Source organism: Alnus glutinosa, chromosome 5 (genome assembly GCF_958979055.1).
Source record: "Alnus glutinosa chromosome 5, dhAlnGlut1.1, whole genome shotgun sequence".
NCBI lineage: Eukaryota > Viridiplantae > Streptophyta > Magnoliopsida > Fagales > Betulaceae > Alnus > Alnus glutinosa.
This window is the reverse complement of record NC_084890.1, coordinates 19689137-19759967: the sequence shown is the minus strand read 5'-3', so window position 1 is coordinate 19759967 and position 70831 is coordinate 19689137. Positions and strand designations below refer to the sequence as shown.

The 70831-nt window shown below is 38.9% G+C and overlaps 5 protein-coding genes across 8 annotated transcripts; 4 read left to right on the top strand and 1 right to left on the bottom strand.

Moving 5' to 3' along the window:
• Nucleotides 1–17674: 17674 nt before the first annotated feature.
• Nucleotides 17675–26630, top strand: LOC133868443 (UDP-arabinose 4-epimerase 1). Of its 3 annotated transcripts, none has more exons than XM_062305343.1 (11): nt 17675–17779; nt 18773–18932; nt 19214–19338; nt 21012–21125; nt 21224–21331; nt 21436–21527; nt 23296–23437; nt 23692–23786; nt 25171–25300; nt 25814–25958; nt 26059–26630. In XM_062305343.1, exons 2-11 carry the CDS (start codon nt 18872–18874, stop codon nt 26283–26285), a joined length of 1239 nt encoding a protein of 412 aa, XP_062161327.1. In that variant the 5' UTR covers nt 17675–17779; nt 18773–18871; the 3' UTR covers nt 26286–26630. The 3 variants fall into 3 exon arrangements, with proteins under 3 accessions (XP_062161327.1, XP_062161326.1, XP_062161325.1); XM_062305342.1 differs by having other exon boundaries at nt 17740–17862; XM_062305341.1 differs by lacking the exon at nt 17675–17779 and adding an exon at nt 17942–18074.
• Nucleotides 26631–35367: 8737 nt separating this feature from the next.
• On the top strand, nt 35368–37030 carry LOC133869056 (uncharacterized). The gene is made up of 4 exons (XM_062306032.1): nt 35368–35739; nt 35826–35978; nt 36111–36312; nt 36649–37030. Exons 1-4 carry the CDS (start codon nt 35368–35370, stop codon nt 36981–36983), a joined length of 1062 nt encoding a protein of 353 aa, XP_062162016.1. The 3' UTR covers nt 36984–37030.
• Nucleotides 37031–38013: 983 nt separating this feature from the next.
• On the top strand, nt 38014–42579 carry LOC133869847 (uncharacterized). Of its 2 annotated transcripts, XM_062306939.1 has the most exons (5): nt 38014–38428; nt 38515–38667; nt 38824–39025; nt 39360–39696; nt 42553–42579. In XM_062306939.1, the coding sequence occupies exons 1-4, from the start codon at nt 38060–38062 to the stop codon at nt 39692–39694; spliced, it is 1059 nt and encodes a 352-aa protein (XP_062162923.1). In that variant the 5' UTR covers nt 38014–38059; the 3' UTR covers nt 39695–39696; nt 42553–42579. The 2 variants fall into 2 exon arrangements, with proteins under 2 accessions (XP_062162923.1, XP_062162922.1); XM_062306938.1 differs by lacking the exon at nt 42553–42579 and having other exon boundaries at nt 39360–39746.
• Nucleotides 42580–52575: 9996 nt separating this feature from the next.
• On the top strand, nt 52576–54270 carry LOC133869592 (uncharacterized). Its single transcript, XM_062306625.1, has 4 exons — nt 52576–53106; nt 53193–53345; nt 53488–53692; nt 53764–54270. Exons 1-4 carry the CDS (start codon nt 52729–52731, stop codon nt 54096–54098), a joined length of 1071 nt encoding a protein of 356 aa, XP_062162609.1. The 5' UTR covers nt 52576–52728; the 3' UTR covers nt 54099–54270.
• Nucleotides 54271–54759: 489 nt separating this feature from the next.
• LOC133869550 (coatomer subunit epsilon-1) lies at nt 54760–67542 on the bottom strand. The gene is made up of 6 exons (XM_062306576.1): nt 67186–67542; nt 66777–66928; nt 56140–56275; nt 55908–56063; nt 55454–55533; nt 54760–55020 (listed from the first exon to the last, which is right to left on the bottom strand). Exons 1-6 carry the CDS (start codon nt 67438–67440, stop codon nt 54927–54929), a joined length of 873 nt encoding a protein of 290 aa, XP_062162560.1. The 5' UTR covers nt 67441–67542; the 3' UTR covers nt 54760–54926.
• Between the last annotated feature and the right edge of the window lie 3289 nt (nt 67543–70831).

Here is a 70831-nt window from a genome sequence, read left to right as displayed (position 1 = left end):
TTGCAGAGAAAACAAGGAAAGTCTCTCGGTTAGTCCAACACCGAGAGTCGGGGAGACAACCCTGCAGAAAAAAAAAAAAAAAAAAAAAAAAAAAAAAAAAAAAGGAAAGTCTCTCAGTTAGTCCAACACCGAGAGCAAGGAAGAACAGACAGTCCCCAGGTATCGATTGATCTCTGCTAAGAATAAAGCAGCAGTCCGAGACAGAATGGAAGCACTTCTTCATCAAACTTCTCCAAAGATGATCAAGCTACATTAGCGTCCATCTGACTCCCCACCTCGAACGACTCGAAAGAGTTATGGTGGGGATGTTCGGGAAAGAAATCCGCCCGAATCCTTTCCTCGAACAACCCGAAAGGGTCAGGGAAAGGATACAAAGGGTTGAAACCTCCCGGTTGGAGGTTTCCGAAGGATGAGGACTAGAATCCGCCCGAATCCTTTCCTCGAACAGCCCGAAAGGGCCAGGAAAAGGATACAAAGGGTTGAAACCCCTCGATTGGGGGTTTCCGAAGGATAAGGCTAAGGATATCCAAAGAAGAATCCACCCGAATCCTTTCCTCGAACAGCCCGAAAAGGCCAGGGAAAGGATACAAAGGGTTGAAACCTCCCGGTTGGAGGTTTCCGAAGGATAAGATGATGGATATCCCGATTAGAATCCGCCCGAGTCCTTTCCTCGAACAACCCGAAAGGGTCATGGAAAGGATACAAAGGGTCGAAACCTCCCGGTTGGAGTTTTCTGAAGGATAAGGTTAAAGATATCCCGAATCCTTTCCTCGAACGACCCGAAAGGGTTATGGAAAGGATACGACAGCGGGATTGCAGGTTTTCGGAAGGACAAGAACATCCAAGAAAGAATCGGCCCGAGTCCTTTCCTCGGACGACCCGAAATGGTTATGGAAAGGACACCAAGACAAGAAAACCTCTCGGTTGGAGGTCTCCAGACGTTAAAAGATTGGAGCATTCAGAGATAAAGAAATTAAAAGGTAAAGATTTCAAGTTATGATTTCATTTCAGTAATATATAAAGTCTTTTACAGGTCACAAAGATTTCAGAAAGGAAGGTAAAGCTCAGCGACCTGACTACCCACCTCGAACGACTTAACCTGCGGTCGCAGACTAAAGTTATGGGGGCTAGCTCATTAAGGTAAACAGGAAGGTAAAACTTCAGAATGATAAAGATTCAGGGAGAAAAAGCTCCAGTATGACAGAGCTTCAGGAAAGATTCAGTATGACAGAGCTTTAGGAAGGATTCAGGGAGATAAAGATTCAGGAAGATAAAGCTTCAGAAAGGTAAACATGATGAAAAAGCTTCAGGATGATAGAACTTCAGGAAAGATTCAGAAAGATAAAGCATAAAAAAGATAAAGCTTCAGAAAGAGTTTCAGTAAAGATTCAGGAAGATAAAGCTTAAAGGATGACAAAGCTTCAGGATGGTAAAGGTTTAAGGAGATAAGGCTTCAGGATGATAAAGTTTCAGGAAAACAAACAGGAAGGTAAAGGTTTAGAAAGACAGATCTTCAGGATGGAAAAGGTTCAGGGAGATAAAGTTTCAGAACGACAAAGCTTTAGGACGACAAAGCTTTAGGATGACAAAGCTGCAGAATGATAAAGTTTCAGGAAGGAAAAGCTTCAGGAAGGTATGAGGATAAAACCTCTTTAAAAAATCATCAAGTTGAAGCCCTGAGACTCACTCCGAACTCCGAGATCTCTTTTACACCATCGTCCAGGATACCAAGAGGACTTGACTATCCGCCTCGAACGACTTAGCCCGCGGTCGCGGACTAAAGCTATGGGGGGTAGCTCAACAAAGTTAAAGCTTCTACAAAGGGAAAATCACCGAAGCTACACCAAACTCTCAAATTAAGATCTCTCAGGAGCAACTCGAACAAAGATACGGGGAGACAACCCCTATAACAAACCATACGAGGATATTACCTCTACAAAAAATAACCAAGTAAGTTCATCGCTTCTAAAAGATTTTTTTCATATCCTCCTCGGTCATAACTTACACAAACCGATTGTTTGTTTAAGTTAAGGAGGATAACTCAAAACAAAAGATTTTTCCCTCTTCAGCTCGGAGGTTAAAACAAAAGATTTTTTCTCTCCTAGTCATGGAGTTCAAAACAAAAAGATTTTTGAAACAAAAGATTTTTCTTACCCTCCTCGAAGTTAACTTACGCAAACCGATTGTTTGTTCAAGTTATTAGAAGATAAGTGAGAATTGATTTGTCATGGAAATTTTTTCCATAACAAAGAATTCAAACATTACAAAGTTCAAAAATAAAGATATTCACAGGTGAGACCAAGCTAGATGGTGTTCAGATTAGAAGATTCGGTACTCCAAACACAAAACATCGGGCCAGCAGAAGCCCCTAGTCGTTATAAGTCTCGGACAACCAAAGCCTTAGCGCTAGTCTAGGCTTCCGAAGCCCCCAAGAGAGATTTTTGTGGAAACGGTCTACGAAGCGCTACCGATGAAGAAGCTGCGGGTATGTTAAGCCTTTTTCTCCAACGGTTTACCATTTTTTGCCAGACAGAACCTTGATCTCAGGAAAGTTGTACTCAAAGTGTTCTCTCAGAGAGGCATTTCACCACAATCTTGGTGAAATCAACTACATCAGTCCGATCCATCTCCTACCGAGAGTAGAAAATCATCTTCACAACTTTGGCCCGACCGACAATATTATGTAGAGGCATTTATGAAGAAGATATCTATGAGAAGTTGCTATTAGTACTATGACAGATCACAAGTTGGATCCACTCAACCCGATCCAAGGAGAAGATAAACATTTAGCAACTACTTCAGGGAAATCAGGTATCAGTTATCCTTGGTAGAATTGGGATAGGACTTATGGTCCAATCAGATAAGAAGAATGATCAGATCAGAAGTCTAAGAAGATATCAGATTAGAAGTCTAATAAAGGATCAGAGTCCAATTAGAACTCTGACAGCAGTTCTAGATTGACAAGGAGCAGGAATTCCAATACTTCCAGAGATTCGAGGCATTATTCGTCATAATTACTTTGAAAGAGGCGGCAATTGTCAGATACAGATTATGAAAGATCCAGATTCAGAAATTGAGGTATTTAATTCTCTTACATTCTAAATTCAAATAAGAGAATTAGGGGGGTAACTGTTGGAGAAATAATTAACACCAAAGACATGTGGGCCTAAGGTAGTATCGGGGGCCGAGCCCATCGGGTTGGCCCGGCCAGATCAGACCCAAGTACAAGACTATTCGTTATCTCCAAAAAGACAGATATTCAGAATATATCAAAATAGGCTTTTATCCCATCAAATATGAGATAAGGTACCTAATAGAATGACATTAGCTAAAGAGAGTGTCATATCCAGTTTGGACTCTACTACCCAATTTGAATTCTATGTGATCTAGGACTCAGACTCCTAATTAGAAAGATAAGATTCAAGACTATGTGATCTAGGACTCAGACTCCTAATTAGATTATGCTCCAAGCACTCTAGCAGTTTTATAACTGTGAACTGTGAACTGTGAGCCTATAAATAAGACTACTACGCCAGGTATAAAGGACGAGTACATTCTCTGAGCTTTTGAGATTACAGATATTTTCCAGAAAATTAGTTTGAATTGACTTAGGCATCGGAGTGGGGGTCCGGTCGGCACCCCCATAGTCCGACGAGCCGTTTATTATTTTGCAGATTACGAGGAGAGCGAAGATTAAGGAAGGAAGGCAACGAATCACAAGGCAACACATCACCGTACCGGAAACTGTACCAACAACTACTAAGTCATTAAGAGCCTAATTATTTTTTTGGGTGTTACGTTGATAGAGTTGGTAACTCTGTCTCTCACTTCCTCTCTCTTAAATCAAAGTAGGTAGATTTTCACAAAGGGAAAAGAGGGATATAGCGCAGCTCTCTCTGTCTCTCTCGTGCAAGGCGTCTGTATTCTCTCTGTTTCGACAAGCCTAAAATTGTAGAATGAATTTATGTAAATGATGCAAAAACCACTCACCAGACTGACTGAATTATAATTGAGTAAAGACAAAACGGTCATTTCGGGGTGCAAACGAAAATACTATACGGGAAATCAAGGACAAAAGGGTCTTTTTAGGCAAAATAAAAAAAGGGTACTGTTTTTTTTTTTTTTTTTTTTTTTGAGAATAACTTCAGATATTATAAAACAGAAGAACCAACTTGCTGTTCAGCTATAACACTAGCAACAATACAAGAAGGAAAAACATCAATCCAAACTTGAGTAAAACGTTGCACAATAGCCTGTCTTGCTAGATTGTGGGCCACCACATTGGCTTCCCTTGGAACAAAATGAACACTCCAATCAGCCACATGAGACAAAAGCGAAAGGGTATGGTCAACAATACTGCCATATTTTCCCACAGAAGCCCCACAAGACGCAGAAGCCCCATCAGACGCAATCTCCGAGACAATTTCTTTGGCATCTCCCTCCAACAAAAAGGACTGTAAACCCAATTTTCGACATAGTTCAACAGCTTCTCATGCTCACAACGCTTCAGCCACGACCGAATCCGAGACATATGGTTTAGACAAACACATTGCAGCCCGAACGACACCCATATGATCTCGAATAACTATTCCCACACCCATAATCTTCTTCTTCTTACAAACTGCTGCATCCCAATTAATTTTAAGCTTACCCTCAGGCGGCTTTACCCATGGTTGAGACCGATTAACGGTGGCCTGTGAAACAGGCTGGCCATTGGCAGTAGCCAAATGAAAACCCTCCAACTCCTCTGTCGCACATTTTATCAAGCATATAGGATTCAAAAACGCCCCTCCATATACAACAGTATTACGCCTGAGCCACAACTTCTGAGCTATAATAGCAACCAATTCCAGATCCTCAGCCCCCAACCGCTTACTTAAATGTTCAAAAATTGTGAGAAACCCACCCTCTGGAATTATTGTCTTCTGTATTCTTCGAGAGCACTCCGCCCAAACAGCTACAGAAGCTGGGCACCTCCAGATAACATGGGCACTTGATTCACCAGGCACTCCACAGATAGGACAAATAGGGTCACTGACAATGGATCGAGAATGGAGCTTTTCCATGGTAGGCAAGATTTCATTACACGCTCGCCAGACAAACATCTGCGTCGTACGTGAGATGCGCATCCTCCAGATGGTGTTCCACATTGCATTCCTGTCCGGGTTCACTGAGCAGCTACTCTGTTTCCATGAGATACGGTCCAATTCCAAATGGTAAGCACTCCTCACCGAAATACTCCCGTTTTTTGTTCCTGCCCAAATTAATCGGTCCTGCTGCAATCTAGGGCAAATAGCAATACTACAAATAGATTCAGCCACATTGATTGGGAAAATATTCTCCACCTTAGCCACATCCCACCAGTTTAGGTCGTGGTCTATTAGTTCACTAACACGTGCTTCACTTCCCAGCATAGAAATTGGCTCCTGGATCATATTAGAATGCTGGGATGGGAGCCATTATCCTTCCAAATTTTGATCATTTCCCCATTACCAACCTTCCAAATCAAACCTGCCTGGAGAAGTGGTTTAGCATTCCAAATACTCTGCCATGCAAAGGATGGGCGTCGCCCCAAATCAGAATCTAAAAAGAAACCACCCGGATAATATTTTTCTCGTAGAACTTGGGCCACCAAAGATTCAGGTTGTTGAAACAGCCTCCAACCTTGTTTAGCCAAAAGAGCAAGATTAAAACTTTCCAATTCTCTAAAACCAAGCCCACCCTTACATTTGATTTTTCCCATCTTCTTCCAGCTCATCCATGCTATCTTATTGACATTCTCTTTATGACCCCACCAGAATTTAGCCATAAGAGAATTAATATCATGACAAAGACCTTTGGGCCACTGGAAGACACTCATAGTATAAGTAGGAATAGCTTGGAGAACTAACTTAAGGAGAATTTCCTTACCGGCATGGGATAAAAATTTTTCCTTCCACTCATTCATTCTTGTCCATATTTTTCCTTTGATCCCATTAAAAGTACTAATCTTAGATCGCCCAATGAGTGATGACAACCCAAGATATTTCTCATATCGTTGGGTAGAAGGAACCCCTGCTTCAGTAAGGATATGAGTTCGATCAATCATAGAAGTGTTCCTGTTGAAGAAAATAGAAGTTTTCTCCCTATTTAATTTCTGCCCCGAAGCTTTCTCATAGAGTGTTAGTAGATCTTGGATCCTACCCCATTCCTTAAGATTTGATCGACAAAAAAGAAGACTGTCATCCGCAAAAAAGAGATGGCTAATTTTTGTACCTCCTCTAGAAATAGGAACTCCTGAAATTTGTCCCGTACGTCCCCCATGATGCAAAAGTGAACTGAAAGCTTCAGCACATAGAATGAAAAAATAAGGAGAGAGAGGATCACCTTGTCTGATACCCCGAGTAGGCACAATGTGTCCATGGGGTTGTCCATTAATCAAGATAGAATAAGTCACTGTTCGGACACATGTCATAAGAAGTTGTATCCATCTTGGTGCAAATCCCAACTTGTACAATATGGCCTCCAGAAAACCCCACTCAATGCGGTCATAGGCCTTACTCATATCGAGTTTCAAAGCCATAAACCCTTCCTTCCCCTAAAGCCGAGTATCCATCGTATGCAAGGTTTCAAAAGCAACTAAAATGTTATCAGTAATAAGACGCCCTGGAATAAAGGCACTTTGCTCAGTAGATATAACATGTGGGAGAACCACTTTGAGTCGGTTAGCTAACACCTTGGCAATCAACTTATAGATCACGTTACAAAGGCTGATAGGCCTATATTCCGTCACACAAGTAGGGGCCGAAACTTTGGGAATGAGTACAATATTAGTAGCATTTATACCCTCATAAAAAACCCCTTCATTCAAATATTGTAAAACCGCACGACTAACTGTCTTTCCCACGGTCCCCCATGACTTCTGATAAAAACAGGCAGCAAACCCATCAGGCCCTGGAGACTTGAGAGGGTGCATTTGGGATAGGTCAAAACTGACTTCTGCTTCCGTAAACGGTCTCAACAAACTATCATTCATATCCACTGTGATACGTGACTCCACATGGGATAAACACTCATCCACCCCAACCAAACCCTGGGAAGTAAAAAACAATCTATAATAATCAATGAAAGCTTTGCTAACCTCTTTCTTTTTTTCCCAAACTCTCCCAGATTCATCACAGATTTTTTGGATTCCGTTGATCTTTTTTCGATGATTTGCCTAAGCATGAAAGTATTGAGTATTCCGATCCCCACTACGATACCAGTTTTGTTTAGCTCGCTGCTTCCACCTGATATCTTCTCTCTCCAATATACCATCTATTTCCCCTTGGAGCTTAGAAATAGCACCTGCTCCTGCATTTTCCGGGCAAGCCCGACTTTGAAGATCGGCAAGCTGTTTTGTCTTTAGCTTCAACTGCTTCTCAGCATTACCAAATTTTTCCAAACTCCACCGTGACAAAGTATGTTGGCAAGCCGAAAGCCGACATTGCACATCATGCATGGAATCTCCCCCCAAAATATCGTTTTCCCATTCAGCCGCTATGAGAGTCCGGCACTCTACATCGGTATACCAACTATCTTCAAATTTAAACCGGCGTTTATAAGAGTACCTCTCCATCCGTTGCTCTCTAAATAACACATGAACTGGACTATGGTCAGAAGTACGGGCCGCCAAAATCATAACCGAAACAATGGGGAAATGACCACACCATTCACTATTAGGCACCGCCCTGTCCAACATACCCCAGATCACCTAACTGACAGTCTTCCAATGCAGTGCGAAAACCATCCATTTGTCTTTCACGGCGAACAACTTCCCCAACCTTCTCATCTTGCGACAAAATTTCATTAAAATCACCCACACACAACCAAGGTAGTGGTGCATGGGTTTTCAAATGTCTAAGAAGTAACCATGACTCCTCTCGTTTTGCAGTCTCTGGATTCCCATAGAACCCTGGGAATTTCCAAACAAAATTATCATCTCCAGTTTTGATGATTGCGTTTATATGCCTTCGAGAATAATTATAAATTTCTAAATTACAATCATCCTTCCACATTAACGCAAGCTCCATGCGATGTTTCGTGCTAATAGTTTCCATAAGAAACACGAAATTTGGTCTCTTTTCCTTCACCATATGGCAAAGGTCTCGAACTGACCGAAGGTTACCAAGCCCTCGGCAATTCCAACTGATAAGACTCATTGTGGCTCGCGGGGCTGTACCACAGCCTCCGCCAATGCCAGTTTTGGTGTCCCTGTGTCTACTGATTTACCTTTCTTAATCTTCCCCATTTGGACGTTAGGGTCAAACTCAGGTGATGGTTGGACTTTCCTTTTCTCCGAAGGGACAAAAAAATTAGAAGAAACCATACCTTCCATACTAGGTGCACGAGCTCTACGTTTCCAGTTACGAGCAACTGGTTTCCTTTTCTGTTTATCAATCTGCATCTGCTCATTTTCATTTTTCGTGTCCAGAAACTCATTCACACCACCAAGCACATCGCCAATTAAATTTACAGCAGCCTTACCCAACCTAGGTCCCTGCTGTTTGGGCTGAAGCACCTTTTTCCCTTCTTGCTCCAGGCCCGCTTGATGGAAAGTAGGAAGCTCCGGCCCAGTTAGCTCCCCTTCTTTGTTCCACTGCTCTCCCATGCAAACCGACTCCATCTGCCGTGCTAATTCCGTTTTTGACGTAGCGGAAGACTAAGGTAATTAATCAAAGAACAGCGTCTTCGATTCTGCAAGGAGAAGCGTCTTCGTCTTCTACCCCAAAAGATAAAACAAGCCCGCAGGCTAAAAGAAAGATAAAACTCCGCAGAGTATATGAGAGAGAATTCTCTGATTTTATAACAATTCAATTGATTGAGTTTTTACATAATAAGCAAGCCTATTTATAGGAGAGAAATACTTGTAGAGAAAGTAATCCTAATCCTAATAGTAATAGTAAACCTTATTCTAATAACAATAGTAAACCTTATCCTAGTAGTAAAAGTAAACTTTATTTTAAAAGGAAATCAAATAAATAAAAACTATTTATTAGGGATCTTCTAGAAACTTCTAGGGACCTTCAGGTGCTACATCAGTCTCCCCTTCTTGAAAATAACTCGTCCTCGAGTTAAGTTCCGACTCCTCTTGTGGAAAGTATTCAAAAATGTCTGCCACGTTGAATGTTAAAGATACTGCCAAGTCCTCAGGAAGATCAACGACATATGCATTATCGTTAATCTTTTTAAGTATTTTGCATGGACCATACTTCTTATTCCTCAGCTTTCCAGAAACACCAGTCGGTAATCGTCCCTTGCGAAGATATACCATCACAAGATCACCTTCTTGAAAAATCTTTGATCGCCGACCCTTGTCTACTGCTGCCTTGTACTTAGCATAGGATTTTTCTAGATGCTGACGAACTTCCTCTTGGGTAGCTTTCACCCGTTCTGCTAAATGCTCTGCTGCGACACTTGCTCCCGGTAACTTAGGTAAAACTGCCAAATCTACTGCAAGTCTCGGAGTTCTCCCATAGACGACTTCGAATGGTGCCTTCCCAGTAGATCGATTCACCATGTTGTTGTAGGCAAACTCAGCCTGAGCTAAGGCCAAGTCCCATTGCCTCGGTTTATCGCCTGCAATACAACGAAGTAAATTACCTAGAGTTCGATTAACAACTTCTGTCTGCCCGTCCGTCTGTGGATGGCTCGTGCTACTGAACTTCAATGCTGTGTCGAACCGCCTCCATAATGTTCGCCAAAAGTGAGACAAGAACTTGGTGTCTCGATTAGAAGTGATAGACTTTGGGATCCCATGCAATCGAACCACCTCTCGAAAAAATAGATTGGCCACTTGAACAGCATCAGATGTTTTCTTACAAGCAACAAAGTGAGCCATTTTGGAAAATCTATCCACAATTACCATTATAGAATCTGCTCCTTGTTGGGTTCTCGGGAGACCCAATACAAAATCCATAGATACATCTTCCCATGGTGCTTCCGGTATTGGTAGAGGCATGTATAATCCCGTATTTTGAGTTTGCCCCTTGGCGACCTGACAAGTCTGGCATCGTCGGACAAAATTACCTACTTATTTTTTTAGTTGCGGCCAGTAATATCGCTCCTCTACCAGAGCAATAGTCTTGTCTCTTCCCAGATGACCACCCAATCCTCCAGCATGTAATTCTCGGATTATTTGTTCTCGTAAGGAACTCCTCGGAATGCATAGCCGATTCCCACGAAATAAATACCCCTCCTGAATGTGTATCTCGGAAACTGGTTGTCCCGCCTTGCAACGCTTCCAAGTCTCACCAAAATCTTCATCTTCCTCATATAACTCCTTTAGGCACTCGAATCCAGTCACTTCAGCTTTCATGGTTATCAACAAGGTAGCTCGACGGCTCAAAGCATCAGCTACACGATTTAGTTTGCCCGACTTATGCTTGAGAGAAAAAGTGAACCGTTGGATATAAGAAACCCACCGAGCATGCATCCGATTTAGATTCTTTTGACTATGGATGAACTTTAATGCTTGATGATCGGTATAGAGGACAAACTCTCGTTGGATTAGGTAGTGCTCCCACACCTTGAGAGCTCTTAAGACAGCATAAAGCTCCAACTCATATGTTGACCACTTTTGTCTTGCTTCTCCGAGCTTTTCACTAAAAAATTCCACAGGCTTCCCTTCTTGAGATAACGCAGCTCCTATCCCGACGATTGATGCATCACACTCAACTTCAAACAGCTTGTCAAAGTCGGGTAAGGCAAGTACAGGTGCCGTGCATAGTTTTTCTTTGATGATTGAGAAACTTCGCTCAGCTTCGTCACCCCAGTTGAATTTTCCTTTCTTCATACACTCGGTGATTGGTGCTACAATACTGCTGAAATTCCGAACGAACCTTCTATAGAAAGTTGCTAACCCATGGAAACTTCTTACTTCTCCCACTGTCTTGGGCGTAGGCCATTCTCTAATGGCTCTCACCTTTTCTTCATCCACTCTGATTCCATCGGCACTAACCACAAATCCGAGGAAGACTAATTGATCCATCATGAAGCTACACTTCTTTAAGTTGATAAACAACTTATTTTCACGGAGGACCTCCAATACTTTCCTCACGTGATCCATGTGATTCACCGAGTTGCGACTATAGATAAGAATATCATCGAAATAGACAACAATAAAATTTCCGATAAAAGGTTTCAATACCTGATTCATAAGTCGCATGAAAGTGCTTGGTGCATTTGAAAGACCGAAAGGCATCACCATCCACTCGTAAAGCCCCTCTTTAGTCTTGAATGCAGTTTTCCATTCATCTCCCGGTCGTATACGGATTTGGTGATATCCACTCCTCAAGTCAATCTTCGAAAAAATCTTAGCCCCAGATAGCATATCAAACATGTCACTTATTCGGGGAATTGGAAATCGATACTTGATCGTGATCTTGTTTATTGCCCGGCTATCCACGCACATTCGCCAACTTCCATCTTTCTTCGGTACAAGTAGGGCCGGTACTGCGCATGGACTCATACTCTCGCGCAGATGTCCCTTCTGAATTAACCCATCTACCTGCTCTTGCAAAATAGCATTCTCCTTTGGGCTCATTCGATAGTGTGGCAAGTTTGGGAGACTTGCTCCTGGCACTAAGTCAATACAGTGCTGGATATCTCTCATGGGTGGCAGGCCTTCGGGCATCTCTTCAGGCATGATGTCTCGAAATTCTTCTAATATCGGTTGCATTATCTTGGGAACTTCTTGTGAGACGGAATTCGGAGTTCCTTTAGTCACCAATGCTACGATGTCTCGAGCCTCCTTAACTTCTTCTATAAATTCTGAACCAGTGGATAGGAGGATCGGCTTACCCTTGGAATGAGTTGAATTTTTGACTTCTTGTAAGGGTCGAAATATTATCTTCCGACCATCTCGAAAGATAATGTAAACATTAGCCCTTCCTTGGTGCTGGGCATCCACATCAAATTGCCAAGGTCTTCCCAGGATTAAGTGGCATGCGTCCATCTCCACTACATCACATAAAAGAGAATCTGAGTAATGTTTACCGATTGAGAATGTGAAACGACTTCTCTCGGTTACTAGTGTCTCGGTTCCTCGCTTGATCCATCCAATCTTGTATGGAGCAGGGTGCTTCTCAGTTTTCAAACCCAACTTCGATACCATCTCCTTTGACACTACATTCTCCCCACTACCACCATCAATAATCACATCACATACCCTTTGGTTGACTGTGCAGCGAGTACGAAAAATATTGTGCCTTTGGGATTGATCTTCTTGCCTCGGGGTCAAGAGTAAACGTTGAATTACTAAGGATCGGGAAAGTGGGATTCCCTCATCAGCGTCAGCCAACTCCTCTTCCTCATATTCGAGTGTATCATCATCTCCATGCTCGGATCCTTCTTTTGGCTCAGGTTCGATCAAGTTTACCATCTGTCTCCGGGGACATTGATGAGATCTATGTCCTGGTTGGTTGCATTTGAAACACTTGTCTGGACCGGGCCGTGCGTACGGATTGTTGGATGGTTGTCTCGGGATGTTTGAACTGCTACTGGCTCCTTTTCCCGTGGAAGTCACTGGTTGACTTGGTGTGACCGTCGGAACTAGAGATTGCTTTCCCCGACCTTGTGTTGCTCTCGTTGAATCGCTCGGGTTTCGCTCCCAAGTTGGTGCTCTAGGCCGCTCCAATTGCTTCTCGGCTCGAGTTGCCAAGCTAACTGCCTCGTTCAAAGTAAAGACAGGATGCATAGAGACTTTATCTTGTATTGCTACACGCAGTCCACCAATAAACCTTGCAACTTGTTGATCTTCTGTCTCCATGAGATCATTCCGGGCGGATAGGCGATAGAAATCATCAACATACGCCTGGATGGTTCGACCTCCTTGTCGACATTCTTGGTATTGCTGGAATAGTCGTTGCTCAAAATCCGGTGGTAAAAACCGTGCTTTGAGTAGCCGCTTCATCTTCAACCATGAAGTTACCGGTCCCTTCCCTTGTCGAGCACGGGAAATCTGTAATTTCTCCCACCAAGCAGAAGCTCCTCCCTTGAATTTGTATGCCACTAATTTCACCTTGCGATCCTCGCGAATATTCATGTAATCAAAGAACCTCTCTACCTCTGTCACCCAATCTAGGAAATCTTCAATTTGAAGATGCCCGTTGAATGATGGGAGATCAATCTTCATTCGGTATTCATGGGATTCCTCCCTACCGTGATCTTGACGTCTGGGTTGCTCTCCATAAGTATCCCGGTGGCCAGCGCCTTCATAGACATTCCCCATATGACCAGCTCCACCGCGCTCATAACCTCTGAAGCCTGCGCCGCCGCCATGACCGGTGCGCCTACGTCCTTCACCTCGTCGATCTACTCCATCGTTCTGTCCAAACACCCCTTCAGCGAAGTCTTCATCGTCACTAAAATCCTCATAGACCGGTGGTCGGTTTATGGGTGCAAGTTGTCGGTGAAGAATAGGCCTCACTCGAATCCCATCGTCATCATGGGCATCATTGTCCCTATGATTATGATTAGGACCCACGTGCATGCGCTCCATCATCTCTCGCATCTGTCGCATCTCTTGTCACATCTCTTCTCGCATTGTTTGCTGGAACTCTTGGAATTCGGCTTTCCAAGGAGCCTCCCTGTCACGATCAGCGTCGTTAGGGGGATTGTCACCGTTGCGTTGATTGGCCATGATCAGGATAAAGCCTGCTCTGATACCAACTGACGTAGCGGAAGACTAAGGTAATTAATCAAAGAACAGCGTCTTCGATTCTGCAAGGAGAAGCGTCTTCGTCTTCTACCCCAAAAGATAAAACAAGCCCGCAGGCTAAAAGAAAGATAAAACTCCGCAGAGTATTTGAGAGAGAATTCTCTGATTTTATAACAATTCAATTGATTGAGTTTTTACATAATAAGCAAGCCTATTTATAGGAGAGAAATACTTGTAGAGAAAGTAATCCTAATCCTAATAGTAATAGTAAACCTTATTCTAATAACAATAGTAAACCTTATCCTAGTAGTAAAAGTAAACTTTATTTTAAAAGGAAATCAAATAAATAAAAACTATTTATTAGGGATCTTCTAGAAACTTCTAGGGACCTTCAGGTGCTACATCAGTTTTCATCACATCCACCTTTGCAGGAGACAGCTGGCGTGAAGGAGGATCCAAACACGTTGATCTTTAAGATAATGATGAAATAAACTAAAGGTTGATTTATTATTTTAATTTATCCTTTTTTTTTTCTCAGTCTTTTTCAATAGTATTGCCTGGCTTGAGACTATTACTCATTATGCAAATGATTACAATAAATAATCTTTTTCTGAATTGAATAATTTGTTATAATTTATTTATTTAAATTTAAGCTAAATAATAAATAAATGAACAAAGTATAAAGATATTTATTATCCCGAGAAAAGCTCCTCCCTCCCCTTGTGTCGGCAAAGAAGAAGATGTAGCACTGTTTTCCAGTTTTCTTCCCAAATATGAAAAATATCCGTTAAAGTTCTCTCCCCCAATCGTGGGTCGACATGTAGAACATAGTTCGCACACGTGGCATATTCAGGATCGTACGTAGGTCACTGAATTGACCCACCGGGTCCACTCAACTCACTCAACGACTTGTTCTAATTTGGAGAAGCAAAAGCAATCCTCCTGATTCCCAAACAATGACATCTGAGCTTCAACTAAAAGAGACATGCAATGCAACCTTTGCTTCCTCTTGCAATGTTAACGGAAACATTTTGTATTTATGAGTGGGGACACGTCATTTTCCGGTTTATTCTTTTTGCAAACCGGTCATTGAATTTATGAGATTTCCGATCAAATTAACAAATGAATTTATAAAATTTATGTAAGTTTCATAAATTTAATGGTTGATTTGAAAATATATTGTATTGACGAGTTCGTTGTTGTGTGCCTGATTGACTTCATTCACTCCACTCGCAACCATCCTTGGTAATCCTTTTCCGTTATCGATTAGAAATAAAAAAAAAAAAAAAAAAAAAAAAAAAAATTATGAGAAGTTTCGAGTTATATTTTATATTATTTAAGTACCGAATCACAAACTGTTGGAGACTAATGTGATTTAATTTATTTCAATTAAAAGTAGCTTAAATAATATGTGAAAGTGAATTATTAGATTTGACGTGTCACCAGATGAGAGTTGCCCCTTTGCTTTTGAACATTTGCTTAATTAAGAAACAAAAATAAATAAATAAGGAAAATAAATAAATAAATAAGGGTTGGCGGTTTGCCACTTGCGAATGAGACTTATAAGCATATAAAGCTTCTATTCTTTGGGTTCTTCCTAAGCAAAGCTATCATGGGCTGCTCATGGGAAGTCAATAGCAAGTTTGGTAGGGCAAATAGATTTTGAATAATCAGCCTAGACAGCTCTATTTTAGACTCACACAACTACCCTATACTATTTTTAAATGGTTAATTATATTTAGTATACTTGTGTATAACTATTATATAATTATTAGAGTGTATATACGCGTGAATATTACCCATCTGCATCTGTTATTCGTAATTATCCGCACATGCAATTTGTAAAAATCACTATCTGCATATGCGGATGCGGTTATTAACCGTGAATAACCGCATCCTCATATCATTTATATATAATAAATATTATATTTAATAAATTTATCAAAACAACGCCGTTTTGAATTAGGTATATGTTATATTTATATTAATTTAATTGGTTATGTTGCTTTCTCGTGTAACACTTGGGCAAAAAGACAAAAGTAATATGAAATTAATATGTTTTCAAACGATTAGGGCCTAAAAAAAGATTTAACACAAGCCCAAAATGCTACAAAATTGTCCTAAATTATTTTTAGAATCGTTTAAAATAAGTTATAATAGAGACCACAAAATGCCCAAAAAACTAAAAATAAGCACAAACAAGCCATTACTTAATATGCAGATAGCGGATAATAAACGCAATATCCGTGCGAATGCGATTAGTAAAAACGTGATAAAGACACGGATATCTAAAAGTGATATCCGCATTTTGCAGTTGCGAATATTACAAATAACAATATTCACATGTATGTAGATCTCTAATCATTGGATGACATGATAATAAAAATTAACACTTAATTTTTTTGCTCTTACGAGTGTTGATTCAATAGTTAATTTTTATTATCACACCATCCAATTGTAAGAATGTTGTACTGGAGCCTACTACGAGTAATATTAGGATCCCTTTTTTCATTTGGATGAAATGATTTTTCCTTTACACCTTTGTGGAGACTTCTTCCACTCATTGCGAAGGAAAAACCATTTCATTTCGATGAAAAAATAATGGTCCTTAATATTGCTTGTATACCGGAAAGCATTATTATATATATATATATATTATAAAAGTATTCCAATACTCATGTAGACCATGCATATGCATGAATGTAGACGAAAATTAGACATGAATGAGCACTTGAGCAGCTCGGCCCACGACTAAGTAGGTAGTAGGCAATTTAATCAGGATTAAAGATATGATTAATTGCTTGCTATGCATAGCCAGGTTGGTAATTAATGAAGACAGCTCAGTTTCGAGGGGTCGATTCAACCAAAGACTTCTCTTCTCTTCTATTAATTCTCTCTTTTGACTTTTAGCATTTATAATTATTCTACACAACGTATCAAATACGCATTTATTTATATATCTCTTCGATCACTTCTCATAATCGACCACACATATTTTAGTAAATAAATAAATTAGTGGGCCCTCACTTGAGTAACAAAATTATTGGTTTAGAACTGCCAATATTTCTCTTTATACATCATAAATGTTATTTTCATTTTTTTATTCAATATATTAATATAAGTTTTGACCCAAAAAAAAAGAAAAAAAAAAGAAGCTAAATGGCTCAGAGGTACACATGATTAGTGGTATCTGTGTTTAATGAATATTCTCAATTGGTATTTTCATTAGCCTTTCGCCTATTTTTTTAACGGACTTTCAGGTTATCCACATTAGAATGCTGATACATGTCTCGATTGCCACGTGACCACGTATCACATATGATAATTATGCTTTCAATGCCGCATAGGATGAGAAAAATGCGGCATTAAATCATATTATTTTTCAGGAAATGAATATTTTTTTGAAAATGTAGAATTTTAAAGGTTAACATGCGATTTTAAAGATCAAAAGTGTGATTTTGCCAAATACTTAATCGCGTTTTTAAAAATCATTTTTCTCAAATCACACATTTTAAAATTGTTATTTTTAAATCATATTTTTTAAAATTGCAAATCCAAACGAATCTTAAGTGTTTGACAAAATTGCAGTTTAACTTTTAAAATTGCAATTTAACTTTTTAAAATTATATGTTTTCTAAAAGGTATCCTATTATTTATGATTTGCAAAAACAAATTTTTTAAAACGCAAATTCAAATAATTCATTTTAATTTGATGTCAAACGGACCGTAAACGAGTTAGCCGCCAGGAATTAATCAAAGGCTGTTTGGCGAGCAAGTCGTGAGCGGCGCAGGAGAAAAAGGCAGGCAGGCCCGCAATGTTCGGTTCCAAAAGCATATTGAAAAATACAAATGGAAGGCGATGATTGGACATAGACGGGAAAAAGATTTAAAAGAAGAAATTTATAAGAAAAGTGAAAAAAAGGCAAAAAAAAAAAAAAAAAAAAAAGATTTGTGAAACGTCCTGTCTCGTTCCAACACGTAGACGACATGGACGAAGAGAATTGTCCGCCCAGTTAAGCCCCCCCCTCCACCTGTCTCTCTTTCTTATATTCATATTCAAACGCCACTCGCAGGCCTGGACTTGGTCGTCCCTCTCTGTTCGTACGTTTCCTCTCTTCCTCTTTTTGCTTTCTTTCTCTTACGTTTTCGATCGTCGTGGTTTCTACACAAGCGTTATATTTATGGTACAATTTCGGTTTCTTTTTTATTATTATTATTATTTTTTTATTTGGGGAATGCATGGAAGCCTTTAAATTTGATTCAGAGTCTTTTTTCTCTTTCTGGGGAGAGATCTTCTCTCTTAAGCCTTTTTCTTGCCGCTTTCTCTGTCTCTGTCTCTGCTACTTCTTCTATTCACAGAACGATTTCCTTCCTTCCTTGGTCTTTTTTGTTAATTGTCGGTTGCCCTCCTCTGCTCTCTCTCTCTCTCTCTCTCTCGTACTTTGTTACATGTTTTTCTTTTTCCTTTGTTGGCTTTTGTTATTGTAATCTTGGATGGATATTATATTATTGCTCATGGGAATTTTTGGATCTTGTAATTTGAATTTTTTCTTCTTCATTTGTTTCCTTTCTATGTTATATGGGTCTGTTTTGTTTTCAGATTTTTTGTTACTGGGTTTCATTTCTTCAATTTTGAAAACTGGTTTTCCGAAGGTCTTTTTCTTCCTCTATTTTATTTATTTTGGCAGACATGCTCTGACAGAAAAATAATCTGCATGTTCTATTTCTATATTTTGGAATATTAAGCCCACACCGAAACAGAAGCTAAACAAAAAATTTCAAACTTTTGGGTGTTTTATTTGTTTCCAATTCTTATTGTCATCTCCTTTTGTATGGGTTTTCTGCTTCTGGGTCTCTCTGGATCTAGAAATTCTGTATCTCTTTCTCTGGAATTTGGGAATTGAGTGCTGAACTTTCCAGGCTATCAGTTGTATAAAAGTTTTGATATTTATAATGTTAGAACTTTTTGTTGACCTTTCCATCTTTAATAGGGCCCAGTTATGACGACTTTTAGTGTTTTAATTTTTCATAATTTTTAGTTTTTACATTTCTATTGTCCAAAAATTACTGTTCATTCGTCGGTTTTGATTGCAGTACGTTACACCAAAAGAGGGGTTCTGCTTTGATAGTTGGTACTGAGGCAAAGGATTAGATTCCTGTTCGTACAAGTCGGGATTGGAGGGATTTTTCCCGATGCTAAATTTTGGCAGGCCTAGAACTCAGCCAAGGTCCACTAGATCTATGTCACTTGGAGGTAGGATTTCCTTTATATCTGTGATTCACTTGGATGTGTTTCGACATAAAACTACTTGTTGATAGTTCTTTTCTCCAGTCAAATGTAGGCCACTCAAAAAATATCTATTTATGATTTCATGAAAAATATGTGCAAATTGAGAAGTCGTGGTTTCTTTCTGGTTATGTACTGCTTACTGTGCAGTTCATTGCTTGAATTATATGTATACACTAAATATCCTTGCAGAGCTTTCGAGGATTTCTATATTTATGTTTGGGTTTTGTTTGACCTTGTACTTGTAGGCATGGATTACCCAGATCCGAAAAAGAAGAGCAACTTTGTGGGAAAAATTCTTTTGGCTGCTGTCTTAACAGCATTATGCATTCTGGTGCTCAAGCAATCTTCCAGTTTCAATACTCCCAGCCCGGTAACTTCTTTGTCTTATATTTAAATATCCTTCTCATTGTTAAGTACTTGTTTATGCTGATGGACTCATTTTCTTCCAAAATGTATGTGTTACATATATTATCCAAGGTCAAGCTCAATGCTTCGAGAATTGCCAGTTGCTGTTCTTGCTATGATGTGATACCAAACCTAGGCTATGTTTGCTAACTTTTTTGAATAGTGTTTTTTGTGTTTTGATTGGAAAAGAGATTTAATGTGATGGGAGTTGAGAAGAGTTTTTAGTGGGAATCACATTTGAAAAGTATTGTCTGTGGGGTCCACTTAAAGAAATTGTTTGGTAAACATTTTAGTGTTTTCATAGAAACAAACACTAAATATGCTTATTTTGAGAAAACACTTTCATATTTTTCAAGTGTGAAGGATGACTTTTTACAACGCTGACGAGGATAAAGGTGGCCATACAGTTACCTTTACCAAGGATAGAAGTGGCTATGTACCACCCCCTCCGTAGGGGTGGTTGCATGGCCACTTCTGAGCTGTTGGGGTGGTCGTGCGGTCACCTTTGACCAGGATTCTTATAAGGTGTGAGAAGTTTTCTAAAAAGTGTGTTGTGTTTTGTCTTTTGAAAAGTGTTTCGTTTGGTAACTATTTTCTGAAACGTGCGCTTCTGTGTTTGAAAAGTGAAACAACTTTGCAAAACACTTACCAAACGTATCCCTAATTCTGTTTGTAATTGGGTGACATATTAAACTGGAGCCCAGGAACCTATGCAATTTGAATCCATATATAGTGCAACTATTTATGGGAGAGGGCAGGTTTCATATTGATGTGGGAAGTTGTTGAACTTTGTATGACTGAAGACACCAATGGAACACCTATGGCTGATTGCTGCCATCATTCAGGCTGTAATCCACAAAGTTAAGTGAGTCCTGTTTGATAAAATCATCCTCAATGAGGAGTGCAAAGTGGGGCTTATCATAATTGTATATCTATACTATACTTCTGTAGTATTGGTCAAATACAAATATTTGATTATCTTGATGTGGATTATAACAACAAATTCATATCGTGGTTTGCTCTTTAGTTTGGAGTTTATGAATTAGCATTATTTTAGTTCCTAAGATATATAAGACATCCCTACCAATAAGTAATGTGTTGTTGACTTGTACACGACACTGGTTCTTTGTGTTTTTGACCAGTTTGGATGACCACATAAGGTCTTCAATTGATTGTCACCTGCATTGTACTTTATGTAAATTGTCTATGGTGCAAACTTTTTGTGTGAAAGAATTGTGTCCGATCAAATTGTTTTTTCTTATCTAGATTCGACTTTCACTTAATCATTACGAACTTATACATAGATCTAAAACTTTTAAGGATTATCTACAATGTTTATCTATATATTTGTTTTTTTGTTTTGATTGTTTTTCTTAAAGTACAGTTCCTTACATTGTTGTCCAACTGTTTTGGGACTCCAATTCGACCTTTCCCTAAATTTGATTAATTGTTTGGGTGCAACCCCCCCCCCCCCCCCCCCCCCCCCCCCCCCTCCTCAAATAATGATCAATTTGATTACATTGGATAAAAATATAAACTTGGATATAAATGACTTATTAGGGTATGACTTATCAATTGAAATGAGTTTTGACATTTCCAAATCTGAAATGTTCTACAATTTTTATTCATTTCCTTCAGTTCTCCCATCATGAACCTGGGGTAATGCATGTCCTAGTAACAGGAGGTGCTGGCTATATTGGTTCACATGCTGCCTTTCGTCTTTTGAAGGACTCATACCGTGTAACTATAGTGGTAGGCCTTTTTGCAGAATAAGTATGAATTTATTTTTTATAACTATTTTGCATTTGCAGTGTTAGTGACATATCTTTAAGATTTTCCCTTTTTGACAGGACAACCTCTCACGGGGAAACCTAGGTGCTGTAAAGGTTCTCCAAAAATTATTTCCAGAAGCTGGAAGGCTTCAGTTTATTTATGCTGACTTAGGGGATCCAAAGGCTGTATCCTTATCAATTATTATGCCCTCTATAAGATATACTTCACTTGAGAATTATTACTTAATATAAACAGCCACACCTGGAGGTTTCCTTAACAGATTTTTCAGGTTAATAAAATATTTTCAGAGAATTCATTTGATGCTGTTATACATTTTGCAGCCGTTGCATATGTCGGGGAAAGCACCCTTGATCCACTCAAGTAAGTATTGTCGTTTGATCGATGTCTAGCCTTTTTAAAAGGTCAACCTTGCAATGCAAAGTGTTCTCTTTTTGCTTTCAGGACTTCTACTTCTTGCATTTAGCACCTAAGAGTTCAATCTTTCTAGGGAATGTAGATTTTGTAAAACTCAGAATTATTCTTAACATGTTGACGTAAGAAAAATTGTAAACTATGCATGTAAATTTTGCTTGTTGATCTAATTGGGAGTTCACGTGGTATGAATAGATTTTTCAATGTAGTAACTTTTTGGCGGCAGTATGAAATAGCTCCCAATTGTGAGATTTGCTTGGATCGAGTTTAAGAAAGTTCAAAACTATGTGATTTAGGTCCAGTTCAAATGTAAATAAAGACGGTGCAAATGTTAGCATTTGAAACATAAAAAATAATAATAATAAAATAAACTTTTGAATTATGCTATGCTTGATATAAATGTGAAGTTAAAAGTTGGAGTTCACCTTTTCTTTTCTTTTTGTTTAGTTATAATATAATTCAAAAGGAAATGGGGCCTAATCCTAGGGCATGCCCCGGTGGAAGGGGGGGGGGGGGGGGGGGGGGGGTGTATCTTTGTTTGCTTGCCTCCTGCTCTTTCCCTTTCCACTTGGAAAAAATGAAAAAGGGGTTACCCGAGATGTCCTTAGGTGTTGGCTGGCTTCATTATATTGGAGAGGAGCTACATCTTCAATGGTTTTTGTCATTTTCCAAACAAACATGTCTTTTTTTTTATTACTATGACATGAATTTTTTTTTAATCATGCTTTGGCTGAAATAACCAAAATGACCATCCAGACATGATATTTTAATCATATCTCAATAAATTAACCAAAATGACCGTGTTTGGATAGAATGGAATTCTATTTTCAGTCCAGGTGTTTGGTAAAAAACTGAATTGTAGGATTGATTTGTGAATTTTATAAGTTCATTAAATAAAAATTTTATGACCTTTCTTTTATGTTTAGAATGCACAACCATTTTGCAAATCATCAAAAGTTGGGAAATTGGAATTATCAATCAAAAAAAAGAATGAGAAACACTTACAAAACTAGCAGAAGAATCTAGAAAAATGAAAAATCATTATTTTTATTAATATGGCTTAAAATAAAGAAAAGGAGTTCGTTTTTCTTTTCAACTGGAAAATCTGGTCACACTAAATACTTCTGTGTTGGCCAGATTTTGTTGATTTCTCTATTTGAGTTTATGATGGAAAAGTCCTATTGATAATGTAACTGATGAACTCTGAAAACTTGAAAAGCTTGAGAATTTGATAGATGAGATTGGGTCTCAATATATCTTAATGCTACATTTTAATATCCTTAACTTCTTAAGCAGGACCATGACACTTTTGAAGATCTAAATTGACTATTGAATACATATTATGTTTGATTTTGGTGGGAGATAGATAAATATATGAGATTTGGTCAAATGTCTGGTTGTGGATTGGAATTTCAGTCTGTAATTAGAAAAGCAACTCAATATTCTAGCTTGTTGTGGATGTGCTTTATCAATCAACTTCAGATCACAGGCATTTTTTGTATGCACATAATATTAGCTTGGTATGTAAGAAACTGGTTAATTTTGTAACTTTCTCTACCTAAGGTTTTACTTCATTTTAATCTTTGCTTGATCCCCCTTTCAAATAAGCAAGTAAAATGGTGCTTTACATAGTGATAACTTGTACACTATTAAAAAAAAAAAAATAGTGGTAACTCGTATATTATGCTGCTAATTATATCGTTACCTTGTTGTGCAGGTATTATCATAACATTACATCAAACACCTTGGTTGTGTTAGAGGCCATGGCTGCACATGGTGTGAAAAAATTGATATATTCTAGTACCTGTGCAACATACGGGGAACCTGAAAAGATGCCCATTACCGAAGAAACTTTGCAGGTGAGGGTTCTGAAACATGGTTTTCATTTTGTTTCAGTTCTTATCATAGTTTTTATTGGGAAAACTTGGTTCTGTTATTGTTAGCGATATTCTTTGTTTCGTTTACTTTCAAAATGACTACAAAAATTATTTTTGGTTTTATTTTTCTTCTTCCATCTGAGGCAATAAAATTGGTGTGGCTTGCTACAGCTATTTTTAATGCGTATAGGGTTCTATTGCTAAAAAAACTGATCAACGTTGTTGCATGAATTCAGGTCCCCATTAATCCATATGGAAAAGCTAAAAAGATGGCAGAAGATATAATCCTTGATTTTTCTAAAAATTCAGACATGGCAGTCATGATCCTAAGGTTGGTGTTAGCTGTATGCTTATTTTATATAAATCTTTCTACATTCTTTTTCCTTTCTTTTTTTTTTTTTTTTGGGGGGGGGGGGGGGGGGGTGTGTGAGGGGAAGGGTATACACTTACCCCCCATGAATTGACGCCTCTTTCACAGGTATCCCCAAACTACCATTTGTCACATTTGACTTCCCTCCAACTACCATTTTGGATGCAAAGAGACACCTCTGTTGGTTGAGGGCATTGAATCAGACGAAAAAAATGAGCACATGACATGCATGTAAATATTTTTTATGTGAAATGACGAAAATGCCTTTAATTAAGATAGTGAATTTACTTTAATACCTTCCAATTGGAAAAAAATCCAAAAAAATTAAAATTGAAAAAAAAGATGGGTGGCAATAGAAGGGTGGTTGCCACCCCTAGGTGGCGGTGGTGGCGAAGCATTTGCTTGGGTGGCGGACCACCCCTAGGGGGTGGCCGAGCTACTCCGAAGCACCTTTGGGGTGGTTTGACCACCTCTAGGACACCTGGGGGTGTTAGCTGGACCACCCAAGAGGTGCTTCGTCGATTCTAGTGGCTGGTACTTGTCAGCCTCTTGGGGCAGCATCCAGTGGGAGAAGCAAGTCCGCTACTCTGCCCAGATCCACCGATCTGGTGGCATGCCGGTTCCGGTTACCGGCACCTCTGGTTTCTTCTGGTTGCTCGAGTTGAAGAGGTGCAGAGACAGCGTTTTTGGGCTAGCTGGCGTTGAAGAAGGCCCACATGTCCCTGCTCAACACCCACGACACCTTTCAATGATGTTGGGCGAGCTCTTGGATGTGGTGGCCTTCACGCACATGATGCTCTTGGCAGCCCGGGTGGGCGTCAGGTACGCCATGGAGAACCCCCAATTAACCACTCCGTTTTTTTTCTAAAAAGTTTGTGAAGTTTTTTTTTTGGCTTATTTTTTTTTTTTTTTTTTATATGGAGGGCATTTTTGTCATTTGAAGTAAAAAATGAGCACATGCATGTTACATGCTCATTTTCCGTCGAATGCAATACCCTCAACTAATGGAGGGGCTATTTGCGTATAAATGGCAGTTGAAGGAGTTCAAGTGTCACAAATGATAATTTAGCAGGGTATGTGTGAATTTCTCCCATTATGGACAAAAAATTACTTCATAAAAAAAAAAGAAGCAGGGTATGTGCGAATGAGGTGTTAGTTCATAGGAAGTAGCGTATTCCCCCCTCCCCTTTTTTCCTTGTTTTTTCGATCATTTACCTGGATCCCTCCCCGCAGCCCAGCTTCCCAACACTCCAAAAGAAGTTTTCCATAAGAATTAAGAAATTTGATAAACCAGGGTCAACTATCCTGATTGTCACGGATCTCTTTTCTTTTTTGAAAATTTCAGATACTTCAATGTGATTGGGTCAGATCCAGAGGGCAGACTAGGTGAAGCTCCAAGACCTGAACTACGTGAGCATGGAAGAATCTCTGGTGCTTGTTTTGATGCAGCTCGTAGAATAATTCCTGGGCTGCAGGTATGCTGAATTCTTATTGCATGACACGCCTCTCTTTAGAGGTTGAAAATATGTTGGTAAAGTCATGACCAGCCTACTAAATTCAAATAATGGAGGCAATGCTTTTATTCACTCCATCCTGAAGTTAGTTGAAAAAATGAAAAATGAAAAACTGCTGGGGGATGTTTTGGTGATAAACTTTTTAATTTCATCTCCTTAACCAATGGGCTTTAGCTCAAATGGTACCTCCTCCCTTTGTAGCAAGGTGTCCCACAGGCTGCGTAACTTACCAATAAAAAAAACCCATCTCCTTAGAAGGAATTCCTCAAATTCAAAGAATTAGTTAGGCCACTCTCGAGAAATCTGAGACCTGGACATGGTTAATAGAATCTGTCGAGAGGTTTTGTCCATAAAAGTCAGCTGCTTAGGGTTTTGTCTTAACATAGTTATATCTGTTACAAACTATCCGCATTAGTCTTATCATAATTATGCATGCAGTTTGATTTGTTCTAACTAGCATTTTGGAATTTGCAGGTCAAAGGAATAGACTATGATACACCTGATGGAACTTGCATACGGGATTATATTGATGTCACTGATCTGGTGGATGCTCATGTGAAAGCTCTTGAAAAGGCAATGCCCAAAAAAGTTGGAATTTACAATGTTGGCACTGGAACAGGTAGGATAAACAGAAAGAACAATCATTATGCATATTGTATTGTCTTGTCAATGGAGGATTTAGTTGAAATCTGAGGCTTCTCCTGGGATCACGTTTTCAGGTAGATCTGTGAAGGAGTTTGTGGAGGCATGTAAGAAGGCTACAGGAGTAGAGATCAAGATTGATTACCTACCCCGTCGGCCTGGTGACTATGCCAAAGTGTACAGCGACCCGTCTAAGATCGCTCGTGAACTGAAGTGGGTAGCACGACACACCAATCTTACAGAGAGTTTGAGAATCGCATGGAGATGGCAAAAATCTCATCGTGATGGATATGAAACCCTTTAGGCAGTGTCTCACTGAAAGGATCACAGATTCACAGCATTCCATAGCAGAAGATTAATGGTAATGACCCCATGAATTGCTGATTTCGGCTGCTGCGTTCTATTGCTCTCTTAGAACGGGGGTTCATCAAAATTAAGATAATTTTTTTTTCCTGGTCAGAGTATGTCATGATGGGGGGTAGTAGTAGGATGCCGCCGCTCATTCATTACATGTATTAGAACAGAGAAAAATAGTTCAATAATGATTATTACTGCGCCCCTGATGGTGTAGTCATGTAACGACTACAGCGCCCTCTTCACTATCTTGACAAGCTCCTGTCAATAATAGTAGCGTCTCTTTCCCAGCTCACACTAGCATATTATAGCTACTTTGACTCATCAACCTCCCTGATAGCTTCAAGCCTTCAATAGTTCATTCTCTTTGCCTCTCTGCTCGCTCGTATTAAGCTCTGAATCGCGTGCATCGTCTAATGTCTAATGATGCACGTGCGTTTAAAGGCCGTAGAATAATTAGAAGAAAAAAGAAAGCAAAATCAGTCTACGTAGTTATACCCAAAAATGCAAAATGCAAAATTAGTTTATGCGGTTAAACCTTTCAACCAAAACTCTGATTTGAGGGTGCGTTTGGGATTGAGATTTCGTAAACAATAAGTGCGATTTTTAACCAAATCGCAGAACATAAATCGTTTGGGAACTGCGTTTTTAAAAATTGTGATTTGAAATGGTGTTTTTTTGAAAATACAGAATTTTACTTTTTCAAATTGCAGTTAAAATGGTGTTTTTTTGAAAATACAGAATTTTAAAAGTTAATTTAAGATTTTAAACGTTAAACTGCGATTTTGCCGAATGCTTAACTGCGTTATTAAAAATTTTTTTTTTCAAGTCATACATTTTAAAATCGTAATTTAAAATCGCATTATTTGAAATCGCAAATTCAAACAAACCTGGTCTTCGAAAACCCAAAAAGATCCACCTTGTTCAGTTTTTTTTTTTTTTTAATTGACTTTTATATAGTTTTTTTTTTTTTTTTTTTTTTTTTTTTTTTTTTAATTGATTTGAAAACGCAGAAAATTTACTTTTTCAAATCGCAGTTAAAATGGTGTTTTTTTGAAAATACAGAATTTTAAAAGTTAATTTAAGATTTTAAACGTTAAACTGCGATTTTGCCGAACGCTTAACTGCGTTATTAAAAATTATTTTTTTCAAGTTATACATTTTAAAATCGTAATTTAAAATCGCATTATTTGAAATCGCAAATTCAAACAAACCTGGTCTTCGAAAACCCAAAAAGATCCACCTTGTTCAGTTTTTTTTTTTTTTTAATTGACTTTTATATAGTTTTTTTTTTTTTTTTTTTTTTTTTTTTTTTGAACAAACTGGAACTTTCATTAATAAACTAAGCCCGAAGGCAAAATACAACAGCCCGAAGGCAAACATCCAGTCCGAAGCTACAAATTACAGCCGTAGGACTGAGGTAGTGAATAGAGATACAGAATCCCTAATCACTAAGCTAGGAACAGATCCTAGCTTAAAGCAGCTACCTAAGCAACAAACTAAAATTACATGAACATACAATTTGGTCCTCTCTATACATTGAAGCACAAACCAACTAAAAATGAGAGAACCTGGTCTAGCTTACAAGCCACCTAAAATGCCCAAGTAATTTACAGCCCATTACAAAGGTAAACTGTGAAAAGACAAGAATATACATAACGAAAAAAACACAAATCAGAATAAGCCCAGAAACTGCCGGGGGAAGAGACCGTCTGGTCACCGGCGCGTGTAGCACACGCGCCACCCTGAACCACCCCTGCTGCCGTCGGACACCCCACCAACACGAAGCCCCCCCAAATCCCAGCCGGAAAGAAGGAGCGTGGCTCACACACACACAGGTCGCCTATGGCACGTGTGGACCACGCTCCGCGCTTGGAAGCTCAAAACCCGCCGGTGGTTGAGGAGGCGGCTTCATAAGCAGCCGGCGAACACAACAGAGCAGGACGTGACGCAAGATTTCCGACGAAACGTAGTAGATCTAACTTGGCAGAAACCGAAAACCATGCGAAGCAGCTCAAGCCTTCCGATCTGCAGAAAAGAGAAAGAGAAAAACGAAAGCAAAGCAAGAAAAGAAAAAAAACAAACTCCATAGCTCAAAAGCTAGGAGAAACACAGCCACCACCGGAACAATCCGGGTGGAACAAAAGCTCCACAACCCTAGTGGTTGGGAGAAAGCTAACCCCACTGGAACAACCAGGGGTAACAAAACCGCCCTGGCTCAAGAGGAGCCAGAGGAAAAGATCAGCACCAGGAGGAAGGAGGCGCAAGGCCACCCCCTCCCGGTGAAACCAGACTCACAGACTTGTTCTCTCTCTCTCTAACACTACTTTCACTGCGACAGGTTGACTTTTATATAGTTATATGTTTATAGTTTTATACACTTACATATTTATAAATTTATTATTATGGGTGACGTGTCATAAGCTTATTGGTTTTTTACATAGCATTAATCAGTTTCCGTAAAAGAAGTAGACGGCATGTTGGGTGGGCCAAGCCTTATGTTTGGTCTCAAGTTTCTTCGTCTAATCCAAAGTAAAGTAAAGCTCCTAATATTATTAAGCATCAACTTTCTAAAATCTCATGGCTGATTTGAACTCTCGAGAAATCTGAACACTAGTCTAGATAATTTCACAAGCATCCTAGATATGAAAAAATGGTGCTGAAAATATGAACCTAGTCTAGATAGTTTTACAAGCATCCTAGATATGAAAAAATGGGTAGCACCTCAATCGAACAAAATTGAAAGGAAAATGATTTGTGGGGGACGGTTTTCCGTCCCCCGACTGTCCATTTTTATTAAACAATGAATTTTTAATAAAAAATTGACTTCTGATGTGACATCAGAGGTCACTTTTTTTTTTTTTTTTAATTAAAAATTTCATTTTTAATAAAAATGGTCTGACAGGTCCTATTCCTTGTGAATCACTCCTCAAATTGAGAAATGGGTAGCACCTGAATCAAACAAAAATGATGCCTCAAATCTAAGAGTAGGATTGTACCTATCACCACATCCGATCCTTGATAAGTGTTGAATGTTACACATTCAACCCCCTTAATTTACATATGTTAAGCTCTTAGTTTTGTTATAGTTTGATGTTTTGTGTTATTTTTGTGTTTTCTTGTATTTTATAGGTTTTGGAAGAAAATTCATCAAATTCCAAGATTATAACGAAGTCAGCAAACTCACTTTTGGATAGATTCAATTCCAATCAATTTTGAATTTAAGGAAAGAGAAGTCAGCAAAAATTCGTTATTTTTGGAAAAAAATCCAGAATGAGCACGTCTCAGTAATTTAATTATAACTTTCGACTCAAGTATCGGATTGCAATGAAATTAGTGGCATTGAAAAGCTAAGACAAAATGAAACAAATATGTCAGAAATAGGTTTTTCCTAGTTTGGACGTTTACCATGCCAAAATTGTCCCGCAATAAAAGATCGCAAATCTGTACGAATTTTGGAATCCTTTTCCTACTTGGATGGAAATTTCAGAAAAGGAAAAGACTTGTAATTATTCTATTTGGACTAGAATAATTTATAATTGTTCTAGGATTTCTAGAGCTTCTCTAATCCCTATAAATAGGCCTCTAGCCTTTGAAGAAAAACACACACAAGCTTTGAGGAAGAATCAAAGGCTACATCAAGAAGGAGGTTTCTTTATAGTTTTTATTTTCTTTCGTTTCCTTTATTATTTTTTTATGAGGATGATTTCCATCCAATTTATGTGTAACTAATACTTTAATTAGGGCTCGATTGAAACCCTAATCATGTCTCTTTAAGTTTTTTAATTTGCTTTGCTACAATTTATATATTGTTGCTTAATTTGATTAATTCTAGTTTCTTGAATTCCTCGCATGTTTATGTTTAGCTAGCATATTCTTGTGGTATGGATTTGTTATTTATGTCAATATGTATGACCGAGTCCTGGGCATAATAGAGTAACGAAAGAACTCCGACACAGGTTCTTGGATTAATCAACATAAAGACAATTGGAATAGATACCATATTCCAATCTGAGTGTGTTTACTGATTTTCATAAATTTATGCTTTCTTTAAGAACAACTTAGTAGATACTATGCTAAATCATTCAAAGAAAAAAAGAGTTAGAGTAGATACCATGCCTAACTCGTTGCTTAGGAAAATCAATAGCTTTAGGAGAAGATACCATTTCCTTGTAGCTGGTAAACATTAAGTATCATGTTATGATTGTAGTATTGTGCATATTGCGAATCTTATTTGAGTAGATTAGCGGTGGATATTGAAGCCCTACATTTTCTTATTATTATTTTTAATTCAATCATTTATCCCGTCTTATTAAACATATCTCTTTTAGGAATATCTTTTTAAGCATAATTTACCAATCCTCGTGGGAATGATATCGTATTTGCCTACTATACTATCTTTTCTGACATTGTGCACTTGCGAGTTAAACGTACAAGTATTTGCCTATTTATTTAGGTAGATATTTGCACAATAATCCTCCTTCAGACTCTCTTGGGACAAGCGAATTGACTCACGCTGGGGCCAATTGTTTTATGTGCATTCCCTTGCTATAGAGATGGTCCCTTTGCCGTCCAGTCCTCACTGACGTTCACAAACTATCCACATCAATAGCATGTTTCTGTGCCAACTCTAAAAAGCCACCCAGTGAACTTTGTTGCACTGCCGGCAAAGGACTAGCACTTGATTCCTTTGGTAATGCTGTAGTTGATACTGAGGGGCGGCTGAAGCGCATCCTTGAGGTGGCCATTGAGATGGGTGACTACCCACAACAATCCTCTTTATAGGTCCAGTCCCTCCAGATGATGTTCCGGGGACAAATGTTCTCTTCCTTTGCTCATAAAAGGATGCAGCGTTCTCCCTCAAGCTCTCTACATAAATTGAGTCGCGATCGATCCACTGGTTGGGAGAAGACTTGAATATTGAAGCACGCCATCATAGACCAAATGCGTGGGTTTAGGCCCCTCTTAAACTTCTTAGCCTAGCTTTTTCAATACCGCCTGGGATGAGATAGACAGAAAATCTTGACAGCTGAAAGAATTTAGCTGCATATTCAGTCACTGCATTCTCCCTTGGACCATATTCATGAACTCTCTTGCCTTAGCCTCCTGCACTACTCTTGGGAAGAAGTGCTTATTGAACTCATCCATGAACATGTCCCACGTAATGGCTTGCTCCGAATCCAATTCCCTAATGAGGAACACTTTCCTTCCTTGCCATCACCTTTTTGCTTCCCCTTATAGCTTAAATGCGGTATACGTCACCCTCTGCTCGTTAATGCAACTGGTAGTTTCCAAGAGTTCTTCCATGTCATTTAACCAATTCTCAACGCTGACATGGTCACCACTCCCATCAAAGTTATCGGAGTTGTGACTACAAAAATTCTTCACGGCACAGCCCTGTCCCACAACATGCTGCCTAGTTTCCCTCTCGTGTGCCATAGCTGTGACAGTTGAGAGATTGAGGTCAACAATTGTGTCGAGTCTGGGTTGACAGCTTCATGAACAGGAATCTCCATAGACAGTCTCAGAGTGGTTGTTCGATCTCCCTAGTGTCTCCCAATTCTAGAGCGTTGGGTCCAGTAGCCTAATTCCTATGGGGCGGCATCTTCTGCAATAAATGGTAGAGTCAGAACAGGCTCGGACAGAATCAAACAACTAACCTTAAGATAAGATCATATCAACTAACTACTCTAAGCTCTAGTGCAATCATCTTCCGAAGGCTATCTTTACTAAATCCAAAAGTCTTCAGAGAATAAGGCTCTGATACTAACTGTAATGCTCCGGTGAAAGGTTCGCTTCTCATTCTCATTCCACAAGGAATAAGACTCAAAGATTTCACATTCTTTGAAGAGAGCTTGTAACGGAAGACTTTTTACTTTCATACAAAAATAGTTGCTAATCAAACCCACAATCTTTAAATAACCAGAGTAAATCTAAAGCATCATAACATAGATAATAAAATCTCCAAATGTTATGGTCAAAGATTAGTCATCAAAACATAACAACAATATTACAAAACCGAATCTAAGAGTCATAAAAGCTTCAAGTTTCAAGGCCTAGTCCTAAGAAGACAAAGGCCCAATTTCGCTTTTTAACCATGAGCGGCGCACGTTTGGCTCGTCCCGAAAGACTATATGCTCATCCTGTTGTCACAGGGGAGAGCAGTGAAACTTACATGCCATGTGAATGATAATTGCATTCTTCCTTATTTGATCTATAAATCTCTTTATCTGAAGGGTTTGAGTTCTAACCAGTTTTTTATATTGCCATGTAGTTCGTGTTGTGTTACTTATTGAGTTGTCGAACTCTCCCTTTTCCTTGCAAACTTTTCAGATGGCGTTGTAAGTTGAATTCTTTTCTTCGTGAATGGCGTAGACCTTTTTAAGAGCAATAGATCGTTATGGATCAACTTAACTTTTGTATTTTACAGTATGATTTTGTAATTCATGGCATTATGTTGTAACAATTAAAGACCTACTAATATATATATATAATATGAAGTGCTATTTCCTAGAAATTATGTGGATATATATATATATATATATATATATATATATATATATATATATATATTTTATTATCATATTTTATTATGTGTAGTTTGTGTTCCCCTTATATCCCAAAACAGGGGCATGACATAAATTAGCATTCTTTTAATTATTGGATGAGGTGCGGGCTAAAGTAACAGTCTATGATTGTTTGATAACAATAAACCGATTGAATCTTTAGCCTTGGCTTATGATCCCTATGTTACAGACAGATGTTCGACTGTACGAGCAGATGCGCGATCGGCGGAGGAATAAGTTAATTTGTCGCGACTAGCCAAAGGAGTATGGGCCATACACCCCGGGTTACTTACCTTTTTCCATAGCACGCAAGAAAAGAGAATATGACACACCATCCATCGACCCATGAATCAAGAAAGACAATGGTAATGAATGTGCTAAGAAAGAATGCTGATGAGCATTGAATGTTAGCTTCTTAATCTCGTTGTGATATGATGTTTTCTCTTATACTCTATAAATACACCTTCTATTGGTGCATTAGACACAACTTTTTAGATAATAGAAATCAATAGGATTAGTGGCTAGGGTTTGGAAAAAAGTGTTCTTATTTTCCAACAGCTTCTTGGAATGAAATTCTCCTCAGCAAAGGCGATTTCCAACATCTCCATAAGTAGCTAAATCATTCATAGGGTATTGACGTAGCCCTCTCCGAAGTAATAATAGTGTAATTGTATTTTCTCTTGGGAATTTCATATCATGAGTATTGGTTGTTTAATCTTGAGAATATTTCTTATTGTCTAAATTCGATTTTGATAAACATTGTATCGGCTTAGAAAATTGTTAATCTCGATTGAACTCAATGTTCATATTTTTCATGATTGTATGAATGATGGTTTTATAACGGTATTAATAGACACATAATCATGAGGGTTTGATAGGCCATGCCTAGGAAGAATAAATTGTTTTACACCCTAATTAGTTTAATTTAGGTAAATCAATTTATTCTTACCAAAAGATGAGTTATGTTTATTGCGAGTGATTTATTTTCTTATTGATATGCTCACGACCACATCAAATGCCCCAACAACAACCTTGCTCCAGCAAGGTGGAAACGACATAGCATATTTGCAGTAACAGACTTTCCCCCAATTATTGATGAAAGCAACCCTTGCCCTAGTTTGAGGAAGAAACTTGAGGTAGCCGAAATACAATTTATGAAGTTAGGAGTTCTCAAGGAAGGGACGCACCGTCAAAGGTCAGCTTTCATGTTGAGCATCGAGAAAGACTATATCGCACTCGTTACAGATGAAGAATGGGAGGTAGAGATGAAGGAAGCAAAGAGTATTTTGTATCAAACTTGCAACTTGTGGTATTCTCCTATAGTGCAAATACCAGTTGTCTATCAAATTAAATTTAGTGGACAAGAAAAAAAGGCTAGTTAAGTCTCCCAAGAAATGTTAGTATCCAGTTGGACTAAACATCGAAACATCAACATTCACTTAAAATCAAGGACAGTTATTTGGCAAACGTCTTCAGTTTTCCCTTGTTGGTAGCATTTCATTTCTTTGCTTTTGAGTAAGCAAATATCCAATGTCATATATAAGATACTTATATTCCGTTTGTTTTGACGTAAAATGTTTTCCGTCGTAAAATATTTTCAACGAAATCCCTGAAAACATTTTCCAACATTTAACTCTTACGAAAAAATCACCAACGGCGAAAAAACAACAATGATGAGATTTTGTCACTGGCTAACAAGATTTCGACTACTATTGCCGAGATTATGTTTCTGTTGGTGGTCGATTGTCATCAATCATTTGATGCCAGCACTGAACGTTTAATGCTCTGATAGGATGCCTGTTTTGTCAATTTAGGGTTTAGTGAACTTTTGGAAAATAATTGATAATTTCCAGATCCTATGAATTGTGTAATATGTGCGAAGAATTTATCATTTTCATTTATGATTTTATTATGTATAATTGTGAATCGGTGACAAAAAAAAAGGTAGAGATCACTAATACAACATATGAATTTCCAAATCTCATTGCTACAGTGATCCAAGTTAATTTGCAACATAAGAAATAAATATACTTTCACAAAGTACCCATAACAGCAAAATAGGTCCAAAAAGCTCATTTTAAGAGGCCGAAAAGATCAAAATAGGCTCAAAATGCAGAAAAGAGGCGGCTGAATTTAGGTTTTATAGAAGGTCATGAAGCTTTTCAAAATTTTCTAAACACTTTTTTTTTTAATAGAAAAATTAGCAAGATTTTAATATTTAAAATATAAATTTAAAGACTAAAAGAAAATAGGGTTTCTAGAAAGGTTTTATCACATTTTAAAATTTTGAGAATCAATTGAAAATTATATATATAATTGTAACAAATAAATAAAAATTTCTGGATTGTTTAAAGACAGTGACGTGTGCTATAAATACAAAATACAAGAGGGTTTCAAATCCTTTTTAGCGCGACGTCTGCAGTGGATAGGGTGGGTTTCTGCCGAGAGAGAGAGAGAGAGAGAGAGATGGGTAAAAAGGTGGTGGAGAGGAAGAAGGAGAAGAAGAAGAAGAGAGGACGACCGTCTCTTTCAGATGTCCGAAAACGCACTCTCAAAGAACAACAACAACAAAAGCGAAACCACAACTCTGCCCCTCATTCCGCTTCTAATTACCCATTATTCGTCCCTGTTCCCGTCCCCGCCTCGGGTCCTGCTCCTTTGCGGCGATCCCCGCGCCTGAATCCTAACCCCTACGCCCACGAGAGCGACGCGGACGAGATCTGCAGCGAGGAGAGCGACCCCGACGAGAGCGCCGACGAGAGGGGCTCCATGAGGAAAATGGGAAGAATGACCGATGAAGAACGCGTCCGCTACCGGGAACAAGTTTGCAGGACTGATGTAAGTAAAATTAATTCCCTTCGTCTATGTATATATGTACGTATATGCCTGTGCCTGCAGCTTTAACACTCGTTCGTTATTAATAGGGCTTTGATGTTGACGTCGTTCGTAGCTTCCATGGTTGTAGTTTAATTCAACCACTCAACATAAGAAATGAGAAGTCATACAGAACTTGTGAAATAATTTCGCAGCGCGCAATTGACCAGTACCACAGGCGCAAACAACGAAGAACTTCCAAGGTTGGTGTTTTTTTTTTTTTTTTTTTTTTTTTCTTTCTTATGAATATTTGTTAAGAGGAAAACTGTCTCTTACATATGCTGAAATAGTCATTTATTGCTTCTTTTTCCGTGACAATAAACTTTTGTTTGTAGCCTCAAACTCCACTGAAGTTTGTGAAGGTATTGAAAGCAATGTCTCAGCATTTAGATTTCCTCAGGTATTATGTAACCTTTGAGGCCGAGAATGTTGCTGGCCAGACTAAGATCTATCAAGCCTTGGCGCGTTGGAGGAGACCCCCCATAAATGACGTTAATTTCACCGTGTTGTTTGTCAGGGGGTATAAGAAAGAGAAAGGTAAAGGAATTACATTTAATTAAGGAGATTAATATATCTAATTGTTCACAACTTTGTTTGTTTTTGCTGCGGCTTATCTTATACATATATATATGTTTGGTCCATCTCTCGTTATACACACACAAACAGTCATGTCTTTGCCCTCTTAACCAAAAAGACAAAAAGAAAAAAAGTTCGGTCAAGGCTAGAGGAATTCCTATAAGAGGCATAATATGAAGTTGTATGATAATTGGTTTGGAATTGTTAATTGATTTATGAAAACATAATAACAGGTAATGGTGTTTTAAAGACAAATTTTGGTCTAGCTTATCTTACCATAATTTTTGTTCACAACAGGGGATCAAGTTATTGGTATTCACTCTGTTAGTGAACTGCAATCGCACTTGGATGCTGCTTCAATGAGATCTCGCCTGGCAATCGTCTTCTTCTCTAAAACTCGGCCCTGCCGTTTCATTTCTCCTCTTTACACAAGCTTAGCTGGGAAGTACCCGAAAGTTGTTTTCTTGAAAGTTGACATAGATGAGGCCACGGACGTGGCTGCTTGGTGGAATATCCGTAAAGCTCCCTACTTTTTCTTTGTAAAAGAAGGCAAGGTGGTGGACAAGGTTGTTGGAATAGACGCAATTGAACTTAAAGGGAAGGTTGCACATCACTCACGCAAGCAAAGCTAGAAGTGAGCTAAAAATCATGGTGAGTATATGAATTCAAGTGTTTCTTGATCCTGTCTTCTTTGTTTGATTCTGTCCGCTATGTTCTGTCTACTTCTACTATGTTCTTACTTTAATTATAGCAGTAATAATTCTTCTTATTTGATTGGCCCATGAGTCCTATCCCAATTCTCTGATTTATCTGAAGTAGTTGTTAAATGTCTATCTCTTCTTTGGATCGGGTTGAGTGGAATTTATCCCCAACACCTTCTATACATGTTGGATTAGGTGTAGTTGAGACTTCTTTTTAAAATGGGTTTCTGTTGGTGGTCGATTGCCATCAATCATTTGATGCCAGCACCGAACGTTTAATGCTTTGGCAAAATGCCTGTTTTTGTCAGTTTAGGGTTTAGTGAACTTTTGGAAAATAATTGATAATTTCCAGATTTGTTGTGAAATGATTTTTGCACATCCTATGAATTATGTTACATGTGCAAAGAATTTATCATTTTCATTTATGATTTTATTATGTATAATTGTGAATCGGTGAATAAAAGGTAGAGATCACTAATAAAACATATGAATTTCCAAATCTCATTGCCACAGTGATCCAAGTTAATTTGCAACATAAGAAATAAATATACTTTCACAACGGTCCAAAACAGCAAAATAGGTCCAAAAAGCTTATTTTAAGAGGCCGAAAAGATTAAAATAGACTCAAAAAGCACAAAAAGAAGCAGCTGAATTTAGGTTTTATAGAAGGTCATGTAACTTTTCAAAAAATTCTAAATTCTAAATTCTTTTTCTATTTTTTCCAACTTTTTATTTTTTAGAAAAAATTAGCAAGATTTTAATATTTTAAATATAAATTTAAAGACTAAAAAAAATTATTTAAAATGACAGTGGGGTGAAAGCTGCCAAAATAGGGTTTCTAGAAGGGTTTATTTTATATATATATTATTTATATTCATTTTCTAGAATTTTTAAAGGCGGTGGCGTCACTAGCGTGTGCTATAAATTCAAAATACAAGATGAGTTTTATTATTTTTGGCTAGGGTTTCTGCCCAGAGAGAGAGAGAGAGAGAGAGAGAGAGCTAGAGATGGGTAAGGGTAAGGGTAAGGTGGTGGAGAGGAAGAAGGAGAAGAAGAAGAGAGGACGACCATCTCTTTCAGATGTCCGAAAACGCACTCTCAAAGAAGAACAAAAGCGAAACCACAACTTTTCCCCTCATTCCGCTTCTAATTACCCAATCGTCACTGTTCCTGTCCCCGCCTCGGGTCTTGCTCCTTTGCGGCGATCCGCGCGCCTGAATCCTTACCGTTACGCCGACGAGAGCGACGCGGACGAGATCTGCAGCGAGGAGAGCGAGTCCGACGAGAGCGCCGACGAGAGGTACTCCATGAGGGCAATTGGAAGAATGACCGATGAAGACCGCGTCCGCTACCGGGAACAAGTTTACAGGACTGATGTAAGTGAAATTAATTCCCTTCGTCTATGTATATATGTACGTATATACCTGTGCCTGCAGCTTTAACACTCGTTCGTTATTAATAGGGCTTTGATGTTGACGTCGTTCGTAGCTTCCGTGGTTGTAGTTTAATTCAACCACTCAATATAAGAGATGAGGAGTCATACAGAACTTGTGAAATAATTTCGCAGCGCGCAATTGACCAATACCACAGGCGCAAACAACGAAGAACTTCCAAGGTTGGTGTTTTTTTTTTTTTTTTTTTTTTTTTTTTTTTTTTTTTTTTTTTTTTTTTCTTTCTTATGAATATTTGTTAAGAGGAAAGCTGTCTCTTACATATGCTGAAATAGTCATTTATTGCTTCTTTTTCCGTGACAATAAACTTTTGTTTGTAGCCTCAAACTCCACTGAAGTTTGTGAAGGTATTGAAAGCAATGTCTCAGCATTTAGATTTCCTCAGGTATTATGTAACCTTTGAGGCCGAAAATGTTACTGGCCAGAGTAAGATCTTTCAAGCCTTGGCGCGTTGGAGGAGACCCTCCATAAATGATGATAATTTCACCGTGTTGTTTGTCAGGGGGTATAAGAAAGAGAAAGGTAAAGGAATTACATTTAGTTCAGGAGATTAATTTATCTAATTGTTCACAACTTTCTTTGTTTTTGCTGCGGCTTATCTTATACATATATATATGTTTGGTCCATCTCTCGTTATACACACACAAACAGTCATGTCTTTGCCCTCTAACCAAAAAGAAAAAAGAAAAAAAGTTCGGTCAAGGCTAGAGGAATTCTTATAAGAGGCATAATATGAAGTTGTATGATAATTGGTTTGGAATTGTTAATTGATTTTTGAAAACATAATAACAGGTAATGGTGTTTTAAAGACAAATTTTGGTCTAGCTTATCTTACCATAATTTTTGTTCACAACAGGGGATCAAGTTATTGGTATTCACTCTGTTAGTGAACTGCAATCGCACTTGGATGCTGCTTCAATGAGATCTCGCCTGGCAATCGTCTTCTTCTCTAAAACTCGGCCCTGCCGTTTCATTTCTCCTCTTTACACAAGCTTAGCTGGGAAGTACCCGAAAGTTGTTTTCTTGAAAGTTGACATAGATGAGGCCACGGACGTGGCTGCTTGGTGGAATATCCGTAAAGCTCCCTACTTTTTCTTTGTAAAAGAAGGCAAGGTGGTGGACAAGGTTGTTGGAATAGACGCAATTGAACTTAAAGAGAAGGTTGCACGTCACTCACGCAAGCAAAGCTAGAAGTGAGCTAAAAATCTTGAGTATATGAATTCTAGTGTTTCTTGATCCTGCCTTCTTTGTTTGATTCTGTCTGCTATGTTCTGTCTACTACCACTACAAAAAAAACATGATTTTCGTCACTTACATTTCGCCACGTGTACGGGCACTGTACACGTGGCGAACTGTTGGCCACGTGCAAGTGGCCACGTGTGCCCCACGTAGCGGATCTGGTTGTCACTAAAAACACATTTAGCCACGTGTATTTTAATACACATGTCCAAATGGCCATGTGTCACAAAATACACGTGGCGAACAATTAGCCACGTGTATTAAATACACGTGGCTAAATGTTTTTTTTTTTTTTTTTTTTTTTAAAAAAAAAAAAAATGAAAAATTTTGTATTTTTTTGACACGCATTCTTAAGACACGTCTCCAACAATAATATTATTGCTTAAAAAAAAAGAAGAAAAAGAATAGATCTGTTCTTTTCTTTTTTTTTTTGGTAGCAGCAATGCACCGACTCGGTCGCCGGCTGCCTCTACCAGGTCACGTACGGCGACAGCTCATACACGGTCGGCGACGGCTCGTACACGGTCGGCGATTTCGTCACTGAGACGTTGTCGTTAGGGAACTCCGGCGCGGTGAACAACGTCGCTTTGGGTTGAGGCCACGAAGACGAAGGTCTGTTCGTTGGCGCCGGAGATCAAAGCGTCGTCGTTTTCTTACTGCCTGGTCGAGCGCGACTCGAGCAAGTCCTCGACGCTCGAGTTCAACTCAGTCCCACCCGATGACTCGGTCACAATTGCGTTACTGAGAAACAGCAAAAATCGTACGTTCTACTACGTCGGACTCACCGGAATGAGCGTGGGTGGTCGGGGAGGCCGTCGGGAAGGCCGACCACGCGGTGGTCGGGGAGCTGGCCGGTGGTCCAGTACTGACGGGGGGAGAGAGAGAGAGAGAGAGAGAGAGAGAGAGAGAGAGAGAGCGAACGAGAGACGTCGGGAAGGCCGGAGGGAAGCCGGCCACGAGGTGGTTGGGGAGCTCGTCGGTGGTGCAGTACTGACGGAGAGAGAGAGAGAGAGAGAGAGAGAGAGAGCGCGAGAGAGAGAGAGCGAGAGAGAGAGAGAGAGAGAGAGAGAGAGCGTGATACAGAGAGAGAGAGAGAGAGAGACCGATTTCAGTGAGAGAGAGAGAGAGAACGCGATTTTATTTGATATTTGAAATTTGAAAGCTACCGACCCGATTTCGAAATTTGAAATTACAAAACCTTAATAAAAATTTGAAATTTGAATTGATAAAAACAATTCGTCACGTGTACTAAGGCCACGTGTAATTAATACACGTGGTTAACTGCAAATATAAATATAAAAAAATAAAATAAAAATATAAATATTTTAGCCACGTATATTAAATACACGTGGCTAACTGCAAATATAAATATAAGAAAAAATAAAAAAAAATATAAATATTTTAGTCATGTGTATTAATTACACGTGGCTAACTGCAAATATAAATATAAAAAAATAAAAAAAATATATAAATATTTTAGCCACGTGTATTTAATACACGTGGCCAATTGGCCACGTTTATTAATTACACGTGGCTAACTGTCATCTCGCCACGTGTATTTATTACACGTGGCCAATTAGCCATGTGGCTACAGTAACGGTTACTGTAGACACGTGGCTAATTGCTTGTTTTTTTGTAGTGTACTACTATGTTCTTACTTCAATTATAGCAGCAATAAGTTTGCTTATGTTTGCCGTGACTAATGTGTTTGGGGATATTTTTGGTGTTTTTGAGTTATTTATTATTGTGTTTGTCTTGAAAACAGAAGACAGAAACACAAACAACCTAGCCTAATATGGTTGTGCTCTATTCAATAAGTGGATACTTTATTGACATCGCATGTTTCCGTCAAAAATACAATACACACTAGTAATTACATTGTGGCAAACTACTTATCAAAAAAAAAAAAAAAAATTACATTGTGGCAAACTGTGGTTGGCTAAGGAGAGTGAATAAATTTGAAGTTCAAACTTTTCACGCCCCCGTTTTGGGATATAAGGGAAACGCGAACTTGAATACTAAAAACAAACATTTTAAATGGAAGCGTGCATTTACAATATATAAATTTAAACCTCCTACTTTCTTAAACCTTTTTATTTATAATTCTTTACAAGGTCATGAACTCCAAAAAGAACAAAACGTACTATACAATACTAGGGTTTGGCCGGTTCATCACGAACTATTGCTCTTTGCGAGGTCTACGCCCTTACAAGGAAAGGACTTCGTCTTACTGTTGTCATCTGGAAAGGGGTGGAGGAAAAATGGGTGAGTTCGACAACTCAGTAAGGAAAATACAACACCAGAGGAATAAAACATGTTATAAACCTTTATGCCATAATCTTTAGTCATGCATAATGACAGATTTATTCTACTCATTGATAAGAATTAATTTCATATATAGTGAATTTTATAATGTATATTGTTTTATAACCTAAACCAATTGTATGATTAATTTTAATTTATTTTGGATGATTTGAGTATTTTTGAGTATATTAAAAATTATTATAATTATTAGAAGTATGATTATGATATGTGACTTTAGACTGAGTATACGTTGGAGATTCATGTTATGAAAATTGTTTAAGAAATAATATGCTAGACTGTTTATGTTTTATAAGAAAACACGTGTTAAAGCATGATTCGTGATATGAAATGTATTGTTTTAAAGCAGGAGGCATAATCATATGAACAATTAACTAAACAAGTGTATGAGGAATATAAATAATGGCATATGAAATTTATAATGATTTAATAAATTCTTTTTATCTGTTTTCCCTTTAATCCTTTATCTGTGGTTTAACCCTTTACAGACTCTAAACCGCTGTTACCCGTGAGCGAAGCATGTTGGCTTTTGTCCCAAGAACCTATGGATTCAGCCTGTCGTCATAGGGGAGAGTCATCCGGGTTGGGGATCTTCCCTAGGTGAAGGCCAACCCCGGCTGGTAGCACACACCGACTTACGGTATGCTTGCCATGCTACCCTATGGGAACCAATCCTAACTGTAATAGTGCCTCAGGGTTAAACAATTATTACTGCACATGAACGCTTTCTGTAATTCTGTTCTGCAATAACTGTAAACTTACTTTAAAACTGTATGAGCCGCGTTCATAACTGTAGTCATGTGCAGAATTTAAACTTTAGATCCTCTTTTCTTTCAACACTGTATTCTTGAATAAAATCATATACTTTGGAATGCTCTATAATCTTAACTTTCAAATGCTCTTTTTCATGACTATAAGTATGCATAATCCATAACTTTGAAATACTCTTAATCATATCTGTAATTATGCATAAATCATATCTTTCAAAATGCTCTTAATCATAACTGTAATTTATGCACAAAATATATGAGTAATAAAAGCTTGGCATTAAAAATCACATCCGTAAATGCTTTATAAAATTTCCCAACACTTTCTCAGAAGATTTGTAATAAATTCTTGTTGGGTTTTTTTTTTTTTTTTTTTTTTTTTTTTTTTTTTTTTGTTTTCGGTGTTGTATCCCCTTACCTGGATTTGTCCTTAGCGTCTGGGTCAACCTTTTACCTAAATAAAACATAAGGATGAATTTAGCGGTACGTTCTGAAAATTCAGTTTTAAGACTTAAATTAAATTATCACCACCACAATTCCCAATCACCAATTTACAACACAACCGGGACAGGAAACACATCATAACACTAAAACACTACCAATTACCCATTTAAAACGGAGCAGTACCCGGCTGTTCAAAATCCCTATTTAGTCAAACTTTTAGCCCAAAAACAAAGAAGACACGAGTAAAAACCCTCAACCTATAGTACACAGTTAAAACAGGAGGGTCTATCCAGGCCACCGATCACTCAACTCAGTACAAAATAGCCTGAAAAAATACTCTACAAACCCATAATCAGTTCAAACACCCAACCGAACATCAACCCATAATCACGGCCCTCCACAGTTCAACACACCCACTCGGCTACTCAAAATAAAACGTCTCAAAATCATCCAAAACCAACACTCATATACATTGCTGGAACAGTAGAGACTCCACCACTGCACACAGTCAAAACAAACACCAAATCACCCACTCCACCGAGACACACCCACACAGATGGCTCAGTCATCCAAAACCTCCACTCACAGAGAACACACCACACACATAATCAATTCTATGTCCAAAAATAGCAAAACACAAGATCAAACTCCAAGCTTTAACTATACAGATTAAATCCAAAGATTAACACCGAAAAACATCACACATACAAACAAGGATAACCCATAAATTACCCATTGTTTCTGGACTTAAGAGTCGCCGGAAAATCCTACTGAAGCTCGCCGGAACCGCACTCCAAGTCACCGGAAATCGCCTCCGACAACGACCCACAGAAAGCGCAGCTCTGTCTCGCCGGAAATCGCGTTCTCCGGCCACCGGACTTCGCCTCTGCTTCAACCCACCGGAAATCGCCACTGGAACCACCGAAAATCGCCGGAAAAACCAGACTTCAAGTCGTCGGGTTCAACGGGTCACGGGTCGTGAGTCACGGGTTCTTGGGTCTCTCGGGTTTTCTTGGGCTCACGGGTCACGGGTCACACTCCTGGATTCCACCGGATCTCCTCAATCGCCGCCGGATTCTGGTTCTGGCCGCCGATCATGGAGGATTGGACCTCGCCTGGGCTACGGCACTCCGGTTCCACCACCGGCTCCCTCTGGCTCTCGGGCCTCTCCTCTCTCTCCCCCGAGTCTCATCTCTCTTACTCTCTCAATCACACTCTCTCTGATCTCTCTCTCTCAGTATCTCATCTCTCTCAATTTCACTCTCTCCGGTCTCTCTGTATCTCGTCCGAAGAGAAGATAAGAAGAAGAAAGAATATAAGAAAGAAAGAAAGAAAAGAAGAAAACAACTTGCACGGCAAGTTGTTCGGTTTTTCTTTTTCTTTTTCTTTTTCTTTTTTTTTTTTTTTCTCTCTCTCTACTTGTTGAATAAGTTAATTACTTAAAAAGTTTTATTTTATTTTATTATTATAAAATATATAAATATATATATATATATATATATATATATATATATATATATATATATATATATATATATATATATATATATTATTAGGCCAATTAATAAGTTTTAAAAATCTGGGGTATTACAATCTTCCCCCCTTAATAAAATTTCGTACTCGAAATTGAAAAACTAAAAAGTTTTTCTTCACGAAGAAAAATAAAGCATATTTTATAACATCTTGCCATAACTCCTTAACTTATATGACTTTCTATCAAACCTTCACCATCCACATCATTTCTATTTTCATTTCTCTGCTTCAACGTAAAGGTCTGCTCTTAGAGCTTATCTATTTTGTTCGTTTGTGTCAGCAATACCTGATCATATCATTGTAATCAAAATACCTTGAGCAATATCTTGAAATTTCACCTTATCTTCTATTGTTAAAATTCCATCTACTTCTTTTCAGAAATAAACTTATTATAGATGAAAACCTCGACCATGATAAGCAGCTGTTCTATTCCTCACAAGAAGGGTGTAAGAAAATAATATTTTATATAGTACCATGATCTATTCTATGAGTCGATCTACCAACAAAGGCAAGGGTACCAACCTTCATCCAATATGGACTGGCAAGTTTGCGTATACTTCTTCATAACCCTCGTCAAAAACAGAAAGTATACCCGCGCTCGAGCGGTGTCACATACTTGTTAAGTACACTCAACCAGTAAAGTCTCACCTAACTTAGATTCGGTCTTCTGCATTAAGAATACGTAGCTCTAACTTTGTTATTCGATGCTTCCCAAGAAAGAATCTTCCATCTCATGTTATTGAAATTCCAACGCCCAATTCTAGGGAAGAAACTTATTTAAAGTCCAACGTCTCGATAAAAAGACCATACTTAAATAAATCCTTAGGGGTTGGAGTTTCTTTCCATTAGAAAAATCCTTAAACATTATTTCCGAGTCCAACCGTTCCTACCCTCAAGTGAGACAGTCTGTAGTTCTTCAGACTTCATAACATAAATCATATCACTCCTAATAATTCCATCAAGTAAGAATTTAAAATCAAGATAGTACCTCAATCAACCTCAATTGGCTTAGTGAAAGGCTAAGATGTTGACCTTAGGATCCTCCAACGATAACACCAAATATTTTTGTTTACTCAAATTAGCATGTATCCCGAAACTTTACCTCGACCATAAACTAATAATATATCATAAACACGTAGATCAATTTAATCATAACTATCCTTAATATCATGACAAAGGTATAAGGGATTAAGATCATGTCTTATAATATACTCGTTATTTCCTTTATCATCAAAAAGAGTGTAAGACATTAATGTTTTCAAATCTTGCCTTCAAATCATAGGTAAGCCTCAATTTATAAATCAAGCATTATCCTTGCATTCCATTGCAAGATTTAACCTCGAAGTATAGATCAGTTAATCATCAGATATATACGTAACATCTAATAGAGATGTAGAAATTCTAAGATCCTCAAAGTATAAACATCAAGTCTGTAAATCAGAAAATTTCAAAATCTAAGGCTTAAACCTCAAATAACATAATCAGTTCCCTTGATCATATTATCGGATATAGAAACGATTTCATTGGCTTCCATGAAGTATCTTTCACTTTCCTAAAATCAACTAAGCATCAATATCAGTAATACACCAAAACCTAGTCTCCATATTTGTCATTACCATTCATCATGATTCTAGTCAAAATAATATTAACAGTATTATCCCATAAACATTATTCTAATCCAAATGAACCTCAAAATGGGATTTAATCATAACATATTGTTTTTCAACAGTAATTATGCAAATCATATTTCTATAACACTAAAAATTCTTCCAATAACAAAAATCATATATTTTCAGTTCCATGATTTAGAATCATCTTAAAATATAAACCTATCATCAAAATCCGTAATCACTGGCTGCTATCATAGAATTGATATTGATTTTTTTTAAACCTCAAACTCAGCCAATATACATAAGATTGAAAATCCTTATTCAAAAATTATATATCTCCTTATCAAGATTCTCAAGTCACGGCGAAGGTTAATAACACCACAGTCTTACCTAACAACCTGAGCAACTGAAATCTATTCCTAAGGCTGAGCATCAATTTAATCCACTAACCATCGAAGCAAATGTTAACTCCTCCACAAACTTTATTAAAACTAAAACTAGGAAAAACTAGATTACTAAATAAGGAAATCACAAGCTTCTGAAAATAACACCATTTTATTCTAAAAATCTCATGGTATCCTATCTCCACATAAACACAATTATTATGCTAACAATGATCTTCTCAAACGTAGAAATTCTTAATCTGAACAGTTGAGTACTAATTTTACTCCAATTTAGTATCGAAAATGATTATGCACTTACCTCGTATGATAGTAATCTTACTCGGCATTAATACTTGATTTGAGCGTAGACATTCGCATCGTAGTGCGTGATCCTGATTTTGTTAAACCATTGTATTCTCCCAGCATTCCCTTACGTCGTCATTACAGCGAAGGACAATCGATCACAGTAAAAAGGCGCTCATCCAACCAGTCAATTAAACACATATTAGTAGCGAAAATAGTTGATCAAAAGGGTAGTAAACATGAAACTTATCATTTCACTTATTAAAACTATGCTCTAACTGATCTTAATTATTATGCCCAAAGTAACAACCTATATCTTAATAGACAATTCTTTGGTGTTGAAATTTACCCCAAATGATTGATTCTTTGATTGATCAAAATTCTCATCTCCAAACTCTTAATTAACAAATCCACTGCTTGCATAACCTCAAAATTCATAGACCGAAATATCAGATTTTATCAGATCCTAACAATAAAAATTAGAATACCTGAAGGATTAACAATCCATACCTCAAAGCATTACAGTCCTCTTTGTGAGTCCATAATAATCCTCAATCACAACTAATCAATCTTCTCAAAGAGATTAAAAGAAAATCATCATATCAAAAATCTTCTAAAACTGTCATATTCCTTGAGCTTTTATTCCTTTGATTCTTTACTTAGGTACTATGATCTTTTTCTTATCCTGCATAAATACTATTATCCTCATAAGTCAATGGATTCAGCCCTAACATCAATCCAATTCAATTATACCATTGATCAATCCTCAAATATAATAATTAGAGCATTTCTTAAACTTAAGATCTTCCGAAAGATTCATCTTATGTGAATCACATATCATATAGATTATCTTAACCTCTAGAAAACTCCAAACATTTCTCCATTAATAAATTCTAACTTCACTAAAGTTATCAGATCATAAGAATATAATTGCTCCAAGGATCATCAATTTATTTAATCAACTTATTTCCTTATATGTCCTTAAAACACCTGAATCAACAATCTATAGATTAAGTATCCATCTTCAAAATGATACCAGATTCAAAATGATAGACCTCATCATTTAGAATATATCATTGCTTGCATCCTCGAGTTAATCAAGTAATTCTCAAAACTTTAATATTTATCTCTAAGCACATGAAATATCTATATGATGCTTAATACATTTATTGACATGATATCCAAATATCTGCCTAGGTATTAAGCATCCGAATTTCTATAATCTATATCTCTAAAAGCAATTCATGAATCATGACTATACCTCAAAACATGGTCTTAGATATCAATCCATCAAAAACAAGTTGGTCCATTATCGATGCAATCTATAACAACTATTATTCCTCAAAAAAATTGTACAACTTAACACCTAAGTAAATAAATCTTGAAAACTTATCCCACTTTGTTATCGATCATAGCTTATACCCTGATATTAGTTCCAACTTAGAGACCTCAACTTTAATAAAATCAATCCTATGGTCCACAAAGTCAATCTGCTATGATGCAAAATCATATCCGCTCCCTAGAACTTATAGAAGTTAGACTCTAAAAGATCCACTCCTACAGTCCATAGAGCAAACTGCTCTGATACCATGTTGTCACGCTCCCGTTTTGGGATATAAGGGAAACACGAACTTGAATACTAAAAACAAACATTTTAAATGGAAGCGTGCATTTACAATATATAAATTTAAACCTCCTACTTTCTTAAACCTTTCTATTTATAATTCTTTACAAGGTCATGAACTCCAAAAAGAACAAAACGTACTATACAATTCTAGGGTTTGGCTGGTTCATCACGAACTATTGCTCTTTGCGAGGTCTACGCCCTTACAAGGAAAGGACTTCGTCTTACTGTTGTCATCTGGAAAGGGGTGGAAGAAAAAGGGGTGAGTTCGACAACTTAGTAAGGAAAATACAACACCAGGAGAATAAAACATGTTATAAACCTTTATGCCATAATCTTTAGTCATGCATAATGACAGATTTATTCTACTCATTGATAAGAATTAATTTCAGATATAGTGAATTTCATAATGTATATTGTTTTACAACCTAAACCAATTGTATGATTGATTTTAATTTATTTTGGATGATTTGAGTATTTTTGAGTATATTAAAAATTATGATAATTATTAAAAGTATGATTATGATATGTGACTTTAGACTGAGTATACGTTGGAGATTCATGTTATGAAAATTGTTTAAGAAATAATATGCTAGACTGTTTATGTTTTATAAGAAAACACGTGTTAAAGCATGATTTGTGATATGAAATGTATATATTGTTTTAAAGCAGGAGGCATAATCATATGAACAATTAACAGAACAAGTGTATGAGGAATATAAATAATGGCATATGAAATTTATAATGATTTAATAAATTCTTTTTATCTGTTTTCCCTTTAATCCTTTATCTGTGGTTTAACCTTTTACAGACTCTAAACCGCTGTTACCCGTGAGCGGAGCACGTTGGCTTTTGTCCCAAGGACCTATGGACTCAGCCTGTCGTCACAGGGGAGAGTCATCCGGGTTGGGGATCTTCCCTAGGTGAAGGCCAACCCCGGCTGGTAGCACACACCGACTTACGGTATGCTTGCCATGCTACCCTATGGGTACCAATCCTAACTGTAATAGTGCCTCAGGGTTAAACAATTATTACTGCACATGAACGCTTTCTGTAATTCTGTAGGCTCTACAATAACTGTAAACTTTACTTTAAAATTGTATGAGCCGCGTTCATAACTGTAGTCATGTGCAGAATTTAAACTTTAGATCCTCTTTTCTTTCAACATTGTATTCTTGAATAAAATCATATACTTTGGAATGCTCTATAATCTTAACTTTCAAATGATCTTTTTCATGACTATAAGTATGCATAATCCATAACTTTAAAATACTCTTAATCATATCTGTAATTATGCATAAATCATATCTTTCAAAATGCTTTTAATCATAACTGTAATTTATGCACAAAATATATGAGTAATAAAAGCTTGGCATTAAAAATCACATCCGTAAATGCTTTATAAAATTCCCCAACACTTTCTCAGAAGATTTGTAATAAAATCTTGTTAAGGTTTTTTTTTTTTTTTTTTTTTTTTTTTTTTTTTTTTTTTTTTTTTTTTTTTTTTCGGTGTTGTATCCCCTTACCTGGATTTGTCCTTAGCGTCGACCTTTTACCTAAATAAAACACAAGGATGAATTTAGCGGTACGTTATAAAAATTCAGTTTTAAGACTTAAATTAAATTATCACCACCACAATTCCCAATCACCAATTTACAACACAACCGGGACAGGAAACACATCATAACACTAAAACACTACCAATTACCCATTTAAAACGGAAAAGTACCCGGTTGTTCAAAATCCCTATTTAGTCAAACTTTTAGCCCCAAAACAAAGAAGACACGAGTAAAAACCCTCAACCTATAGTACACAGTTAAAACAGGAGGGTCTATCCAGGCCACCGATCACTCAACTCAGTACAAAATAGCCTGAAAAAATACTCTACAAACCCATAATCAGTTCAAACACCCAACTGAACATCAACCCATAATCACGGCCCTCCACAATTCAACACACCCACTCGGCTACTCCAAATAAAACGTCTCAAAATCATCCAAAACCAACACTCATATACATTGCTGGAACAATAGAGACTCCACCACTGCACACAGTCAAAACAAACACCAAATCACCCACTCCACCGAGACACACCCACACAGACGGCTCAGTCATCCAAAACCTCCACTCACAGAGAACACACCACACACATAATCAATTCTATGTCCAAAAATAGCAAAACACAAGATCAAACTCCAAGCTTTAACAATACAGATTAAATCCAAAGATTAACACCGAAAAATATCACACATACAAACAAGGATAACCCATAAATTACCCATTGTTTCTGGACTTAAGAGTCGCCGGAAAATCCTACTGAAGCTCACCGGAACCGCACTCCAAGTCACCGAAAATCGCCTCCGACAACGACCCACAGAAAGCGCAGCTCTGTCTCGCTGAAAATCGCGTTCTCCAGCCACCGGACTTCGCCTCTGCTTCAACCCACCGGAAATTGCCACTGGAACCACCGAAAATCGCCGAAAAAACCAGACTTCAAGCCGTCGGGTTCAACGGGTCACGGGTTCTCGGGTCTCTCGGGTTTTCTTGGGCTCACGGGTCGCGGGTCACACTCCTGGGTTCCGTCGGAGCTCCTTAATCGCCGCCGGATTCTGGTTCTGGCCGCCGATCATGGAGGATCGGACCTCCCCTGGGCTACGGCACTCCGGTTCCACCACCGGCTCCCTCTGGCTCTCGGGCCTCTCCTCTCTCTCCCCTGAGTCTCATCTCTCTTACTCTCTCAATCACACTCTCTTCTGATCTCTCTCTCTCAGTATCTCATCTCTCTCGATTTCACTCTCTCCGGTCTCTCTGTATGTCGTCCAAAGAGAAGATAAGAAGAAGAAAGAATATAAGAAAGAAAGAAAAGAAGGAAACAACTTGCACGGCAAGTTGTTCGATTTCTTCTTTCTTTCTTTTTTTCTTTTTTTTTTCTCTCTCTCTACTTGTTGAATAAGTTAATTACTTAAAAAGTTTTATTTTATTTTATTATATATATATATATATATATATATATATATATATATATATATATATATATATATATATATATATATATATATATATATATATATTATTAGGCCAATTAATAAGTTTTAAAAATCTGGGATATTACAAAACTGGTAGCTTACCTCTTTTTTTTGCTCCCAAGTGCACATTATGCGCGCGCGCGCAGACACACACACACACACACACACACACACACACACACACACACACACACACACACACACACACACACACACACACACACATATATATATATATGTTATAGTTATATTCTACTCATGGATCCATGTGGATATACATACATAAACACTCGTTGGTAATGAGAGACTTGCGACTGAGTTGGTAATGTTTGGGGAAGAGAAAGGGCGAGAGAGATTTGGGAACGACGGCCTGCTCGACGGAGGGCGGCGGTGGGCAGAGCCTTTAGGTTGAGAGATTTTGAAAGTTTTGGGGCAAAATTTTTCTGAAATGGGGGGAAATTGGACGGACATCAGGTTTTCAACAAATTTCCTGATTTTTTTTTTCTCTCTTGCTGACGTGGCACCTTGCCACGTAGCCCGGTCGTAACTGGGTCTACGAAATAGCAGCCCTCATATATTATTTATGGGAAATGATAGGCAGGGGACACTCATCCGTCCCCTGTCCTACTTTTAATAATAAAATAATTATTATATATTTTTTTCATTTATTCTTTCTAATTTTTTCACTTTTTGTTTATATAATATATTATTTTATTATTAAAAGTAGGACAGAGTGCCTATCATTTTCCATTATTTATATTTTCTAGAATTTTTAAAGGCGGTGGCGTGTGCTATAAATTCAAAATACAAGAGGAGTTTCATTATTTTTGGCTAGGTTTTCTGCCGAGAGAGACATCAGTTTCAGCGCGACTGCGGTGGCTAGGGTTTCTGCCGGGAGAAACATCATTTTTAGCGCGACTGCGGTGGCTAGGGTTTCTGCCCAGAGAGAGAGAGAGAGGGAGAGAGAGCTAGAGATGGGTAAGGGTAAGGGTAAGGGTAAGGTGCTGGAGAGGAAGAAGGAGAAGAAGAAGAGAGGACGACCATCTCTTTCAGATGTCCGAAAACGCACTCTCAAAGAACAACAACAACAAAAGCGAAACCACAACTCTGCCCCTCATTCCGCTTCTAATTACCCATTATTCGTCCCTGTTCCTGTCCCCGCCTCGGGTCCTGCTCCTTTGCGGCGATCCCCGCGCCTGAATCCTAACCCCTACGCCCACGAGAGCGACGAGATCTGCAGCGAGGAGAGCGAGCCCGACGAGAGCGCCGACGAGAGGGACTCCATGAGGGAAGTTGGAAGAATGACCGATGAAGAACGCGTCCGCTACCGGGAACAAGTTTGCAGGACTGATGTAAGTAAAATTAATTCCCTTCGTCTATGTATATATGTACGTATATGCCTGTGCCTGCAGCTTTAACACTCGTTCGTTATTAATAGGGCTTTGATGTTGACGTCGTTCGTAGCTTCCATGGTTGTAGTTTAATTCAACCACTCAATATAAGAAATGAGAAGTCATACAGAACTTGTGAAATAATTTCGCAGCGCGCAATTGACCAATACCATAGGCGCAAACAACGAAGAACTTCCAAGGTTGGTGTTTTTTTTTTTTTTTTTTTTTTTTTTTTTTTTTTTTTTTTTTATGAATATTTGTTAAGAGGAAAGCTGTCTCTTACATATGCTGAAATAGTCATTTATTGCTTCTTTTTCGGTGACAATAAACTTTTGTTTGTAGCCTCAAACTCCACTGAAGTTTGTGAAGGTATTGAAAGCAATGTCTCAGCATTTAGATTTCCTCAGGTATTATGTAACCTTTGAGGCCGAGAATGTTGCTACCCAGACGTCTAAGATCTACCAAGCCTTGGCTCGTTGGAGGAGACCCCCCATAAATGATGTCAATTTCACCGTCTTGTTTGTCAGGGGGTATAAGAAACAGAAAGGTAAATTATATGAAATTATCTAATATATTGTTCATAATTTTTGTTAATTTACAAGATGCATGCATATGCAGGGGATCAAGTTATTGGTATTCAGTCTGTTAGTGAACTGCAATCGCAGTTGGATGCTGCTTCAATGACATCTCGCCTGGCAATCATCTTCTTCTCTAAAGCTCGGCCCTGCCGTTTCATTTCTCCTTATTACACAAGCTTGGCTGGGAAGTACCCGAAAGTTGTTTTCTTGAAAGTAGACATAGCTGAGGCCACGGACGTGGCTGCTTGCTGGAATATTCGTAAAGCTCCCTACTTTTTCTTTGTAAAAAAAGGCCACGTGGTGGACAGGGTTGTTGGAATAGACGCAATTGAACTTAAAGAGAAGGTTGCACATCACTCGCGCAAGCAAAGCTAGAACTGCAGAAGGGTCAAACAAACCGTACGAGGAATTCGTCAAATTTTGTGGCAATTAATTGAGAGAATAAAGTGCTATAGTTTTCACTGATTTTATAGTGATGGAAGTTTGAACACCTATCAATTACTACAAATCATTTGGGAAATCAATGAATTGACGATATTCCATATAATTTTTTAGGGAATTGGACAAAATTTTAGACATTGTTTTCAAATTAACTGGTGAAGATATATTCTTACATTACTGTTTACCATGTTTATAATCATTTATCACATCATTATGACAAATATATAAGTTTCATATGGGAAATCAATTCAACGGCTTTTGGGTGGTTGTTGTGTTTAAGCGAGGGGGTTTTAGAAGGGTCGTGAAACCTTTCGACCGCATTTTGCGGCCCACATCTTGGCTTTGACCAAGATCAACAAATAGACTCCAAGGTTGGAAAGCACGACTTCTAACCCAAGCTTTCGTTGGCCCATAACCTTGGTTTATTTCTGTGGAAGATAATAATGCTGTGCCAGTGAGAAATGAATTAGCCAGACGAGGCTTGGAATTGGATTTTGCAAGGAAACTTTGGATCATCATTTCCTTTACAATTTCAATGTGGCAAGGGCTCTGTGGAATGGTTTGCACTTTGCAGCAAAGTATTCGCAAATCACAATGCAGAACCCAAAATGAATTGAATTAAGTTGCTCACAACGTTCAATATATGAAGACAACAACGAGATCCGAAAAAGTAACATTAGTATGAATTTCCAACTCTGTCACCAAAATACACGTGACGGTAAACGAACTATATATAGAGTAACACCATTCACCTTCTTTGCCTCAAGCGACTGATTGAACAGCTCGGTCAAAGCTCTCTTCCGCATTTGATGTCCTTTTGACAAGCACGTGGTCTGGGTGTGAAAGTTTCAACTGGCTGCAAAGCAAAACAGTGACTTAAAGTTGTCAGTCACTAACAACAAATTCTTCAATTAGGATTACTTTTTTAATTTCTCTATCACAAAAAGAATATTGAACTTCCTAGATTTTTGGATGGAAGATAGGACGCTCATAGAGATTTGTTTGCCATGTAAAAGCATATAGATATCTCACATAGGCATGGCATATAAATCAAAAGACAAAGCAGAATTGTCTATTGTTAAAATCTCAGATATATCTCACTATTATGCCCAACATTATACACTTCAAAATCATGCTTACCCACTTTCTTCAGTTGTCAAACTGCACTTAATTGTAGTTTTAGCAACAGTAAGTAAAGATTTGTGAACATTGACATTTATGCTTTTTCACTAATTCCGTGCTAGTTTTTATGAAAATGAAACAAATGAGGGCATGAAATGATAGCATACCTGACAAAACGGGAAGACGGTTTACCAAGGTGAAGACAGCATACAACCAGATTGGCTAGAGTTTCTGGATCCTTTGCATCCTGTGTCCAATTACCAAACAGCTCTTCATCACATCTATAATTCAAAATGAACATGTGCCTATCTAATGCCAATTCAATGCAACCTTAATATAAATATTTAATAGTAAAACAACAATATCTTTTTGGTACATGATAATTCACATTTATGTCTTAACTCAAAAATAGAGGGATTTGAGAGAAACAATAAAGAGAACCTTCAAAAGTGAAAGAAACACGTAGTCAATTCAACTTTTTTCACCTTTTACCCAACCAAAATCATTTAAATATTGTCAATTCAATAAGTTGTGCAAATTGCCTAGTGACTAAGAAAAAACTACTGGTTTACTCATTTAAAAGCCCACAAAATCCAATATGTCGATTGCTTAGAAACTTGCCTTGTTTAGTGCTTCAAGCAGCAGGGTTTCTGCTTCATCAAAGTTTCCCATGTGCATGCAGCAAACCGCCTTCCCATTCAGGATCAAACTTGTCATCTGATACTTCTCTGAGAAATCTTGGAAAATAAGGTATGCTTCCTGTATCTTGGAACCACCCTGATTCAAAAGAAAACATAAGGTTACAAAAAACGATAGTTTCTCACTCTTAAGGAAAAACAGACAGCATACATACCACTGCCAAATTTAACCATGCATTAGCAAGTTGAGTTAGTGTGTGGTCCTCATCAGTCTGTTGCATGACCCTAAGCTGTCTCTCTGCATAATCTGACCTATGCATTTTAAGGAATATTTGGACATTCAAGGCGTGCCTGCAAAAGCAGAATAATTTCTATCAGGCTTATGAAAATGACAAGAAGCATTCTCAGCAATATTTTTTTCCTCCACTTAAGATAGCTAGTCATGTGACTTCTTAGTAAAAAATTGGTGGCCAAGGATACAACCCTCATTTGCATAATGCCATTTCCAGGATAGATAAATTTAACTTTTGTTAATGGAAGGCCTGGAGTAAATTACATAAGCCATCAAAATTGTGCATCATGCAAAGATTTTTTTTTGCTTGTGTTGTTCATAAGATATGTAGGAAGGTGCCTAGGAGGAAGCAATCGAAGGATAGGAGAAGTACATGAGATACAAACCGTCAAACACTTCCATCATCATCTTTGTCAAATTAAGTGAATAAGAATACAACATTGGTGCAGTCAAGTCATCAAGACCCTAACTGAACTTATTGCCAGCCTTAGATCCTAAGAAGTGGTCAAATATCATTCCTGACATCACCATCATCATTTTATAAAATTACGTCAAAGAGATGTCATCAGTACAGTCAAGGAATCAATTAAGTGAAAGAATGCACAGGTGAGGGAAGCAAGCAGGTAACCAAAAACCAATTAACATCCAATTTCGATCAAAGAAGTTAGCTTGTTGCAGAAGCTTAGAACATGTAAGAAATCACGACACCTTCAAGCATCATTATCTGGCAAGATCCTATGCAAGTGACAGCTACGTTTGAAAATTTTGAAAGACAATTCAGAACAACCCATTGACTTTGACTGAGTAAAACACATACTTCTACAAGAGAACTGTATCTGTGTCTTTCAAAATCTTTCAGCCAAACACATACTTTCAGCCGGTCCAGCCGGTCCTGTTCATTCCATCTCTTGAGATCAACCTTTAAGGCCTTAAGCTTTTGAGTGAAAATGAAGCTAGGAGAACCCTGGAAGCGATAAGACTCCCACCAAAGCCGAACCCTATCCACAAACCCTTCAGCCTTCAACCACATATTCTCAAACTTGAACGGTCTGGAGCCCCGTTGAATGCCACCACAATCCAGGAGGATAGGGAAATGATCAGAACACAATCTAGGAAGCCTTTTCTGAATAGACCCTGAGTACTTGACCTCCCAATCAGGAGAGACAAGAAATCTGTCAATACGAGACCAGGAGAGATTCTCCTGATTATTGGACCACGTGAAAGTCCCTCCAGCGAGAGGAAAATCCATGAGGCCCTGCTCGGAAATGAAGTCTGAGAACTCCATCATAGCAGCACTAAGGCGCCCTTCCCTAGACCTTTCAGTAGGAAAGCGCATGATATTGAAATCACCCCCAATACACCAAGGCATCTCCCACCAAGAAGCAAGGCCAGCCAGCTCGTCCCAGAGCAATCTTCTTAAAGAGTGAAGATTAGGACCATAAACCCCCGCGAAGGCCCAAGTAAAGTCATCGTCAACGCTCCTAAAAGAACAAGCAACAACAAACTCCCCCACATACACATCTAATTTCTCAACAGCCCTTCTATCCCACATGATAAGGATACCACCAGAAGCCCCGCATGAGGGTAAGTAACACCAATCAACGAAGTGACATCCCCAAAGGCGCCTCACTAACCTGTTGGAGATGAACTCCAATTTGGTTTCTTGCAAGCAAATAATGTCTGCCTTCCATTGTCTAATTAGGTTTTTAACTTTCAACCGCTTGCTGTCCTCATTTAAGCCCCTGACATTCCACGAGAGAATTTTTGGCTTCATAAAATACCTTCAATCGCCCTCCCTTTACACCTACTCTGAATACTGCTTCCGCTTCTCGTATCATAATTAATAGAACACGATAATCTATTAAGTTCTCTATTGAACTTATTGCCCACTTTCAGAGAAGAATCCATCTCCTTCTTGTCATTTCCAGCAAGGATAGCCTCAAACACAACTGAGAGCTGACCTTCAAAGCCCTCACACGTGACCCCCACCGACTGGCTATAATCCATAATCGCCTTCAAGAAGTCCGTTGGAGATTTTTTACCGGAAGAACCCCTGAACTTATCACCCGGACAGCAACACAAAGGGATCGGCTCTTCCTCCGGGAGCTCAATAATCTTCTTTCCACTCGTGGACCCCAAACCGGAAGGGGAGAAGAGAGTATTAGAAGCATCTTCAACTTCTAACTCCGGGGGACCAGCCCAGACCATCCGAACTGATTCAGGGACTTCCGGAATTTTGGGTACTACCTCCAACCTAGAATCGGGAAGCTCAAACCCATTACTGGGGACCGGCTGAAAGGTTGAACTATCCAAGGCAGGGGCAACAATCTGCCCTCCTGCGCAGAGTAAAGAAAGACAGATGCCGATGTCCTCCACGTTGATGAGTGGCCCGGGACCTAACTCCAGCAGCTTGAAGTTGCATACCGGAGCTTGAATCTCGAGAGTAGCAGAAACACCATCAGCCTCTGTGCATCCCGCAGACTGAATCGTACTCCTGGCTATACCCAACTCTCCCTTATCTTCCCTTGAGTCCGTATCTATTGTGATCTCCAAGGACGTGTTTGTCTTAGGAGGATGGCTTAACCCATCAGAAGTTGACGCTCTCTCCGGCGCACTCTCTTGTCCATCGGAACCCGATACTGCCAACGTTTCTGTGACTGTAGGCGTTAGATCTGCTGTTGGAACACTTAGGTTGGGCTTAGCTTTCGGTACCCAACAAGTCCTCTGCTTATTCTTCTTCCTGTTCTTCTTTCTCTTCCGCCTGTCACCGTTGGGCTTGAAGCCCTGCCCAACCAACAGCATCCCTTCACGCACACAACTTAGTGCTCGGTCCACCTCATTTCTCAACTTCTCCAGCTGGCTCTGCCATAGCATCATGGAAGGTAACGTGTCTTTCCCTCCGAACTTCTGAGATCCGTCGCTTTTTTCACCAAAGAAATAGTCTGACTTGCCTCGGAAAACAGCAGGGGACTTTGCTTCCAATTTAGGACAACTCCTGACCCCCTGCTCAGTATCGGAGGCATAACGGTGATTACCCAAGATTTGCTCCGGCTGGACCTGCTTCTGTGGCTGGATAGTTCAACCTTTCAGCCGGTCCCCAGTAATGGGTTTGAGCTTCCCGATTCTAGGTTGGAGGTAGTACCCAAAATTCCGGAAGTCCCTGAATCAGTTCGGATGGTCTGGGCTGGTCCCCCGGAGTTAGAAGTTGAAGATGCTTCTAATACTCTCTTTTCCCCTTCCGGTTTGGGGTCCACGAGTGGAAAGAAGATTATTGAGCTCCCGGAGGAAGAGCCGATCCCTTTGTGTTGCTGTCCGGGTGATAAGTTCAGGGGTTCTTCCGGTAAAAAATCTCCAACGGACTTCTTGAAGGCGATTATGGATTATAGCCAGTCGGTGGGGGTCACGTGTGAGGGCTTTGAAGGTCAGCTCTCAGTTGTGTTTGAGGCTATCCTTGCTGGAAATGACAAGAAGGAGATGGATTCTTCTCTGAAAGTGGGCAATAAGTTCAATAGAGAACTTAATAGATTATCGTGTTCTATTAATTATGATACGAGAAGCGGAAGCAGTATTCAGAGTAGGTGTAAAGGGAGGGCGATTGAAGGTATTTTATGAAGCCAAAAATTCTCTCGTGGAATGTCAGGGGCTTAAATGAGGACAGCAAGCGGTTGAAAGTTAAAAACCTAATTAGACAATGGAAGGCAGACATTATTTGCTTGCAAGAAACCAAATTGGAGTTCATCTCCAACAGGTTAGTGAGGCGCCTTTGGGGATGTCACTTCGTTGATTGGTGTTACTTACCCTCATGCGGGGCTTCTGGTGGTATCCTTATCATGTGGGATAGAAGGGCTGTTGAGAAATTAGATGTGTATGTGGGGGAGTTTGTTGTTGCTTGTTCTTTTAGGAGCGTTGACGATGACTTTACTTGGGCCTTCGCGGGGGTTTATGGTCCTAATCTTCACTCTTTAAGAAGATTGCTCTGGGACGAGCTGGCTGGCCTTGCTTCTTGGTGGGAGATGCCTTGGTGTATTGGGGGTGATTTCAATATCATGCGCTTTCCTACTGAAAGGTCTAGGGAAGGGCGCCTTAGTGCTGCTATGATGGAGTTCTCAGACTTTATTTCCGAGCAGGGCCTCATGGATTTTCCTCTCGCTGGAGGGACTTTCACGTGGTCCAATAATCAGGAGAATCTCTGCTGGTCTCGTATTGACAGATTTCTTGTCTCTCCTGATTGGGAGGTCAAGTACTCAGGGTCTATTCAGAAAAGGCTTCCTAGATTGTGTTCTGATCATTTCCCTATCCTCCTGGATTGTGGTGGCATTCAACGGGGCTCCGGACCGTTCAAGTTTGAGAATATGTGGTTGAAGGCTGAAGGGTTTGTGGATAGGGTTCGGCTTTGGTGGGAGTCTTATCGCTTCCAGGGTTCTCCTAGCTTCATTTTCACTCAAAAGCTTAAGGCCTTAAAGGTTGATCTCAAGAGATGGAATGAACAGGAGTTTGGCAATGTGGAGTATCGCATAAAATTACTCATGGAAGAGTTATGTTCTTTTGATAGGTTGGAGGAACAACAAGGTCTTTCTTCTGAAGAAAAGGAGAGGAAGTGTGTGGTCACTAGAGACCTGGAGAATTCTATATTGCAGGAAGAGATTTGTTGGAGACAGAAGTCTAGGGTTCTATGGTTGAAAGAGGGTGATAAATGCACTAAATTCTTTCACCGAATTGCTAACTCAAACAGGAGGTCTAATTCCATAGAGTCGCTTTCCATCAATGGCTCTGTCTCTTCCGACCAGCAGGTTATCAGAGAACATGTGGCTCATTTCTATGAGTCTCTTTTTACAGAACCTTTCCCATGGAGACCTAGAATGGATAATATTGCCTTCGACACCCTGGATGCAGCTGAGGCATCTACGTTAGAACTTCCCTTCGAGGAGATGGAGGTCTTAGAGGTGGTGAAAAGCATGAATCGAGACAAGGCACCTGGTCCAGATGGGTTTTCTCTTGCATTTTTCCAGGACTGCTGGGATGTGATCAAGACAGATCTTATGAGGGTTTTCTGGGACTTTCACTCTCAAAGCAAGTTTGTCAAAAGTGTTAACGCCACCTTTATTGCCTTAATTCCGAAGAAGTCTGGGGCTGTGGATCTAAAGGACTTTCGTCCTATCAGTCTTGTTGGTGGTGTATACAAGATCATTGCAAAAGTCCTTGCAAATAGACTTAAAAAGGTGGTGGAGAAGATTATATCATCCCCTCAAAATGCTTTTGTAAAAGGTAGGCAAATTCTCGACTCAGTTCTTATTGCCAATGAGTGCTTGGATAGTAGAATCAAATCCGGCGAACCAGGGCTACTTTGTAAGTTGGATGTTGAGAAGGCCTACAACCACGTTAACTGGGATTTCTTACTGTATATGTTGAGAAGATGTGGCTTTGGGGAGAGATGGTGTTCCTGGATAGCGCAATGTATATCTACGGTACGGTTCTCTGTGCTGGTGAATGGCTCCCCAACCGGTTTTTTCAGTAGCTCTCGTGGCCTTAGACAGGGTGATCCTTTGTCACCACTTTTGTTCGTCATAGTGATGGAAGCTCTTAGCAAGTTTTTCTTCGCTAATGTTCAAAAGGGTTACCTTTCAGGGTTTTCTGTGGGTTCTGGCAACAGTGAAGCTTTTAACATTTCTCACCTTTTGTTCGCAGACGATACTTTAGTCTTTTGCGGGGCTAATTCTGAACAACTTCATTATCTTCATATGCTTCTTATTACTTTTGAAGCTGTGTCAGGATTGAAGATTAATCTGGCCAAATCTGTTTTGGTTCCTGTGGGTGAGGTGGATAATATGGACGGTCTGGCTAACATATTGGGCTGTGGAGTGTCCTCTCTTCCTATAAAGTATCTTGGTCTTCCGTTGGGAGCTCCTTTTAAGGCTAAGTCTTGCTGGGATGAAGTTGTAGGGAAGATTGAGAGACGGTTGGCTAGCTGGAAGCAGTTGTATTTGTCGAAGGGGGGTAGGGTTACCCTCATAAAGAGTACTCTTTCCAACCTTCCTACTTATTATCTCTCTATATTCTCTATTCCCTCCAGTGTTGCTAGTCGCATTGAGAAGCTGCATCGTGATTTTTTGTGGGGTGGCATAGGCGAAGAATTCAAATACCACTTGGTTAGTTGGTCCAAGGTTTGTCTTCCTATTTCTGAAGGTGGATTGGGCATTCGAAATTTGAGAATGTTCAATAAGGCGCTATTAGGGAAGTGGTTGTGGCGTTATGCTTTTGAGAGAGAAGCTCTGTGGAAATCCGTGGTGGATGCGAAGTATGGCTCTACTAGGGCTGGTTGGTGTTCTTTAGATCCCCTTGGGTCTCACGGTGTGGGGATTTGGAAAAACATTAGGAAGGGGTGGAGCATGTTCTGTAGATCTACCAGACTTATCTTGGGCAATGGGTCAAGGATTCGTTTTTGGGATGATGTATGGTGTGGAGAGATGGCCCTCAAGGAAGCCTATCCAGTTCTATATGATATAGCTTGTGCCAAGGATTCTTTGGTAGAAGACCATTTGGTAGTGGTAAGTGGTTCCTATCAGTGGGATGTCAGATTTTTCCGTGATGTTCACGATTGGGAGGTGGACGTTATGGCTTCCTTTTTCTCCTTACTGTATTCATCTAAGGTGGCTCAAGTTGGGGGGGACCGGCTTTGGTGGACCCTCTCTCGCAAAGGGTCTTTTGATGTCAGATCATTCTATAAGGCTCTTGCATGCAAAGAAACTTCTTTTTTCCCTTGGAAAAGTATTTGGCGGACCAAAGCCCCATTGAAAGTGGCCTTCTTCGCTTGGACGGCAGCGTTAGGGAAAATCCTCACCTTGGACAACCTCAGAAAGAAGCGTGTCATTGTGATTGATAGATGCTGTATGTGTAAAATGACCGGGGAGACTGTGGATCATCTTCTCCTTCATTGCGAGGTTGCACGTGCTCTGTGGTACGTCATCCTTAGCCGTTTCGGTCTGTATTGGGTGATGCCTTCTCGGGTGATAGACTTATTTTCTTGCTGGTGGTCGGGGGGACGGTCCAGTAGTGCGGTCGTGTGGAAGATGGCTCCTTGTTGTCTTATGTGGTGCTTGTGGACGGAACGCAACGATAGACAGTTTGAGGACAAAGAAAGAACCATAGAGGAGCTCATTTCCTTTTTTCTTCATTCTTTGTACTCCTGGACGGCTGCGTATTTAGCACCTTTAGAGATTAGTTATAGCAATTTCCTTGTATTGCTTTCTTCTTCTTCTTCCTAATTGCCTCTCCTGTATACCCCCTGTATACCTGATTGCGCTTTGCGTTTTTTCTAATAAAATTTTCTACTTACTTATCAAAAAAAAGAACTGTATCTGTGTCAGATATCAAAGAAGCCATTAGTGTGTTCCACAAGGTTTAGACAATGTAACAAATCATGACACCTTTATTCACCATTACCTGGCTAGAATCTATGCAAGTCAAAGTATCAAAGTTTGGGAAATTTGAAAGTCAAAATTCAGCATGACCCAGTGACCTTGACCAAGTAAAACAAATAGTTTCTCAGAAATCAAACTTCCTGGGTACTCGTAATATCTAGCAAATAAATCTTACACATATAGAAGGAATGAAAATAAATACTTTTCAGTTATAAAAACCTATCCGATGCATCTTGTACACTATTTCACAATGGATGCACCCTCCAGCTAAAGGATATAACTTTTTTCCTGTTAACCACAGTTAACGACTATGCAGATAGCCTTTAGACTAAATGGCACTCCCAGCCCCTCAAAAAAATATTGGGATAGTGGGTGAAATTGGTGTTCAAGTCCCATAAGGTGTGTGAGTTATTTGCCAATAAAAATAAATAAATAAATAAATAAAAAAACAAAGGGATAGAAATTTAGAAACTACCAAATCCGACCAGTACTAGGGGTGCAAATGGATCAAGCAGAACCATGCTTTGCACTTTTCAGTCTTGGCTTAGTAGAAAATTGTACAGGTTTGAGCTCAATACGATCTCAAAGTTCCAGATCAAGCTCAGGTCTGAAGATGCTTGTCTGAGCTCATGAACCAACTTGAGCTTGGCAAAAATACACCAAATGAACACGAAGCATCAACTTTCTCTTTCAAAAACTTTGAAATAAATCAGACGGTAGGTCCCCACAGAAGCCCACATCCCAATTACAAACTCAAGATACAAGACCAAAAAGTACTCAACTTTGCACTTTCACATGCAACATGCACAGTTCATAACAGAGACAAAAAGTGAGAGAGCTTGTAGTTTTATATGAGAAGCATGCTCTGAGATGACGTCCGTTTTTTATGTGGGACTCTTTCTTAATGGTAGGAAGATTTTCCATTCGTTGGCTACCAACGTGGGATTGAATATGAGTCCCACAGTTGACAAGCCATGTATCCTTTGTCACTCTCCTGCAAGCTAAGGACTCAGTTGACAGAAGAGATTAGTATAAGTTTCAACTATCTCACCTAAACATGTAACCACGCTGTTTAAGATCTCTAAGATTGATTTATTCCTAGTCTTTATATCAGTAGCTCCCTGGATATGATAGGACTACCCCCTAGGCAACATGTAAATCTTAAGCTAAATCTAGCATATGATTTAAATTTTTTCTTTTTATAAGTAACAAAATTTATTAAAAACCTAAGGGCGCACCCAAGTACGCAAGAAATATACAAGAGAAGCACCTAGTCAGCAAAAGACAAGAAATCAAGAAAGTCATGAAAAGTACAAATATGAAAACATCATACGCAAACATCCATTGGAAAAGGGTATAGAAAAAGGCCTTAAACTCTGTCACTATCCAAAGCTTTGAACATTGCTTTCTCTCTAAATCTATCAATATTGGAGATGTGGAGTTATCGGGAGAAGCAGCGTGTGTAGAGCATCCAGTAGACGGATTGGGTGATGTGGTTCTTGATTCAGAGCCTGTTGGTGTTGGTAGTCTCTCAGCCACCGTTGGTTTTGGAGACCCTAGATCCGTTGAGTGGGCTTTTAGCTGTTAATGGGGGGAAACTAACGTCTTTGCTAGAACTTGATTCTTGTGTTGGGAATTTGAGGGAGCTCAGTGTCATCGACGATAAGGGGAAAGGGACAGCTCTGTTTGCTTTGGTTGGGATCAAGTTGGATAGTGCAGAAGGTAACAGTCAGCTTGTTAGTGACCTGATGCCTTGTCTGGATGTGGATCTTTATAGTAGAAAGGAGGCCATGTTATATACTCATCCAAGTACCTGCCCCCCAACTGTGTTCAGGAAAAATATTTGCTCGGGGTGGGAGCATTCAAATTGGGTTTTGCAAAGGGCAAAAGAGATCCATCATGTCCTGGGGATTTCATGTGAGGGCTATGAGGAACAGTTTATGGCAATTTTGACAGCTATTGAAGCGAGTTGATCCCAAAAGGGATCAACCTCCAATTCCAAACTATTAGATAGAGGTACGAGGGAGTTAAAAAGATCGGCATGCTCTATTAACTATGACTCTAAAGGTGGTAGTTAAGGCTGTGGAAGAGTTAAAGGTAGGGGGTTCTCAGTTCTTAATGAAGCCTAAGTTGTTATCTTGGATCGTGAGAGAGTTGAATGAGGGTGATAAATGCTTTAGGGTGAGGAACTTAGAGAATGGAAGGCTGATATTGTTTGTCTTCAACATATTGTGAGAAATAGACATTTGGTTAATCATCAGTGACAAAACCACTCTTCAAGTGAGATTTACCATCCAAAGCAAGATCTAATGCATTAAACAAACTTCTCAAAACATTATTACTGTTGACAGCTAAAAAGATTTATCTTTTTCTCACAGCTTAATAAGGGATGATCCAATGGCTATTAGACTTGGGCACATCAGCTTTGTGGAATATTTGTGTTGTATGTAGCATTACTCTAATTAATTTGGGAAAGAAAACTCTAAAATTTTAAATATTACATGTTCAGAGGATGCTAGATGTGCAGTATTCAAGGAAAAACCAAAACAACATAATCATGGAGAAACGACAAATATCACTACTAATAAAAGATGAAGAACAAAGATATTGCTGTTGAGAGAGACAAAAAAATAATCACCACAATGAACACACAAACTCTTTGACATACAAAACACTTTATGTTAAGTAGAGTGGGCAATTCGGGTTGCGTTTAGGCCAACCCGAACTAGATTAGTTAAATTGGTTGGACGGGTCACCCGTCGGATTGTCGGGTGAATCCATGTAGCTAATCGGGTCATTAACGTGTCGTGAACGTGTTGGTGGGTCATAAACGTATCGTAATCGGGCTGGCGGGTCAACCCATTTATGAACCAAATCCGTTTAGCCTAAACCCAAACCCTACAACTTCGTATCGAATTCGCGGGTCGTTTTAAAAATTGGCAACCCTAATGTTAACCATCCAAACTTAAGCGATCTTTCTTGTTATTTTATGAAGAAAAAAAAAAAAAAAATCGTCGAAGCCGGTATTAAAAAAAAAACATTGAAGCAAATGCTATGAATAGGAAAACAAAAAGACAAATAAGAAATCCGATCCAAGACTCCTAAACAGAACAAAAAGGGCCAAAAAGACCTGGAGACTCACAGTTCCATAGTGCCTCCAGCATTAGTGTGCTTGAGAGCCTCATTGTAGTCTTGCTCATGCATGAATATGATCCCAGCAATCAACCTCAAGATCGGGTTGTTCCCAATCGCCGGATCCCCCAACCACTCCTTCAGACTCGAGATCGTCGACTCCTAAAACAACAACAACACTCTGTCATCGATGTCACACTCGCAACAATCAACATTGATTTTCCTTACTTTCCCAAACAAAACTCAACCATCAGTAAGGTCGCGTTTAGTGGCTCAGAACTGGATTCGATTCAAAATCACAGATCTGACGCATTCCAGTTCGGGTAGAACCAAACGCAGCCTTACGAACAAGAGCTATAAATCATAAGCTAGCGAAACAAAAAGCAAGAGCGAAATTCAGATGATGAGAAGAAAAGGACCTTGTTGTCGGGTGAGGAGAGATAGAGGGCGAGCAATTTAACGGCTTGGAGAGGCGTGGCGGCGGAGGATTCGATCTCGCTGATGACGAGCTGGAAGCTGCCGAGGGCGATGTAGGAGCGGTAGACCAGGCAGTCCCGCTCCACGGCGTCGTCTGGGGAGAGATTGGGGACTTCGCTGTTGTTGATGGCCGCCTGGTACGCTCCCAGGTAGAAGCTGTTCCGGAGATTGAACAGCTGGTCTGGTCCTGCCGCCATTTTTGTTTTCTTTTTGGATTTGATTTCGCTGCAGATCTGAGAGACACAGGGCGAGCGGGCGAGGGAGAGAGAGAGAGAGAGACAGGGAGAGAGTCGTTAAAAAAGATATCCAAAATTTCGGAATGAGTGAGCGTGGGCCGTTTTAGGTTGGCCCGGATCAACAAAAACCCAAACTGAACATTACAAACCCGACAAATACTGAACGGGTTGACCGGTTTGGGTCCGTCCCCCTACTGAGGCCGTAAATTAACAAAGTTATTTGTAAGCTCATTCAGGTTCAACTCAGTTAAGCTCGGCCTGAATTCGACTCGATTATTAAATGAGTAGTTCGTAAATACAAAATTATGCTCGACTATTCAATGACTCATACTCATATAAAAATCAGCTCGTTTGGCTAAAGTTCGTGAGCAAACTCGTAAAAATTTGATTGAATTGTTAATTAAAAGTATATACAATAGTTATACTCTATTATTATAATTTTTAAGTATCTTAAAAATGAATGTTATGTGATATGTTAGAAGTATATAATTATATGTAGAATTTTAAATATAATAAAATATTGATAAAAATTTTTATAAACCGGTTTGTAAGAAACATTTTACAACCCACATGTAAGAGTGACATATGTCCATTGGCAAGTGAAAATCACATGTTGTTTTAATAAAAAAAATATATGTTTCTCACATGCCAATGGACACATGTCATTCTTACACGTGGGTTGTAGGATATTTCCTACAAACCAATTTGTAGGAAATTTCTGTTCATAAAATATAGGAAAACATACACATATCACCCTCAAACTGTGATCTCATTATCAATGTCACTCAAAATTACGAATTATGTCAATATCCCCCTAAACTACTAACAAATGTCAAAGTCTCCTTAATGACTAAAATATTATTCATAAAATTATAAATAAATTAAAAATTAAAATAAAATCTTAAAATTAAATAAAAAAATTATAAATTAAAAAAAAAATGAAAAACCAAGCCACCCCTTGGTGTTTTAATTTTTTTTTTTTTGGTTTTTTTGGTTTTTAAAAAAAAAAATTAAAAAAAAAAAATTAGAAGGATATTTTTGTTTTATTGAAAAAAAGTTTGGGCCATTTTTATCTTTTTGTCTACATTAGAGGACATTGACACTTTTTTTTTTGATAGTTTAAGTATAATTAATAATTTTTAGGCTATGAGCCTAACATTAAGTATAACTATATCAATATGTTATAACAGTATGTCAGTATCTAATTATATATTATGGTAAAGTATAATTAATTTATCTCAAAAATGGGTACGTTTTGGTTTTTGTCTTCAACTAAAACACTCCGTTTTGTGTTTGGTTTGGTGGACCGTGGAGCAAAACACGGCTTTCGTTGCATGCGGACCTGACAGCTTTTAAAAAAATCATACCATGTTTTGTTAATTAATGATCGTCAAATTTTATTTTTTTTATTAAATTTCAGTTGTAACACACTTTTGTTCTCCGAAAATTATAGGGTGTTTAAATTTGCCAAGGGATCACTCTTGCTGATATGATCGGACGACTTAAATTGAATCTTGCAATAGATGATTATAGTCAACGGCTAGGATAACACGTGGTATCGATTTCAGCTACAGAAAAGCGTGTAGGGAAAAAAAAATTTAAAAATGTTTCTTTATTATCTCGATTTTGAAAGGCATGTTGACTCTATGGAAACCAAATGCAAAAAGAATATTATTTTGAGAAGTGATTCCTACACTCATTTCTCACAACAGCTTCACAACAAGCTGACGTGGCTGGTAATATTTTATTATTTTTTTTGTTTTGTTTTGTTTTCTTTTTGTAAAAAAATAATAAAATATTACCAGCCACGTCAACTTGTTGTAGGACTGTTGTAAGAAATGAGTGTAAGAATCATTTCTCTATTATTTTTTGTCTTTCTTCTGTTCTTAATCAATGCGTTATATAAGAGAAGGGTCCGGTATTGGACGGCTCCCTAGGTTTTCTCCTCTTTAAGAAAATTTAGGGTTGCCGGCTTTTAGTCCTCCTCCCGGTCTGCCAATGAAGGAGCTTTCTCCGATCCCGCCTCTGCTCCTGAAGCCTCTTAGTATCTACTGAGTGGTGGCCATGGCAAAGGAGTGTGGGGATCCTCATGGTATCTTCCCATTTGCGGAAGGTGAATTACAAGAGGTTGATATCAGTATCAATGAGACAGAGGAGTTGCGTACAAAAGGTTCGAAATGCTTAATCGGGAGTTTGGGAGTTGCAAAGAAGATCCACCGGGACACGTTCAAGGCAGTTCTTATCCGTATTTGGCGAACGGTGGGCAATGTTTTTTTCAAGGAGATTCAAGAGAATTTATGGTTGTTCGAATTTTCTAAAGCTAGCGATAAAAGGAGAGTTCTAGAGGGCCGTCCATAGTCCTACGACAGAGCTCTCCTGATCCTAAATGAACTGGATGGGCAAACACCACCGTCTCAAATGGATTTTTCCCTTACGCCTATATGGATGCAAATACATGATATGCCCCTTCATTGCATGAGCAGGGGTGTGCGGTTTAAAATTGGAAGCATTCTGGGAAAAGTCGAGGAAGTCGCTGTGGCCGATGATGATGTTGGGTGGGGGAAGTACCTTCTTATGCAAGTGGCCATAAACTTATATCAGCCCCTGGAAAGAGGCCAGACGTTGAAGCTTTCTGGCAAAGCTTGTTGGGTTCCTTTTAAATACGAGAAGTTGCAACTGTATTGTTATAGATGTGGGAGAATTATACACCATCAGGGAGGATGCCCGATCCCTACGTCGAAAAAGCATGATGAGAGGACAGCCTGGGGGCCCTGGCTCCGGGCAGAAGAACTATCACGAGGCCCAGGTTTTCCAGAATTTTAAAGGGCATCCCGATCAGCGTCACCGAAAAAATCCACTCAGGCGGCGGCAGCAACTCCAGAAAATTTGGAAAGATCACCTATTTTGGAAAGTAATCTTCCGGCGGGTGACGTGCAAGTCAATGTAAAGACAACACCAGAAATCTCGGAAGCCAACTCGCATCCTTGTCAGGTGCATAAGGAAAGTCCAAATCGGGAAAGAAATCTAGTTTTAAAAGGCAAGGTCTCAAACGTTCGAAAACGGAAAGTGAGAGAGGATTCTTCAACGTATCATCTGGCTCTTAAAGGGGATCTACGTGGCTACCAAATGGGTGGGTCATGTAGGGGTGACGTGGTGAAGACCCAAGGAAAGGGTCCAAATATGGCCCAATTCTATAGGCCTAAGACAGGAGCAAACTTGGTGGCGGGTGCACGAGAGAAAGACCCAGATGCTCCTAGGAAAAAATCTAGATGGGTGGACAGCATTGCCCCGGCTCATCGAAAGTCAACAGAAGGTCTGAAAATTTTAGAGTCTCCTTTAGTCGTGAACTCAG

Bases quoted from the DNA above. Each gene is read 5' to 3' on its own strand.
- LOC133869056 (XM_062306032.1), top strand. From the start codon at position 35,368: ATGGGTAAAAAGGTGGTGGAGAGGAAGAAGGAGAAGAAGAAGAAGAGA. The intron at 35,979-36,110 runs GTTGGTGTTTTT...TTTTGTTTGTAG, and splicing joins AACAACGAAGAACTTCCAAG to CCTCAAACTCCACTGAAGTT. The intron at 36,313-36,648 runs GTAAAGGAATTA...TGTTCACAACAG, and splicing joins GGGGTATAAGAAAGAGAAAG to GGGATCAAGTTATTGGTATT.
- LOC133869550 (XM_062306576.1), bottom strand. From the start codon at position 67,440: ATGGCGGCAGGACCAGACCAGCTGTTCAATCTCCGGAACAGCTTCTAC. The intron at 66,929-67,185 runs GTCCTTTTCTTC...TTGTTGTTTTAG, and splicing joins TCTCCTCACCCGACAACAAG to GAGTCGACGATCTCGAGTCT. The intron at 56,276-66,776 runs GTGAGTCTCCAG...CTGCTTTTGCAG, and splicing joins GCTGGAGGCACTATGGAACT to GCACGCCTTGAATGTCCAAA.
- LOC133869847 (XM_062306939.1), top strand. From the start codon at position 38,060: ATGGGTAAGGGTAAGGGTAAGGTGGTGGAGAGGAAGAAGGAGAAGAAG. The intron at 38,429-38,514 runs GTAAGTGAAATT...CGTTATTAATAG, and splicing joins AACAAGTTTACAGGACTGAT to GGCTTTGATGTTGACGTCGT. The intron at 39,026-39,359 runs GTAAAGGAATTA...TGTTCACAACAG, and splicing joins GGGGTATAAGAAAGAGAAAG to GGGATCAAGTTATTGGTATT.
- LOC133868443 (XM_062305343.1), top strand. From the start codon at position 18,872: ATGCTAAATTTTGGCAGGCCTAGAACTCAGCCAAGGTCCACTAGATCT. The intron at 18,933-19,213 runs GTAGGATTTCCT...TTGTACTTGTAG, and splicing joins TAGATCTATGTCACTTGGAG to GCATGGATTACCCAGATCCG. The intron at 19,339-21,011 runs GTAACTTCTTTG...CATTTCCTTCAG, and splicing joins GTTTCAATACTCCCAGCCCG to TTCTCCCATCATGAACCTGG.
- LOC133869592 (XM_062306625.1), top strand. From the start codon at position 52,729: ATGGGTAAGGGTAAGGGTAAGGGTAAGGTGCTGGAGAGGAAGAAGGAG. The intron at 53,107-53,192 runs GTAAGTAAAATT...CGTTATTAATAG, and splicing joins AACAAGTTTGCAGGACTGAT to GGCTTTGATGTTGACGTCGT. The intron at 53,346-53,487 runs GTTGGTGTTTTT...TTTTGTTTGTAG, and splicing joins AACAACGAAGAACTTCCAAG to CCTCAAACTCCACTGAAGTT.